At 34.4% G+C, this 72,089-nt stretch overlaps 1 protein-coding gene across 3 annotated transcripts; it reads left to right on the forward strand.

The window, feature by feature from the left end:
- The first annotated feature begins 14,779 nt into the window (after positions 1–14,779).
- UBE2D3 (ubiquitin conjugating enzyme E2 D3) lies at positions 14,780–55,957 on the forward strand. 3 transcript variants are annotated; one of them, XM_031943360.1, is made up of 8 exons: positions 14,780–15,539; positions 16,301–16,467; positions 38,850–38,913; positions 38,999–39,030; positions 48,285–48,362; positions 49,078–49,183; positions 52,959–53,052; positions 55,082–55,957. In XM_031943360.1, the coding sequence occupies exons 2-8, from the start codon at positions 16,444–16,446 to the stop codon at positions 55,125–55,127; spliced, it is 444 nt and encodes a 147-aa protein (XP_031799220.1). In that variant the 5' UTR covers positions 14,780–15,539; positions 16,301–16,443; the 3' UTR covers positions 55,128–55,957. The 3 variants fall into 3 exon arrangements, with proteins under 3 accessions (XP_031799220.1, XP_031799222.1, XP_031799221.1); XM_031943362.1 differs by having other exon boundaries at positions 14,780–15,213; XM_031943361.1 differs by having other exon boundaries at positions 15,509–15,597.
- The last annotated feature ends 16,132 nt before the right edge of the window (positions 55,958–72,089 follow it).

The following is a 72,089-nucleotide window of genomic DNA, read 5'->3' on the forward strand; positions in this document are numbered from 1 at the left end:
TTTATCAGATGAGACAGCTCCTTAGAAATGGAGGTAGTGGGGAACTTGGAATATTCTAACTTCCCTGCCACCACAATTCCAATTCAGCTAAGTGGAAAGAGTGAAAGTGCAGCCTGTACTGGAAAGTGTGCCCAGAGATACTATGTCATTCCCTAAGGAGTCAGTTCTTAGCAACTGACAGAAGATAGAGGTAGCAGGAAGTAAAAGAATATAAGAGGAAGGCAAGTTTGTTGCCTATGGAACAGGAATTCCAGAGTGCACAGAAAAAGGGAGGAGTGAATTGGTTGGGTCTTTGGAGAGGAAGGGTTAAAGAGGGTGAGAATAAGGAATATGGTAGAAAGGAATGGGGAATGATTTGGATGATGATCAGTAGAGGGTAAGAATCACAGTGAAATGAAAAATATAGCCAGGTGTGAGTATGTCAATCTTTTAAGTGGAAGGTGCCTCTCTTCTTCCAGATAACTCTGGAGATAAGTTTGGATATGAGCAACACAAAATGGAATTATAGAGAAGCATAAAAAACTGAACTGATAAAAAGTAATGTAAGCAGAGCCAGGAATAGAATATAAACAGGGACCATCACCATGTAAATAGAAAGAACATCAACCACAGAACAAATGAAAATGAATATTGTAAAACAATTTTGGCTTTAAAGAAGATATGAGAAAGCATTCTCCCTCACTACTTTGTAGGTGTTGTGGGTACAGGTGTGAAAAATTTGTGTCAGGTTTTAACCTTTCTGAATTTAATATATATATGTGTGTGTGTTTATGTATATATAAATATACGTTTATAAGAAACGGTTTGGAGGGCAGGGTAGAAGGGAATATTAAATGAAGAAAAAAGATATTGATAAATATTAAAATATTAACACAGAAAATCCTAATTATAATGAACAATCTCCATTCTAGAGAACTGCTGAGGAAAAACACATTTTGACACAAAATTGTAAAGTGAAGATAAAAATAACTCTGGATTTATAATGTAAATGATAAGGAAAATTGTTCTTTGCATGAAAATTCAATTTATACACAGTTTTTTAGATACATCTCTAGTTCATAAAATGAAATATCTTCACTTCAGGCACTTAGGCAGAGGAATTTAAAATCACATGGTTTTTCCCTCTTTATTCCCAGACAGGTTTACTCAGTTTCTGAGTTGATAAGTTTATACTTATTCCACTCTTCCTTATCTCCCTGGGATCTCTTGGACTTCCTAGAGAATATTATTTGTTCATTTTAAGATAATTCACTTAGGTATGTGACAAAAGAGTTTTCTATCTCTAAAGAGTATACTACCTTTGTCTATTCAAGTATCTGGGGTGATTAGGTGGCACTGTGGCTGCAATGCTGGGGAAATCAGAAAGACTCATTTTCATGAGTTCAAATCTGGCCTCAGACATACTAGCTGTCATTTAACCTATTTGCCTCATTTTTATCATCTATCAAATGAGCTGAAGAAGAAAATGGCAAACCACTCCAGTTTCTTTGCCAAGAAAGACCCAAACGGGGTGACAAGGAGTTGGACACAAGTGAACAACAAAAATTTAAACATCATCACTCCTGGAATCAGGCCAATGCAAAAAATATTCGGTGTCACTGCTTCTGAAATACCTAGTCTTAATAATTTTCCCTGGCTTAGACCTGAAAGACCCCTAGCTTACTTAGCATGGTCAGTTCTAAAAAACCTTAAATGACACCTTGAATGACATTCACATTATCTTGTTACTAATTTTTTTTGGCAAGATAAAGCACAAAATATACTCCTGAAAATAGTTAAAACAGAAAAAAAAGAGTAATTAGAACTTATGAATGGGTGTTCATGCAATTTTGTTTTCATTGTTTAAATAAAGCACAACAGATTTAACCTCTTTTTTGTTGTTGAACTTTTTTGCATAGTTGCAGTTAGCACACAGTTTCTTTGGTTCTGCTTTTTTCACTCGGCATCATACTATACAAAAGTCTCTTTGAATTCTTCATATTAAACATACATTTCTAGCTCAATATTCCATTAGCTTTATATATCAAAAAATATGGAACTCCTAGTAAATCAGTCAACAAATGTTTATTAAAAGATTTTAATAAAATTGTGGTTAATCAATGGAGATACAAAGAAAAGTAAATCCTAAGGAATGGCCTGAAATACATGTTCAGTGATTTGCTCACATCACACAATTATTAAGGGTCATAGAAAGAATTTGGTATAAACCCTGTACACAGCAGGATTACTGGGTCAGAAGATAAAACTTACTAAATTGTTGGCAGTTTTTAAATTCCATATTGCTTTCCCAAATGGTCAATCCACTTTATAGCTTTACCTAAAGTGCCAATTTTCCCTCAGTTTAAATAACACTGAGTTTTCCCACATTTAGGAATATATAAGGAATATGGCTTCATCAAGAAGCTTCTGAGATTTAAGGAGTTATTGTTTGTTTTTAGCAAAGAAAAGCTCTGAGTGATTCATTGTACCAGATGAGCTCTTTCCAGGAAAGAGAAATAAGGCAGAAGGAGCAATGGAAGAGACGATGTTGTGATCTGAGTAAATTCAGAATTCTGGACCATGGAGGTAGAACACTTGTGAGTGATTATGAGATCAAGGGTATGACCAGTCCTGTGTGTTAGCTGAAGGAGAGTGAAGGTACAGGTCAGGTTGAGGAGGTTAACCTGAGATTATGGGGTATTGATTTTATGTTGAAGTTTCAAGTATGAGGGAACAGATTAGGGTGAAGACTACGACAACAGGCCAGGTACCAAACTAAGAAGGGAGGGAAAATTACCTGGGGCTAGGTAAGATGACTGTATAAATGATCGAAAAAGGGTATTGGATATACATTGAATAAACTTGAAAGAGAAGTTGCTTAATGATGATGGCATAGAGGTTCTGGAAACAGCAGGGAGGGTTAAAAATCTGACTACTTTTTCAGGTCTTATCAGGGGACATGAGAGAAGGTACTATCATCCAATACTGGAGAGGATGACTAGCAATGATGTCTCTTCTGGAAGAAAGGAAGTTTATTAACAATAGAGTAGCATTCAAGAAGGCACATTGAAATCTGGGGACACTGTAAGATTTGAGGGGAGTAGGACTGATATGGATGAGAAAGAGATGGGAGTGATAGTAAGTAAAGTTGATTTTTGTCTAAGGAGCTACCAACTCAAGGATTAGGAGAGTGCTATTTGGGAGTTTGCTAGCCATTGAGCAGTATCATTTGCCTGGGGATCCTACTCTTAAAAGTCCAGTAATCCTGAAGGGAGATATGAGTGTTTTCTTTCAAACACCAGAAAAGAAATCAAATTGAATATTTAAGTTAATAAATACCTCGATTGTATCCTCAGAGGTCTGATTAAATTTACAATCAACACCAGTTCCTTTGCCTTTTTCCAAGACAGCAGGAGATGATGCAAAATCAGAAAATAACCCACATCTGGGGAAATTTCTTGGCTTCTGGATAAATTTGGTGTCTGAGGCCTGACTCCTGGATGAGAATCTGGCTTGGTGACCTGGTATCCGAGGTTCTGGTTCCACACCAAGTTGAAAGTGGTAAGCAAAACAATCCTGGACCTAGAGAGTAACATAATTCCTGCCTTTCAGAAGTTTACAATCTGGAAAGATAAAGGATAGTTCCTGCTCTTGAGGAGGTCACAATCATTTAATGTAGGAGACAAAATGCAAATAACTGTAGAAACAAGATAAACTGGAATAATCAATAGAGAAAAGGCATTAGAATTGAGGGATTAGAAAAAGACTGCAAAAGGTGAGATGAATTTTAGCTGGGACTTGAAGAAAACTAGAGAAGTCAGAAAGCTTACAAAGGCTTTCCCCAAATCTAAAAATAAAAAAAAAGAAAACCAGCATTCCTATCTCAGAAGGTCTACAAGGATCTCACAATAATTTAAGTCAACTTTAAAGTTAAAAAAAAAAAAAAAAAAGAATATGAGCTATCAGTGAATTCCAGGTGAATTATTTAAGCAATGGAATTTCAGGGATGCAAAATCATACTGCTAATATTAACTACAATGTGTGACTAAGTAGTTGGACAAGTTTGAACAAATCAATATATTTTCAGATAAGAGTTATCATAGAGAAACTGATCTGGTTTATAAGAAAATACAATAGAAAACAGGCTAACTGCAGTATAAATTTTTTTTAAAAGTTGATTTTTTAAAAAAAAACTAGATCCCTGGGAAAATAGAATATCTAAGAATGAGATTCTCAGATGAAGTCTCTCCAGAGAGTAGTTGAAAATGTGAAAAACCCATCCTAGCTCCCACAGTGCAGCATCCACTCTGAGATGACTTTCCCAATTCCTACTCAAACAGGATAAGTCCTCAAAAGGAGGGAATACTATTACTGATATTCTCATTGTTCTAGCAATAGGTAATACTTAAGCGCTACATGGGACATTCAGGAAAGACTAACCCTTCTGGTGTGAAGGCTTACTGGCCATTTTCAAGGCTGCTTGTCTACCTTTGGTGTCCATCTTACACCCAATCTCATGTATGACTTCAAGAAGATATAGCACATGCAGAGGCTACAACCTGGTAAAATTATATAGGCAGACTAATCAGGCTTAAGGAAACTGACAGGCCTCAAACCTCTCCATAAGTTAGGGGGAATGTCTAGCCCAAGCAACTAAAGATTTCTCCCAATGCAATGGGTAAATGAGAACAATTTGTTCTATTAGCTATGAAGGCCATCAAAACAGATCTTAGGCAGCAAAGACGGTAAGTTCATCCACTGTAATCCAGGCCATCTCCGGATTTTTGTTTTGCTACTGAATTTGGACAACTCTGGGTGAGTGAAACTGATTTTCTGCAACTCTGCCTCATTTAAATCCACCCCATGATATCATTGGTCCTCTTCAAAAATGAAGTATGAACCCAACCACAAAAATAACAGAAAAAGAAATTAAAATTAATCACTGAGGAGAGTAGAAAAAGCATCCAGAGGAAGTGTAGTAGATAGTGCAACACTGATTTCCAACTTTTCCCAACTGATAATTAGCCCAGAGTTTTAAAAACTAGCTTTTTATTTAAGAATTTGCTAAAAGGGTATATTATCAAGTACAGGTAGTATATACAATATCTACATTTAGAATATAAAATAAATACAAGATAATTAGGAAGGGGGAGAAAGCAGTTGTAGGGATCAGGAGGGGCTTTGTCTAGGAGATAGTGCTTGAGATACATCTTTGAGGAAGTTGAGATGCTAAGGGAGGCAGAGCTAAAGAGCAAGTACAGGTCTAAGCCAGGGAAAAGTTGACAAAAATCAACTTTTAAAAAAAATTTATACTGCAGTCAGGCAGCAATTACATTCGTGTAACATTGGTGGGCATTGCTATGTATGGTAGAGTTGGCAAACTGGTTATTAGATCCCTTGTGCTCCCTTTTCTCTCTTTTAAAATTTTTATTTATATAACTTTTTATTGACAGAACCCATGCCAGGGTAATTTTTTTTTTACAACATTATCCCTTGCACTCACTTCTGTTCTGATTTTTCCCCTCCCTCCTTTCACCCCCTCCCCTAGATGGCAAGCAGTCCTATATATGTTGAATATATCGTAGTACATCCTAGATACAATATATGTGTGCAGAACCAAACAGTTTTCTTGTTGTACAGGGAGAATTGGATTCAGAAGGTAAAAATAACCTGGGAAGAAAAACAAAAATGCAAACAGTTTACATTCATTTCCCAGTGTTTTTTCTTTGGGTGTAGCTGCTTCTGTCCATCATTGATCAATTGAAACTGAATTAGGTCTCTTTGTCAAATAAATCCACTTCCATCAGAGTACATCTCCATACAGTATCATTGTTGATGTATATAATGATCTCTTGGTTCTGCTCATTTCACTTAGTATCAGTTTATGTAAGTCTCTCCAAGCCTCTCTGTATTCATCCTGCTGGTCATTTCTTATAGAATAATATTCCATAACATTCATATACCACAATTTCCCACCCATTCTCCAATTGATGGGCATCCATTCATTTTCCAGTTTCTAGCCACTACAAATAGGGCTGCCACAAACATTTTGGCACATACAGGTCCCTTTCCCTTATTTAGTATTTCCTTGGGGTATAAGCCCAGTAGTGTGCTCCCTTTTCTCATCCAGAAAGGGGCAGAACTGAATCTTTTCCAGGGTTCTCAGGAAAGATGGTTTCAAGTATGACCTTTTCATTGTCCTCTCCCTGTACTCTGCCTCTCTGGAGATTTAATTGGCTACAGTCTAAAACAATTACCTTGCTTTTAGGCTATGGACAATATATAATGACCTTCTGGTTCATATGCTTGATGTCACTGTTCCCTCCTATATTTTACAAGGCAAAGTTTTAATTATAGCTTTAATTACAAGCTTAGTCTCAAGAAAACTCTATTCAGATATAAATTGTTATTGTTATAAAATTTTGTGTATTTTCAGATAACTCTTGGCTTCTTTAAGCCTTCTTTAAAGGACTAGCATTGTCTTCCTTAAAGGACTAGAAACCATTTATTAAGTCCTTCCTTAGTCCCTTTCTGGAATAACAGCAGTGTTCAAGTTTAATTTCTGACACCTATGATTTTGTCTCACTGAACAAACTAAATTACTTTTGCTGTTGACAACTCTCACACTGTTACAGAACTATACTAGTAGAGAAATTACTCATATATATGAAAATATAGTTGCAGTCTCTATTACTATTCCAATACACTTGGAATATTCACATTTGGTGATATGAATACAAGCAAGACTCTCAAAGAGCTAACATTTCAAAAGGGAATTCATAAAGAGGAGCCAAAACTGGAAATCAAAGGAGAGGAGAAAGAGCAGACATGAGTATGCTCCATGGTTTGGAAATTGTCCAGAAATGTGGTTGCCAAGTAAGCCAATAAAAGCTCATCAAGCAGAGTTCAGGGTACCAGGAACAAAGTCTGAATTTGCAAGAGAACCAGAGTATCGGTGGCATGATAGTTGGGCAAGATTAAGATGAAAGCTCAGATAAGAGTCTAGGGTCTCATGATCAAAATCAGGATAGAGGCAGTATTTAGGTAAAAGAATACATCTAGTACATTCCAGTGCCAGTTATTGGATAGGCAGGATATGGAGAATTTTGGGAAATAAAAGCCTTTTTCTAACCTCAGCCTGTGAAGTGGGGATTACGACTAATAGATTAGTCTTAAATTCTTTTCAAGATGCCTGCAGGAACATTCAGGACTAATTCAGTCTCTCCCTTCAGTTTCTTCATCTATTGCCTCCATGTTAGATTCTTTTTTTTTTTTTTTTTTTATTTAATAGCCTTTTATTTACAGGATATATACATGGGTAACTTTACAGCATTAACAATTGCCAAACCTCTTGTTCCAATTTTTCACCTCTTACTCCCCCCCCTCCCCTAGATGGCAGGATGACCAGTAGATGTTAAATATATTAAAATATAACTTAGATACACAATAAGTATATCCATGTTAGATTCTTTATAGTCTCAGGGAGGGCTGAAGATGCCATCTCCTCCACTCTTACTGCTATTGTTTTTGTAGTACCCTCTCCTTCCTCTCAAAAGACTATATATTTTAAAACTTCTAGTTATGATTCAATTCACCTTCTGGCTTAAGATTTTAGGAATCCAAATTGTTTCCAGAACTAAAAAGGAATGCTTGTTCTGGATTACATACAAATTTCAGATACTCATCACTTCTCAAACTCTTATTTCATGGATGTCAGGCAGCTAGTGGAAAAGCTTGAGAGCTGGTGGGTTATATGTGAGGAAGAGTCAGTTTCTATGAACCATAGAGTTCATGGGGCCACACTGTAAAGGACTTTAAAAGCCTCATGGAAGTGTTTAGACACAACAGGGAGCGATCAAAGTTGACTGAGTAGGTGAGTGACATGGCAAGATCTTTGCTTAAGAAAAATCACTTTGGCACCCTTGTAAAGTATGGATCAGAGTGGATGAAAAGTTAGGCAGAAAAATGAGGCCATGGAATTATTCCAGCAAGAGGTAGAATCATGGTATATTAGTAGGAGGTAGGTTTAGAATTCAAGAGTGTTGTAGAGATAAAAAAGGCAATTTTGAGGAATTTATTAAATATATAGCTCAATAGGGATTAATGAAGAAAAACATTACTAACCCAGGAGAGCTGAAGGATGGTGGTACTCTCAAAAGAAAAAGGGAAGTCAGTACACTGGTTGTTTTGGAAAGATGAATCATGAGTTTTGGTTTGGACTTGTTGAAAGCTGGTGATGAGGATTGGACCTCCGAAAATTTATATTTTGCTATATATATGTTTATGTAACTATGACCTCGTGGAAGCTGATTAGATTACCAAGCCAGGATAGAGCCTTAGAGTACACCCACAGCTGGAGCCATCATATAATTAAGTCTTCTAAGGAATTCAAAGAGAAACTGAACAAGTAGGAAAAGAATCAAGGAAGTGAGATGTCACAAAAACAGATAATATTCGGAAGAGAGTGGTTAGTTTTTTTTTTTTTTTTTAGATGCAGCAGAGAAATCAAAGATGAGAAAAAACCTGTTATATTTAGTAGTTGAAGGAACTTTGGAGAGAACTTGGAGAATATAGGAGATAATGCTAGAAAATAAGATTTCACTGAGTTAAGGATAGCTTAAGAGTTCATATTTAATTACAATGGTAAGGAGGCATTAGTTTTGTTTTTTGGTGGAAAGTGACATCCTTATAAATTAGTAAGTTTATTGTAGTAATGGCATGAATATGGTCATAGTAGGTGTTCAGTGAGAGATAATAGGAGCCTGAACTAGGGTGGCAACGTTGGAAATAAAAAGGGGTATAAAAATAAATTCACCCAGTAATATATAAACTGTTCCAAGCATCTAAGCACATGACCTTGGAAACAGTAGGATCTTGTTAAATGGAATTATAGAAAAAAGTATTGTTATAAATGAGAAATTTTTAATGGATGCTATCCATATATTCAAGGGAATGATGCTATCAATAGAAATGTTAGGAAGGAGTGATTGAGTTAGAATATTGCTCTGGTATAGAAAATGATTCTGAAAAATATGGAAAGACTTGGACTTATGAAGATGCTATCTGCCTTGAGAGAACAGATGGCAAGTGGAAATAAGCATAGTATGGCCTTACCTATATATGTATAAGTGTATATATGGGAATATTTATAAATATCTATGTCTATGTATGTATTTATATATGTATGTATATCTCTCCACATTTATCTGTAACCTTGGGGTGAGGTGGAGGAAGGAGAAAAAAAAGTAAAAAGTATACAACAGTTCTCTGTATATGAGAGGAGGCAAAGACACACAGCTTTGAAAACAATATGTAGTACTAAGTAGGTTTTCTTGAAATGTAAATTTATTCCTTTATATTGAATCCTCTTTATTTTCTGCTGTATACATAGCAAAGTTTTTTTCTCTTTTTTTTTTAAATTTCAGTTTAAAATAAATTAGGAACTTTAAAAAATAATAAAATCAGTACAGGTGAGTTCTAATACAGTTCTCACATTTAGCTCACATTTAGAAACAAAAAGTAGAATTAGGAGGAAATTGGGAAAATGTGTTGTTTTGAATTTATACAACTTGAGGGATTGTAAGACAAGAGAAAGAAAATCAAGAGGAAATGTTCCAGAAGTAGTTGAAAATATAAGATGAAATTCAGGAAAGAGCACGGTCTAGTGATATATATTTAGGAATCATCTGCATAGAGCTAATAATAGGAATATATGGAACTTGCTGAGAGTATATATATAGCAAGAGTACTTCTTCTTTTTTTTTTTTTGAACCGGGCAATCTAGTGAAACTAATTAACCCTTTCTCAGAATAATGTTTTTAAATAATTGAGGAAATATTAAATTTCAAGTAGAGGTTAGTGAAAATTAAAAAATAATCTTTCTCCATCTAAGTTCAAGGACTCTGTAAAATTTATCAGCATACTCTTTTGTCATCCATAAATCCTAATTAAGCAGCCTTGGTGAAAGGGGAAAAAGGACAGAATTTAGTGATACCCACATTTTGGGGAAAAACAAAATACAAGAAATTCATAGCAATCCATGAATGAGACCCTTTTATCACTCAGAGGTAGTTTTTAAAAAAAGAAGCCTATTAATATACAAATTATTAGTCAGATTTCAGAAAGCATACAAAAATGAAGTGCAAAAAGTTGGCAACTCCTAAAAATTTTAGAGCAAAGATAGTCAAACTAGGATGTATTCCCTTTTTCCAGTAATTCATGCCATAGCTATGAAAATTAGTTTCAAAGAAACAAAAATATGAAATTAAAAAAATTTTATTCAATAATTTCCATTGTATAAAAGAATAAGAACTGATGAAATTATCTTCAATCATGGTCTCATTACTTCATAATAAGTAGTCATAATAAATTGCTTATGTCAATCTCAAATTATAATTTTATGTTTTTAATGTAAATTTTGACAATCTTAACAGTTTTCAACATTTCTGGTATCAGATGATTTTTATCATGTGCATCTGAAAATTTTTACTATAAACTTCTAGTCTGATTTTTATCAAATCTTCAATTTTTCTTCAGGCTGTTAACTTCATTTAATTTAATTTATTTTTAAGTAATAGCTTTTTATTTTCAAAATATATACAAAGATAGTTTTCAACATTGACCCTTGTAAAACCTTGCTTAAAATTTTTCTCCCTCTCTTACCTATCCCCCTCTCTCCTACACAGCAAGTAATCTATCATTTAAAGTTTAAACTGATGTTCTAAACACAAAGTTTGCCTTCAGTGTTAACAGTCATAATTTGTCCTCCAGTCCATGTTCATGAAGATTTGCTATAGGAACAGTTTTGTATTCTTGTATGCATTTAAAATTGGCAAAAAAAAAAAAAAAAAAAAAAAAAAATTCTAGGTTATTTTAAATGCATATGTTTTTACACATAAGATTCCAAAGAATAATGTGTGAATAAGCAGCACATATATATATATATACACACATATGTATATATAATTTTTTTAAAAGTTATAAAAATTATGTCCTTTGTATTATTTTCAATGTTGCCCAAAGCTAAAAAACAAATGACAAAGTTATAAAGTCTAAAATAAAAATTATTGTCAAGTATATATACTGATCCATGTTAACTATGTTTATTCATATGTGGATACCCACAAGGAAATTCAAAAGCTTTCCCGTTAGTCTCCATAGTCACATCATTAGCAAATACAATTCTTTTTTTTTTTTGGGGGGGGGGTGGTGGTGCTTAAATATAAACTATAACTCACACTTCATAGTATGGTTTAGGTGCGGAGTCCTGGACTTAGAATCAGAAAGACCTTTTAACTCAGAAACTTTAATTTCACTTGGCTCTAAGTTGTTCATTGGTCAAGTTTAGACCACGTTCTGAGAGCCTACCAACTCTAAATTTAGGATTATGTGATTTTGAGGAATGGCTGAAGGCACAGAGATTTAATAACAGGATAAGGTTAAAGCCCACGCAAAATGGTTTTGCTTCCATTACCTATTAGATGGGTTCTGATTGCCTCAAACTGAGGCCTAGCAAAGATCTTGATTTAGAAAGGCCAAGGTCATCTACTGCATTCTAAGCCATTATCAGCTGCCTTGACTTTTGTCTCGTCACTAGACTTTGATGACCAGAGTGATGCCGATGACTTTGTAAAACTCTTGCCTTACTTAAATCCAATTCAGGCACAAGTCAATCATCATCTTAATGCCATTGATCTTCTCTAAGAACAAAGGACAAACAAGATCAAGACTAATAGATTTCAGAGGTGTCAAACTCCCGAGTTCATGTCTGGCTAAACCAGGTTAAAATGTAATTGAGAAATGTTAAACAAGATGGAATACAACATATTAATTTGAGGTTTTCTAAGTCAATATTGTGTCCTGCAGAGATTTGTTATCTATTTGAATTTGACGTTACTGTAACAGAGAACCACTTTCAGTATAACAGTTTGTGTCTTAAGGAGTTAATAACTTTTTTTGGGGAAAAATGCTGTTCAGAACTTCCAGCAAATGATATTGTGAAAAAAGCATTACCCTGGAACTGGAAGACATGGATTTGAGTCTCATTCCAAAATTCAATACTTATTAACCATATGAATCAGGTATACATATTATTCCCCTTACAGAAAAAAACTATTTCACAGTGTTGTTGTAAGGAAGGTACTCAGTTATTATTAGAGCAGCCATAGCTTCTGAGCCATCTGTCACTTCCTTGCTATGTAATCATAAGCAAGTCACTTACTCCCAGAGCAGGTATCTTCTTACACCTGTAAGGGGAGGTCTTTAGTAGTTACCTCAAACAATGACATCACAGATCCAGCCCCTATTGATATTTATTGGGTCATTCTGAATAGCAGATTTTATGTATAATTTTATGGATATAAGCAAAAACAGCTTTTTAAAAAATTAGCCCTTTTTGAAGTGAAACCTTGCTAAATTCTTCTTTTTCTAAGGTATGCCAACTTTGAGTCTTTTTTTTTTCTGAGACAACTGGGGTTAAGTGACTTGCCCAGGATCACACAGCTAGGAAGTGTTAAGTGTTTGAGGCCAGATTTAAACTCAGGTTCTCCTGACTTCAGGACTGTGCTCTATTCACTGCACCATCTAGCTGCCCCCAATTCTTTTGACTCTTTAAACAGAGTAGAACATAATTTAATTTTTCCATGATGATCAACACCATCATTATGAACATCATTTACTGTAATTTAAGAGTATTTCCATCAGGGCCTAATGAAGTGTATGGTGTATTTGTTCCATTCTAAATGGCCCAGAGTGGGTTTTTTTTTTTGGGGGGGGGTAATTTTGTAAATTTTAGTTTTTCTCATTTCTTGAAATTTGTCAGCAGCTTTCCCATGCTGTGTGGCTTAAGACAGCAGCCTGTCTAATTTGCTGCTTCTAGTCTGACAGTAGAATTAGAATTAGAAATTAGAAACTAGTTTATTAAACTCATTAGACTGAAAAATAAGAGTTATTAGGTTCTGAGTGAAATCCCCATGGCTTCTTCTTTAAGTAAGGCTAGTGAAAGAACTTTTAAGCTTGGATTTTATGACATCTATTCTGGCTACTCAGATATTTTTTTGTCAGCGTCCCAGATAGATGAGATTGCTGGATAGGTGAGTAACAGATAAATAAAGTTATTACTATAATATCATCTCTGTGTTGTGTAAGTGAAGGATTTGTGAAACATTTTTAAAAAATGTCTATTATGTTTTTTAATGTTAGGTGTCATGATTTAAAAAAGCTAATGTACCTGAAAAGTGAATTCTTATCTATAATATAGTTTACTCATCATATGACACAATCTTATTCAGTGTATTGAATTTTATGCACTTCTCATTCTGATTTTGTCAAACTACTAGGTTATAATTAACATGTCATTGCCTTTCAATTCCTATTTTTAAGTAAGAACAATTTAACAGCGATATCTATTTACATCAGAGTTGAGTTATGAGAAGTGCAAAGTTCTTTGGGGATAAAAATGCCCAAATTTCTAATAATGTTAATGATGTTACTTTAAAGCCAAGATGCCAAGGGTAGTAACAATGCCCCAGTGATCTCACAATTAAAACTGTGTGGTTCATTCAGAAAAATTCAACTTGCTAATATGTAACAAGCCATTGCAATATGAAAAAATATTTTGGACCAAATATAGCCTATGTTAGGAATTAAGAACCGCTACTGCTGGTTCTAGTTGTTACAGGCTACTGCCAGAAAAAAGAAATTATCAGTTAAATTAAAAAATATGTCTCATTCACCAAATTAACAGTAAACATCAAATTAAACCGAACAAATAATCCTCAAAATTTTAATTAGTTGAGACAAAAAGAGGTTTACAAAGAATAAAGAGGCAAAGAGGAGAATTAAGAGTCCCTTTCTAGTCTCAGAGATGAGTAAATATGCTAAAAGCTATTGCGTTACCCCGTTTATCTAGGCTTTACCCTAAAAGAGAATATTACAATATTTTCAGGATCTTTCTTTTGAAATTGTTTAAAAATACCTCCTGCATTGAGGAATTTGTCCAACTTTCTTTAGGGTTCTTTATAAATTTATCCTTCTAATATTTCATTAAGAGTAAGGGATATTTTGCTTACTTTAAAGCTCAAATTCAAAATACCAAGTACAAAACCTTAAAAATTAGGGATGGAGATGTAACTTTATTCAAAAAAATACTTACATAACCACGGTATCAATCAACTTGATCACCAACTTTGAGTTCCTCTGACATTCAAAAGCTTGTAAGGCTGTTTTCTCCCAGAGCTGGGAGATGGGATTACCTATGTCTTTATAATACAGTTTACAACAAAATTATCTCTGCCTGCTTTACGTGGTCAGGAAGCCACTGGGAAATGATTCTTCAACTCAACTTACACCACACTTTAGTATCAGCACTAGTATTTTCATCAACACGATTACCAAAATGGCTACTTCTAGGTTTCGCTTTGTCCAACTCCGTGCATTTAAATGGAAAAACGAGGAACAGACCGTGTCAGGGGGTCGAACTTTTAACCCTGGCCCGGGCCTCAGTCAATATTCAGGCGGCCTGCTCCGAGATCACCCGGGAATCCCGGAACAACCGATCCAAGAGCTCCTCCAGGACCATCCTAATGGGATCTCTCAATTAAGCGTACCGCGCTCCCGGCTCCTAATGACTGGAGGGTCCAGAGCGCTGCCCTCCCGAATAGTGAAAGGCAACACCCAACAGTCTAGGTATTGACGATGAAGGTGCCGCCTAATTGCGCAACGTCCTAAAACATCCCCACCCCTCCCTCCGACCCTCTCCGATTGGACGCAAGGAAAGAGCTCTCAACATCTCCCAGAGATGGGCACGCGCCCCGGGGAATTCCACTTCCTTTCTAGGCCCTCCGCGTAATCCTTCCGGCTACTTCCCGGCACGGGCTTCATCCCGGTTACCCCACTAAACTCTCGCGAGAGTTAGGGTACGGGGCAGTGGAGGGGTTGAGAAGGAACCAAGAGTATCCATCACGAAAACGATCCCTAATCTCCCCCCACCCCGTAAATGACAAGCCTCCAGTCAGCAACAAGATTCTCGCGAGATTCGTTTCTCCCACAACCAAACGAGAAGGGGCGTGGGGACCCTGTCGCTGCCGCCTTCACTACCTCCCCCCCATGGTCTCCTTCCGGTTCTCGATGCTTCTCTCAGCCTGAGTTTCCCCGCCTCCAGCTTGCTCTCCTCCCACCTCAGCTCATGACCCGCCTCCGGCCCCCGCCCTGTCTGCCCGACCTCCGATCCGTTTAGTAAGAATTCCGCCTTTTGGGGTAGAGGAAGGGAGAGCACCCCCAACTGCGGCCCCCAGCCTAGGAAGAGTAGGAAGTGAACCATTCCCCTCCGTCCTTCTCGTCCTCGTCCTGTCCTCGCGACGGCGGCGTTGGCGGACTGATACGCGGCGGCGGTGAAGGGGCACGGCGGGGGAGGGGCGGAGCGTGGCAGCTGGCAGTAGTTCCGTCAGAGCGGACATCTTGTGGCTGTGTCGTGCGCGTGAGCCCCGTAGGGCCGGGGAGGCACCAGCTGCCGCGCGGGGAGGAGGCCGAGGCCGCAGCTTGAGGGAGGCCCCGGCCCCTCTGTACGCGTGGGTGTGGATGACTAGGGGAAGGGGAGGCCGGCCGACTTGGGCTGGCCGGGTAAGCGGGGTGGTCGGGTGGGTCTGAGCGGCCAGCTAGTTGGGTGGGGTGAGAAAAAGAGGGGAGGGGAGGCCGGGGGAGCTGGGTCCGTTCGCGCGGGAGGCTGGGGGGCGGGGGCGGGGGGGTGCTGCGCGCGCCGGGGTCCTGGCCGGCGCGTAGTGCTGATGGTGATGGTGATGGTGGTGGAGGTGACGGTGGTGGCCGCGGCGGAGGCAGCAGCCGGGAGGGAGCGCGCGTGCACGCGCCTGGAAGGCGGAGAGTGCGGCGGTGTCTGGGGCGGCACGGATAGCCACGGCCAGCCACTGCCTTATCTCCTCCAGATCCCACTCGAACCCCCTGGCTTCTCGCCTTCCCCTGCCAACTCTCCTGGGAGCGGAGACGAGCGGCTCTGGGTCCCCCGGGCCGTCCGTCTGTCCCCTCCCCCACTCACCTCCCTCGGCACCGGTGACGCCGGCGCGGCGCGGCCTAGGCCCCGGCTCCTCCCCGGAGCCGACCCCGACCCCCATCCCCACCCCCACCCCCATCCCCACCCAGCCCTCTCTCGGCTCCTGGGAGGTCGGACTCGTGGCCTCCCCTGGCGAGGCACCCCTCGGGGCTGGAGGACGGCTTCGTGGCCTCCCCCGGACCCCGGATCGCGTCAGTTTGGGCGGGGGGGGCGTCCCCGGGTCCGGGCGAGTGCTGATCTGGTCCGTTTTTGCACAAGGCGCCTGTGTCGGGCGGAGCCGGTGTGAGAAGAGAGATCCCCTCCCCCCAACCCCTCCCCGCCGCCCGGGATAATCAGAGTTTTTGGCCGGACCCTTCTGCCCACCGAGAGAGTGCGGAGTCAGGCGGAAAGAAGCACACACCATGGCGCTGAAACGGATTAATAAGGTAATTAACAGCCGCGGCTGGAGGGCGGGGGCAGTGCTGGCGGCGGGCCGGGAGAACCCGGGTTCTTAGGGGCCTCCTAGAACCCCCCGGACTGGGTGCCAATTTCCGCATGGGAAGAATTTCTTGGAAGGGGGGGCCTGATTTTCCTAGGGATATCCTTTGCCCCCCAATTTGAGTAGCCCAAGAAGCGCCATACGGAGCTATGTCGTAGCGTGGAAGCCTAGCCCCGAGCCCTCTGAGGGCAGAAAGATGCGCCTGTATGACCTTGGGGGGCGCCCGATTGCTCCAGACCATGTTTGTGCCCCAGTAATCGAGGCCTCCCCTTCCTCCATTGAGGGAGGGGACGTGCCAAGTGAGTAATCCTGACCGTCTTCTGGGCTCTGGAAGGGTGGCCGCCAGTGCGCTCCACTGGGGGGCTGTATTCCCTCGACCCTTGTTCAGGGACCCGGGAAGACACTGACACAATGGGGTCGACTTCCGAGGCAGTGTGATCTGAGCTTTGCCGGGAGTGGGGGTGGGGGTGGGGTAATCCCGGCCTTCTTCAGACGCATTTTTTCCGGGGAGAGTGTGGTTTTTCCAGTTGATGCGGGAATGATAGTAAATAACTGATCCAAGTTGCCGAAAATCTCTGGTTTTCCAAAGCGGGACTGATGGCGGAAGCCTCAAATGGGATGGTTGAGGATTTTCTTGCTCTAACTTCTGTCCTGCATTTAAGATGGCGGCTGCTTTGCCTAGTTCTCTGTTATCAATCTCTGGGCTCTTATGTGACAGACCTGCATTCGTTGATGATTTGTTTCAAGTTGCCTTGGGCATAGGAGGCTGCAAGGTTAGGCTACCGGTTTAAAAATTTAATAAGGCCAAGGGAAATGACATACTGTATTTTTCTAAGTTTTTGGCTCTTTAGTGTATTCAGGGTTTGGCTCTTACACCATCCAGGCGGGTGGAGTATTTACAACAAACTTGAAAGAAAAAAAAGTCTGGCTGTGAATTCAGCCTTCTCAGAAACTAGGAATGGAAAGAAGTTACTGTGAAAAATTTTGATGTAATAACTGAAAAGAAGCTTTGTTTGGAGACCTATCAAACAAAAAACTAAAAGAAGTTGTTTAAACTAAATCTATATTAGATGTCCACTTATTAGCAAGAATATATTTTTAAAAATCTTAATTGGATGTGCTAGTATTTTAATATTGCTTTGTTTGGTAAGGCCCAAATTATTTTTAAAATGGAGCATACATATTTATATATATGGATTAGTAAATGTACATTTCTTTAGTGCAAAGGAAAATACTTCTTTACCATTAAAGTCTTGATGTTTGTTTTTAGATCCTGACCCTGCTACTTAACTAGTTGTCTGAAACTTAAGGCAAATTACTTGACCTTAGTTTCCTCATTTGCAAATTCAGGGAGTTGACCTAGATGATTTCTAGGTTAGGTTCTAGCTCTAACAATCTATAAATCTTAGAAGATTTTATTTTAAATAATTACTACTCTAAAATCCTTAAAAGTTTTAGGGATCTTCAGGACTCATTAAATAAATAGGACTCAGGTGGTTGACTAAGGAAAAGAATTGATTCACAGTTCAACTTAACCCCCCTTCTACCTGAAAACTTTCTTGATTTCCTTGATCTTTTGCTCTTAGCTTGTATTTGCATTTTGTTTTGTTTTTATGCATTTATATAACGTTTTTCCCCCAATGAAAGGTAAGATTGGAATTAGAGTAAAAATGTTTGATTTTAGTACATCCTTAGCACATATGGCACAGAGGAAATGCATGTCAATTAATGTAGTTTAGCTATTTCTGAATATTCACTAAACCTAAAGTTTCACATACAGTTCTATTCACAAGGAGTTGAACTTGGAATTTATGGGACTTTGACATGTCATCTACTCCAGGTGTTAAAACTCTGTAACCCAAGTGAACCCAAAAGAGATTAAAATATAATTGGGAAATATTTAACTAAAAAAAAAACTTTAAAGTCAGTGGAACACAATAATGTCTTCTGAGTTCACTTGTAAACCTTAGGGAATCTGTTTTTATTTGAGTGAATGTGTACACACAAACATACATCCCCAATTTAACCCCATGAATCTTGATTTATGACAAAGGAAATCCTAAAACCATAAGATATCCAAGTCTACACTTTTAAGTATGAACAATTTTATTTAGGAAATTTAAACATATCTTAACATGTATAATATATGTATAATATGAAAGAACTAAAGTCAAGACATCCAGTTGCTTACCTAGTAATAGCTTTGCAGAGATTGAGCATGAATATATAGTGAAAAAAGGACTGGATTTAAAGTTAGAATCTTCTTGATTCAATATCTGGCTTTGCCACTTAATCTTTACTTTTACTAATACTTCTTGTCTTACACAAGTAACTTTTTTGTGGCCTGTTTGTTTATGTGTAAAATGAAGCAACTAATAAGGTTCTTTCCAACTCTGATGATCTTTGGAACAAATTACAAAGGAACATTTAAAGAATATGTAGCAATTTACAAGTCAGGAAATGGAAACTTAAAGGGCGTTAGATGACTTGCCCAAGATGACACAACTAGTCATTAGCCAGAGGTAGAACTTGGTATTCTAAGTGCTCTTTACAGACTTATTACACGTTGCCTTAGTCTGGTAGTTTTTCATGAACTTATACTTTAGATTGGTAGTGTATGCTACTACAAAATTTGACTATTGATGAAATTTGTTCTGTTGGAGGAATTCAATTTTAAATGAATTCTGTTTTCAAAGTCAACAAGTATTTAATTGCCTGCTATCTACCAGATATTATGCTTATCTTTTTATTTACACTATCCAAATAAAGATTTGAGCCAGAGAACCAACCCCAAAGCCAGGAAGAGTTCCTAGTTCCTTCTCTTACAAATATTTAGTTGTGTCAAATCTATATAGTGATTACCTTGTAGTACTTCAGGCAACTATCTCCAAACTTCATTCTATTTTCTATCTAGTGGTCCAATTCATCTTCTGAAAGCAAAAGTCTGACCCATATTACTCCTCCTGAATTTCATAAACTAATGGCTCCCTGTTATCTTCTGAACCAAATAGAAGAGAATGGGAAAGAAATGAATATTTAGTGCTTAATATTTTCTAAATATACTTAAGCACTTTTATCTGATCTTCACTGCCACCCCTGGTGGTAAATGCTTGTTATTCCTATTTACTGTGGAGACTTAGCCAGGGCCTTAAGCCCAAGGGTCACAAAGTAAGTAAGTGTTTAAAGGCTGAATTTGAATTCTGATATTGACTCCATGTTGACTCTTAAGGACTGGGCCTTCTCCCCTCTCCCCCCCCCTCCCCCCAATCTCTCTCTCCCCATCCTCTCTATCAGCCATTTTTTAAAAAATCCCCATTGCACCTAGTAAACTCATTATTTAACTGTTGCTTGAGACTACTTTATAGATCTCAGAGCCCTTAAGAATTGGTTTTTAGTCATAGGCTAACATTGGCCCTCTTACCCTCCCCTCCCCCCAATTCTGTAATATTAGCAGTCATTTCTACTATAAAGATAATAGGCTTACAATGTTAATTACTTTGGCTCTTTGTGGCCTACAAAATTATTTTAGTTTTGCATTCAAATCACTAGCAGATACTCCAACCAAATGGGTTATTACTACATTCCAGAGGGACTACTTCCTCAAATAATTCCTCATTCTTTTATGTTTTAATTCATGCTGTCTGGACTGACCCTTACCCTTTTTCTGTCTGTGGACATCTTATTCATTAAATGCTGTAAAATGTATTAAATGATATACCTGATTCTATCTCAGATGTCAATTTCTCCCTCTTTTGAATTCTTGTCCTCTTAAATGCCTCTCTCTAATAGTCTTTTTCCATTGTAACATTCAGTTCAATACATTTAATTGCCCACTATGTACCAGGCTAAGCACTGGGGATACAAAAAGGGGCAAGAGACAACATGAAATATATATACAAAGCAAGCTATATACAGGATAAAGAGAAAATAATTAGAAGAGGGAATTAAGAGTTAGGAAGGTAAAATTTCAGTTGAGATTAAAAGGAAGCCAGATTTTAGTAAGGAAAGAAGAGGGGAGAGCATTAGAATGCCTAGGGCTGTGATAGATTGTCTTGTTCAGGAAACGGGGAGGAGGCTAGTGTCCCTAGCTAGATCAAAGTCTTAAGTGTCAGGCAATAAGGTGTAAGAAAATTGGGAGGAGACATCAAGGCTGGAAGAGGAGAATGATACTAGATTATAAAAGGCTTTGAATGTCAAACAAAACATCCTGTATTTGCTCCTGGAGTTGAGAAGTTTATTGCGGGATTAGAGGTGACAAGATCAAATCTCTGTGTTAGGAAAATCACTTTAGGGGCTGAATAGAAACGTTATGCAGGACTAAGTTCCAACACTCTACCTTCCTACCCCTGTTATAATAATTAGGGTGGGAAGTGATGAGGAACTGAACCTAAGTGATGATAGTGTCAGAAAGAAGATGGTGTGTTAGAGATGTTGCAAAGATGAAATAATCTTGGCAACAGCTTGAAATGGGGAGTTGGGGAGTGTGAGTGGCAGTATATGCCACTTCAAGATTATAAATTCTCTGAAAGGCAATGATTAATATTCTTTGAATTTAGCAAGAAGAATCAACTAAGTTAGAGTGAATTGGACTTTCTTTGTACAGGTTACTATAATAGTGTAAATGAGCTTTAGTTAAGGATTGGCCAATCTAAGCTCAAAACCAACCTTGAAGAAAGTGATATTTTAGTGTCACTGTGACTGTGAACTGAGCATAAATTATTTTTCAAACTCTCTTCTAGCAGTTCTGGAAACTATACTACCTATGTATAAATTGGGTGGATAAACTGGATAGAGAATGGCATTTCTTAAATTTACAAATGGATGTTATTTTCCTTCACTGCATTTTAAATTTGATAACTTCTTTATCTTTGTCCTGATATGTTGCAATGTACGAAGTTTAAGCTTTTTGTCTGTCACTTAAACTATTATTGTATTAAAAATTCATGGGGCTTCCTTAAAATGTTCGGATGAATTTGTTTTGGCTATAACTCTTTAAGGCTCACTTTTTTCACCTTCTGATGAATACAGAACTTTTCCTTTTTCAATGACCTTGATGCAAATTAAATTTTTCTCATATTTTACTTCTTCAAAGTTACCTTTTGTTCAGTTGTTTTTGATTCCATTTGTACTGGTGCTCTTAAAAAAAAAAAACCCTTCATTTAAATTAAGCAATTTGATTTTTGGTATGTGATTTCCGTGGAATGAAAATGTTAAATTGAAGTTTTTGAGTTTAACCTTGGGCTATTAGAGCCTATATATCAAGTTGCCTACTTTAATATTCGGTTTTTCTATACTTGAAAGTTAATTGCTAGTAAAAAAAAAATGTAAAAGAAATGAATCAGATATCTAAATATAAAATAAATGCTTCACAACTTCTCTGCTAATCTTTAAGACCCGTCATAAAGTTGTTTTCCCTTTTGTGTTTTGGATTTTCTTTTGGAGGTCAGTTACTGAGTACTTTAAATAGTAGCTTTCTAAGAATAACTGCTAAATATAATTGAGTATAAAATATAATTTTAATACTTCACTTTATTAATGTTTGTATCCTCCAACTGAATTTGGACTTCACTCAATGTATTCCTGTGTACCTATGGCTTTCTTTTGTTTTTATTTGGGGGAGTGGATAATTTCTTTTTGTTTGATAATTGTCAACAAAATTGAGGCTAGTTGAATTTGAAGGTGAATTTGATTTTTAGATCGGTGGCATTCTGGTTATTGCTGAAAACAGTAGTGGGCTTACGGCCATAAACCATGTAATTTAGAGCTTAAAGAAATTTAGTCCAATCCCCTTATTTTAAGGAAGAAGTGAAGTGTGACTTGTAATCTCAAGTCACCCAGGTAGCAGAACCTTGATATAAGCCCAGATAGACTGACTCCAAAGGTAACCTGCTTTTTTGCATTCACTTTGATAATTTGTAGCCTTGACCTTGAAGCTATACTAACCTGTATTCCTCTAGCTCCTTTTCCCTTGAAGGCAGCATTTCCATCCTAGCTTTTTTACCTTATCTCAGTTTTTTTTTTTTTTTTTTTTTAACATGAGTGAAAAATGTCCTAATGTTCAGCTGTCACATCCTACCAAACCAGGGAAAGTTTTAGGTGTCTTACCTATAATTATAATTTATATATGTTTCCGTTTGTCTTCTTAGCTATATAAAATAAAGAAATATGTGTTTCTTTGAGTCTTGAAAATAAATAATTTTCGAGTTTGAGTTAAAAAAATTATTAGTAAATTTCTTTGTATAATGACCAAAGAATAAATATAAACCTTAGTACTTAGTTCTTAATTTTCTCGATGTTTTGAAGTACTGATTTATCAAATTATCAATTAGTACTTCAAACTAGTTTAAAATGGGAATTAATTAAAACTTCAGAACTAGATAGTGTCATTTCAAATTATAAAGGAGCTCTATAATTTTTTATTACAATTTTTTTTTTTTTAGAAGACTTTGTCTTTAAAGATTTAATTATGTAGATCACAGGGATTTGTTTCTATTTGAATTTGACTCCAGTGATTTAGAAAAAGCCCACAGGCTGGAAACAAAACTTGACTGTGGAAGTTGACTGGTTTATCTAGGAATCAAATCGGTTTCATTAGCAGTCTTACCAGTTTGTGGGGAAGTGTTATGATTTTTTGAGATGCTAAGCCAGATGCTCTTAATGATCTGACAACTTCTCCAGAAACCATTTTTGATATTTTTCTTGAAATCAACTTTATCAGTTTATGTCTGACTTCTAATTTTTCTTGCCCCTAAAGTATGTCTCCTTTTTTTAAAAACTGTTAAATCTTTAGAATGAATAGAAATTTAGCTGAAACTAATTACTTTTTATGACTGACGTTGGTCATGTTGGATTTTTATGACCAGTGAAGAGATATTTAAATGTTTTTTCCTAATCTTGTAGGTGTTGTTTCCATATTTAATTATTTACAAAATGACTTGTTTTTTATTTAATATTCTATTTTCCCTCAGTTCATGTAATAGCAATTTTTAACATTTGTTTTTTAAATTTTGAGTTCCAAATTTTTTCCAAACTTCCTCCTTACTTCCTCTTACCTCATCATAAGATTTTACATAAGTAGTCATAAAAAACATTTCCATATTATTTATATTGTAAAATCAAATACTCTCTTCCCAACTTCCACCCTTACCCCTCTCTTCCCCCCCAAAAAAATAAAGCCTTGAGAAAACAAAAAAAAAATTTTTTTTTTAAATGCTTCAATCAGTAATCAGACACCATCAAATCTTTGGGGAGGTGTCTAGCTAGCATTTTTTATCTGTAGGTTCTTCAGACTTGTCTTGGATCATTGTATTGCTGAGAGTAGCTGGCATTGTTGTTGTTACTTTGTACCCAATACATTTTACTTTGCATCAAAGTCTTTTCAGCTTTTTCTTAAGAGTATCCTGTTCATCATTTCTTTCTTTTCTTTCTTTTTTTTTTTTTTTAAATAATAGCCTTTTATTTTTCCCAAATACATGCAAAGATAGTTTCTAGCATTCATCTTTGCAAAACCTTATGTTTCTGTTTTTTCTCTGAACCCTTCCCCTAAACAGTAAGCAATCCACTATAGCTTAAACATGTGCAGTTCTTCTAAACATATTTCCATATTTGTTATACTGCGAAAGAAGTCAGATCAAAAGGAAAAAAAAACCCAGCAAACCTCACCATCACCAAAAAAGGTGAAAATATTATTCTTTGATCCACATTTAGCATAGTTTTCTCTGGATGCCTCTGGTTCTTTCAATCACTTATCTATTGACTGCCTTGAATCACCTGCTGGTCATCATTTTTTATAGCACAATAGTATTATTCCATCATAATCACATACTACAATTTGTTCAGCCATTCCCCATTTTATGGACATCCCCTCAATTATCCATTCTTGCCAGGAGAAAAAAAAATCTGCTTATAAAATATATAGGGTGGTTTTTTTTTTTTTTTTTTTTTTTTCTTTTTGGGGGATACAGATCTAATAGTGGTATTTCTAGGTCAAAAGTTATGCACGGTTTCATAGCCCTTTAACAACTCCATCAATAGTGTATTAATGTCTCATTTTTCTTTTTCTGTTCTATTGGCCAAAGGTAGTAGGTATTAGGTAGTTCAGAATTGTTTTAATTTGCATTTCTTCAATCAATACTAAATGTTTTTTCCATGTGGCTGTAGATGGCTTTGATTATTTCATCTGAAAACGGCTCATATTTTTTGATCATCTATCATTGGGCTTTCATTTTTCAAATTTAAATGTGTTCTTTGTGGTTGAGAAATGAAACCTTTATCAGAGAAACTTAATTAAATTTTTTTTCTTAGTTACTATGCTGTCTCCTTCCATTCCCCTCCCCCAATCCTGTTTATTCTCTCCTTTCATCCTTTGCTTCTGATTAACCCCTTTCCTCAATCTACCCTCCCTTCTTTCACCTCCTCCTCACTCCGCATATGTCTCACTTCTTTTTATCCCTTCCCCTCCTTCTTTTCCTTAGAGTAAGATAGATTTATATACCCAGTTGAGTGTATATGTTTTGAGCCAATTCTGATGAGAACAAAGTTCATTAATTCTCCTTTACCTCCCCCACTCTTCTTCCCCCTCCACTCTAAAAGCTTTTTCTTGTTTCTTATGTGAGATATTTACTCAATTCTTTCATTTTCCTTTTTCCCTGTATATTCCTCTAACCTTTATTTTTTTAGGTATCATTCCTTTATATTCAAGTCATCTGTGCACTTTATATATATATTCCTATTAACTACCCTAATGAGAGAGTTTCTGTGAATTATTAAGTATCATCTTTCCATGTTGGAATGTGAACAGTTTTAACATTAAGTCCCCTATGATTTTCTTTCCTATTAACATTTTTATGCTTTTCTTGAATCTTGTATGTGTAAGTCAAATTTTTTTATTCATCTCTGGATCAAGAATGTTTGACAATCCTCCATTTGAATTTACACTTTTCTCCTGAAGGATTATACTCAGAGCTCCTTTGCTCTGGTTCTTTAATGAAGAAGCTCCTAAATCTTGTGTTATTCTGATGATGGCTCCCAGATAATTAAATTGTTTCTTTCTGACTGCTTGCAATATGTTCTCTTCACCTGGGAACTCTTAATTTGGTGAAAATATTACTGGGAGTTTTCATATCAGTGAATTTTTTCAATTTCTGTTTTTACCCCCTTGGTTACCCTCAAGGCAGTTTCCCTTGATAATTTCTTGAAAGATAATGTCTAGGCTCTGATTGATTTTGGCTTTCCCGTAGTCCACTAATTTTTAAATTATTCCTCCTCGATCTAATTTCCAGGTCACTTGTTTTTCAATGAGATATTTCGCATTGTGTAGCAGTTTTTTTTTCATTCTTTTATTGTTTCTTGATTTCTCATTAAGCCATTAGCTTACATTTGCTTAGATCTAATTTTTAAGGAATTTTCTTCAGAGTGAGCTTTTTAACCTTTTCCATTTGTCTAATTTCTACTTTTAAATGAGTTTTCTTCAGTGGATTGTTTTTTCCAGTTAGGCCAATTCTGCTTTTTAAAGGAACTATTCTCCTCATTGGCTTTTTGAATTTCCTTTACTATTTGACTTGGTCTGTTTTATAAAGTGTTGTTTTCTTCAGGGAGAGTGAGAGTGAGTGAGTGTGTGTGTATGTATGTGTGTCAGTTTGTATGTCTGTCTCTGTCTTTTACCAAGCCATTGACTGGTTTTTCATGATTTTCTTGTATTCTCATTTCTCTTCCCAATATTCCTCTCCCTTTCTTGATTTTCAAAACTCTTCCTTTTTGAGCTCTCTCTACCATGGCCCAAGGACTAATTCATATTTTTCTTGGAAGCCTTGGATGTATTTTCTGAGTGTTTTGATCTTCCTTTTATTCCTTTGTTTTGTGAGTAAGTAGCTTTCTGTGGTCAAAATTTTTTTGTTTTCCCATTTTCCCAGGTGGTTTCTTGACTATTAACTCATAAAGAAGAGTTTTGCTTCCAAGTTGGATGGCACAGATAGTTTTAGGGACTTCTGAGTGACCAGAAGCACTCTTTTTTGCCTTGGGACTGTGATGAGAGTCCCCACTCCAGTGAAGCTTACAAGCCCTGGTAGCAGTAGTGTTTAGTGTTCTTCCTCACCCTGGGATTGCCACCCAGGACTGTGACTTGGATCTGAGTATGGGCAAAGCAAAAGAATTCTGGATTACAAAATCTAGAAGTAGTGGTTTCTTTTGCTGATTTTAATGGTGGCTCCCAGGATCTGCTTCTGGTTTGCTGGAGCTGAGTGAGGCTGTGTTGCCCAGGCTTGCACTGGACTATACTCCACTCTTATCCAGATGTGATAAACCTTTCTTGCCAGAAAATTATTTCACTTCTTCCTTTTGTGGAGAACGTTCTGCTGCTCCAGGAATGATTTTATGGCATTATTTAAATCTATAGGGAGTAATTTGGGAAGAGCTCAAGCAAGTTGTTGCAAAGAAATTTGCTATTTTGGCTGTGGCCCCCCAATTTTTTTTTAACCTTTAACATAAACTTTAAACAACTTTGTAATCCCCCTTTACGTTATTTTTGTATGTGGTTAGCTCTGCTCTTCATCATATCACCAGTATCCTTCCTGCCCATTGACTGTTTTAATGAACCCACCTCACTAGTTGAGGAGGGGAAAGAGCATAGGAAAATAAAACATCACAAAAAATTAGTTATTTCTTCAAGTGGCACATGTACCTAAAACATAAAAATAAGTTTTACATCAATATTTTATACTTAATTCATAATTATCCTGTTTTTTCATTGTGATTTTTAATTTTTGATTGTCCTTTGCTATTCCTCAATAGAAATATGAGCCTCTTTTTGCTATTCCTCAATAGAAATATGAGCAGCTTTTTTTCTTCATTTTTCAGTATGCCCTTATCACGGTATTAAACTTTATTATTGTTACTGATAGGCGAAAGGAAACATGGAGGCACTTACCATCTTGGTGGTCTTCAGAAGTAGAAAAAATTACTGTTGTAGGTAAATAGAAGGGTGATCATAAAACAGAAGGAAAAAGGTGAATTCATAATATTAGAAGTATGAGAAATTGTCAACAGGCATTGACTTTATATTATAATTTTGTTTAGAATGTTTTAGCATTGCTCTTTGGATTATTGATATCCTTTCAAAAACAAATTTGTGTAAAGCTAATTTTAAATTTGGGGCAGTCATGAGGTCTGGTAATCAAGTGGATCAAGAGCTGATTTTATGAGTAAGAAAAATCTGGCTTCCTGGTCTTTTTTATATAGGCACATCTTTCCTATGTAATGCTACACAAAGTCATCATTTAGTGTCTACCTCTAACAATTCTTTAACAGTATGTTTTAGAGAATGTGAAATTGCTTTGTTGACTATTGTATTTTCTTTTAAATGATGTGACATACTTATAAGGTCTTTTAAAATTTAAGTTTTATTTTATTTTTGAGTGAAGATCAGCTTGCTCACAAAATTTCAAATCACTTTATATCTCCCCTTTTCTCTCTCTTCTCACTGTGCATTGAGAAATCAAGAAAAATAAAACCCTTATTACAAACATGTACAATCAAACAAAACATTTTTACATTGATCATATCTAAAAAAATTGTGGGGAGGAGAGAAAGAAGTATGAGAGAGCCAGGTGAATTCTGTTGTTGAGTTAACTTGTATCTAGCCTTCCCTTTGGGGGAAAATGTTAAAAAGGGTTCCTTGTTTGTACCATTTTTATATAAATCAAAACAAATGTCATTTTTAAAAGTAAATTATATTCTTCATTGCTTGAGTAATTAAAATCCTTAAGTTTGACCTCAAAGAAGTGATGACTTACCTTTTTTCCTTTGGAAAGGTGGGGTCCTGCAAGTAATCCGTGTGCTGTCAAACTTGGTATCTTATTTTTGCTGAACTTTTTTAGTTTGCAGTAGGAATAGTGTTTCTAAAGAGAGGCAGTAGGAATATATGTGAAATAAAGCATAATATGAAGACTAAATATAACAATAAAATTTTACATATTTTAATTCTCTTGTTTTTACATCATATATATATATATATTTAATCTACTCTAATTCAAAAAATTAGAGTCTGGCTTAATATGTTGCCTTTTTTTGTACTCATTATTCCTGCCTTTGTGAAAATAGGGAGGGAAAGGATAATAGGTTTCATTTTTAGCTGTTACATATGTAGCTTTTAAAAGTAGTGACAAGTTAACTATAGATTCTTCAAAGAATTGAATTATTTTAAAATTTTGTTTAATAGTAATAATTAGTATAGGTATATGATTGTCAGGCAGCAATGCATTTAAATGCTTTGTGTTTGGAGCAAAATATAGGTTTTTAAATTTTAAGTAAGTTTTGTAATTATGATTTCTAATTTTAGGCCTACTTAAGCTAGTCACTGATGTCTTAAAATGTAAGTAGAAAACATGCCTTTGGATGATTGGCTTTTATTTGTATTGGTATTATGGAATGATGACTATATTTGGAAGTTGAACTAAATTTTATGGATTTTGAGAAGAAAAATGTTCAATTTACTTATGATCTTTTTTTTTTAATATGGCATATATATATATATGTATATAGGAGCAGTTATATATATATATGTATATAGGAGTTATAGGAGCTCCTATATACATATATATATATACATATATATATATATATGTATATAGGAGCAGTTAATATATCTTAAAGTTTTCCCAATTCTATAAGTTTTTAATTTATTTTAAATACTCAAGGATATATCTCATATTTTAAAAATGTAGAATTTTTTGAAAAATCATTGAAATTTTCCCTTTAAATCCAATTTCTATATTATAGAAAGTGGATCATAGGGCATGATATAAAGTTGATATAAAAGTCAAATTTATTGTTTTAACATTTTATTTCTATCTTTGTTTTTACATCCTTTGTATTTCCCATTCAATCCATCTCTCCAAACACATCTTCCAAGAGAGAGTTGGTTTGAGACTTGGAGGTCAGTCTAGTCCAACCCCTTTTGTTGTATTTTTCTAAGGTTACACTGAGAAGCTTTTAAATATCAGGTAGGTTGTGAAGATAACTATCTTTTGCATTTAACCAGTCCTTTAAAAACTAATATTTTGTAATTTAGCATTGTTATATATATATAGCTTTTTGAGAGTATTTTGATACCATTTTAAAAATGAAATTGACTGAAATGCCTCTGCCACTTAACTATTTTGCTTTAGCCCAGAACTTTAGACATTGCGTTTCTTGTTTGCACATCTGAAGGTTTGGGACTGAATATTACAGAATATAAATTAATGATATATAATTCAGTAGTTTTGTATGAGCTTTGTGGCTATACAATAATTTAGAGAAATCCTGGGAGGTTTTTCTGTTAGCTACAGTAATTGTGTTAATGCTGAGCTTTTGATTTTCTAGCGATTTTTTTTCACTTGGCTTCAGGCATCAATAGAAAATAGAAAATAATTTGGTTACATCTTCGTTAGAAAAAAGTTTCGTCACTTTTTGGTGTTTAGAATTTGTAAAATCTAGGATAATGCTTTCTAATGTGTAAATTGCCAGTGCTACCTAACTCTTTTTAAATAATAATTTCAATATCCCTTTTCCTTACCATTTTAAAAATATGGACAAATCTCTTTAAAGAAGTAGTATACAATTTTCATAGTTGGTCATTTAATAAATCTATCCTTCCTACAACACTTAAAAAAGGAATCCTGATTCTAGTGGTTGCTTTCTCAACTACCTATCCATATTCATTATATGCAGCTCATATCCATGCCCTATAATCAGTCTACAGCTGGAACTTCTGTTCCTCTTGATAATAAGGATAACAGTGGAATACAGGCTCTCCATTCATTGTCTCTTAACTTTTATGAGCTCGTTTTTTGTGATTCTGCATTTCTCTTACACTTGTGTACAGTTCTTCATTGGTTGTTTGTTACACCCAATTTATGCCTATTGTGGCTAATCTACAAATTTGAATTCTAATGGCATAGCATTGATTAGCAAAAGGATATTGGTGTTTAAAAAGGTGGGTCTTTGTTTTAGGGAGAAGCTTGGAGATGTAAAGATGTAGGGAGAAGCACTGAACCAAGGACAATCATGTGTGGTCAACTTAATCTACACCCCTTCCCTCCCCTCTCCCCCAATAGGTAGGTGTTCCAGCTGATTGTGTATATCAAAGTCTGGATATGTTAATGTTGGGTACACCTTTGGGAATATTTAGGCTGAATTTGGAGTGATTATGGATCTAATTTAGTAGTAGATTTCCTTGTTTCTGGACTTGATAGCTTGATAGGATTAGTACAATGTTATCTATACTCAAGAGCATATGAAGGATATGATAAGATAATCCCCTTCACTCCTTGGCAGAGTTGAGAGGTCCTGGGGTGCTTGTATATAGTGGTTGTTTTTTTTTTTTTTTTTTTATTACCCTCCCCCACTTTCTAAAAAATCTTTCTTGCAAAGAAGATTGGGAGGATATTGAGGCAAATTTTGATATGAACTCAAAACTAAATAAAATATTTTTAAAGAATCTCTCAAAGCCCATACCACATAAAGGGAATCCTTCCAATAGAATTCAGTTATTTTTTGGTACTTTTCATGAATCCTTAGGCTTTTGACATTTAAGATCCTTCATAGATATTTCCCAGTTTTTAGTCTTTTGTTTTATCCTTGAAGTGTTTTGAAGATGATCTCTTGCTAAACTTATGGAAAATTATTTCATCTTCTCACTGTTTTATGAGGCAGTGCCACTTAAAATTTTTCATTATTTTACATTGTAAGATTTTATAAACGAATTAAAAACAGCCAACTAGATCTAGGCTGCCACATCTCTCAGCATGTAAAAGGAGCTACCTGAGACTGCTTTTTGAGATGAATGATTAATATCGCTTTAATTTATTTAGAAAATAGTTGTAGTCTTTGTTATTTTATCTTCTTCCCATTATTTGGCAGCATTATTAGTGTTTTTTGTTTTTTTTAAACCAGTCAAGTTGAAATTGCCATGTTATTTTTCATTTTTTCCAATGTGATTTTGGATAGTATGTATCTCTTGCACACATTAGAGATAGTTCAGAAATGACAATTTACTATTTCACACAAAATAAATAATAAATATAAAAGACTCCTGTCACGTATTAACAAAATTACTTAAAATAGAATTTACCAACTTAATTTATGATTATAGTTACAATCTTTTGGGAGGCTGATATAAAACTTCATCTAAACCTAAAGTGGTTTCCAGGATTGCTAAATTTATGTCCAAATAACTACTATTTAAGTCTTTTGGCAAAAGAATCAGCCCATGGCCAATATGCCTATGCTTTACTGGTGGTTTACTTTCATTTTATTTACTTTTAAAATCACTAAATAGTATTTCTCCCCCTCTCTCTTTCTTCCCCCCAGTTACAGGTCAAAAAATATCTTCACTATTTCCGTTATGTCTATCTTCATTTGGATTCCTGGAGTATTAAAATATATACTAATTCACTCTTGAGGGTTTTGAGGATTCGTTTAACAATATGATCTTTTATTTACTAAACTATAAGACTATGTCCATTAAATATATTATGTAGCTTCAAGGTTCATTTTGGTTACTGTTTTGTTTTTTAATAATTGAAGTTGTAGTGTGTCTTGGTATTCAATTTCATTCCTTCCCCATAGTTTTTTAAATAACAACATCTGATTCTGTGGGCCATATAGAACTTGTTTCCTGAAGAATGTCCTACAATGATATTACTTCTGTCTTTAATTTTTAGGAGTAAATAGAATTTGAAATTTAAAAAATACCTGAATTGGCAATAATGGCATTATTACCGATGATCGCTTTCAAAACAATAGTGGCTATAAAAGCTATCTAGGATTGCCAGGCCTGCTGCTTAATATTTATATGACCCTTTTGTTTGTATGTTTGATATAATAAATAACGTGAGAATTTATTCAGGCAGTTAAGAGAATTTTTAAATCTGAAAAACGAAAAATTTTCTTAATGTTCTCATACTTCATGTCTAGTAACCAGTTATAATAAATAAATCTTTCACTATAAACAAAAGGAGAAACGTAGAATTTTCAACTATAATAATGTTTCATGATACCCCAACATGGTTTTTATTCCCAGGCAGTAGCGTACATACTACATTAGCAATGTGTGAGATTATTAAGTTGTAAGTAGCACCTTCTTTATGAGCATAATCCTACCTGGGAGGAAAGGAAAATTTGTTCTGACAGTGGATATTGGATTTTTTCAGATCATTAGAGAAATTTAATTCTTTTAAAAAGTAATTATTTCCTCATTTTAATTTTACAAGATACTTTTAGGTTCTTGTCATTGGTATAGTCCTATCAGAATGGGGGGTATTTTGAGTACAATTTAGAGCATAATAGATTGCACTGTCTGTCTCAGAACCAAAGTAGCCAAAATGTTAACAGGTTTGGCCCTTACATCAAATGATCCTAGGGGAAATAAAAACCTATTTGGAAGAGAGTGTGGTTTTCATTAGTTGAGATCATACCTGTCCTAATGAAGTAACAAGTCTTTAAAAGTATTTGAAGTAAGGAATCAAAAGAAAGTCATATATTTAGATCTGTATCTAGGTTTTATATGTGTGTACAGATAAACACATATTTAAATGATTTTATAATTTCTCTTTATTTATCTATTTTGAGAATGTCTAGATAGTGTTAGACCTTTGACACACTTGTCCAGGATCTTGGAATGAAGCCTAAATAAAATTCCCTTAACTAATGTTAGAATCATTGTAACTTATTTGTGTGAGAAACAACACAGAGGTTGGTTCTATAAAGAAAAACAATGTGGAGTAATTTATAGTATTTGGTTTTTTTTTTAATATAGTCTTTGAAAAACTGTTAACTTTACATGGTAGGCTACTGTTTTTATGAAAGCACTTCTAGTCCCCAATGTTTCAAGGAAAGGTGGAATTTGAGAGAAGGACTGAAGGATTTCTTTTGTGTAATAACCTTCACTGATAGCTCTCTTAGTGCATATGGCATTTCCCCCCTACTTTAACCTCTCCTTTGGTAAACTTCTCAGATGACAGGATGCTCTAGTGAGTTATTACATTTAGACACATAGTTTATACACTATTTGGACTTAGTTTTAGATGATATCTATGGTTACTTACAGGCCTCTTAATCCCATGATTTCAGCTAATACTTTTGAAATAAGATGACCTTATATTTTCCATATCTTGCATATAAATAGGAACCCAATAAATATATATTGATTGATAATAACTCGCTAATAAACTGCTATTTATTTTCTAACATTAGGAGAGTAATCAATAGCTTTTATTTTCTCTTAATTTTTCTTTTTTCTTTTGTTTTCTTTCTTCCCCCCCCCCTTTTTTTTTTTTTTTTTTTTTTGACTGAGACAGTTGGAGTTAAGTGAATTGCCCAGGGTCACACAGCTAGGAAATGTTAGGTGTCTGAGGCCACATTTGAACTCAGGTTCTTCTGGTTTCAGGGCTGGTGCTCTAAACACTGCACCACCTAGCTGCCCCATCAATATCTTTTAAATATGAGAAGTCTATTTCTCAAAGAGAAACATTTGCTATATTAACACAGCTTTATTTTAAAAAAATTAATTGAACTGAATTTAAAAAATGTAAAAATAAGTCCCAAATAAATAAACCTTTTTTTTTTTTTTTTTTTTTTAGTAATCTTAGCAGCTTTTTATTTGGTTTAGATCACCTAATGTAACTTTTGTGATCTTATTAAAGAAATCTTTTTTCTTTTAAAAGTAGTTGTAATCAAAATCAGTATGCTAATAATAAATCTCTAATTCTTGGTTTTGGGATTTCTTAATTACTTGGTATAAATTTTTCCAAATCGCAAATTCTTTGTAGCATTTTATTACATTCATTAGATAGATTAGTTTATTTAGGCTGTTCCTCAATAATTGTAAAATCAATATTTTTATATGTACAAGTTGTAGGTCAAAAAGTATTGGCAGGTTTGTTGCTCCTCCTACAGTATATTACTATGTTGTCCCAAAGTGGATATTTACCTGTATCTTTCTTGAATAATGAGTTCATATAAAGTAAATTATTTCTTCTTAATCCTGTGATATATAGGAGATAGGATAATAAGCTGACCATTCAGGGTCTTGATTTTTCTTGAAACTATTATTGAAAGACAGAATCCAATGGACACTTAAACATTTTTGCCTGTTATTGCATAATACTTATCGGGAAAGACATTTGTCTGTGCTTCATTTCTGGTGAAATGTATGTTGCTGGGTAACTTACTTGTATGCTTTTAAAAATAAAGATTTTGTTACTATTATGAAAGCAAATCCATTTTAATCCATTTTAATTTGTTATTGCTTAGTATTTTCTTTTAGCTAGCTTGTCACTAAGTAACCATTTTGATAATTAAAGCAAAAAAAAATTGTGTAAAGCAAATAAATTAGTGTAGTTCTACATCTTTCAGGCAAAAAAATAGAAGTTAAAAAAATTTTGAGAGGATGTTTTACTTGTCACTTCTAAGTAGTAGCAGCAGGTGTTTCCAAATTTATTTCAACTTTGAGAACCTACATTTTCTTGGAAGTTTAGCTCAGTGGCTACTCATCTAAACTAAATCTTTTGTTTGGAAACTCTTCATTCATATCTTGGTTTTTCTAGTACGTGAGGTAATTTATTTTTGTTGAATTAAAAGGGTGTTTGTAATTAGTCTTGGAGAATAAACAAGACTATGTAGCTTTCTGGGGTTCTGAAAGCTCGCAGTCCCTTGTAATGCCAGCAAGAGTGGTCAAATGTTAGAAGAGGCAGAGGCAATAATTGAGGAAATTTTGATGTGCGAGAGAGAATTTAAGCTGAGGAAAGATTTAAAAAAAAAAGATGTGTAGGCAAAATGGGCTTGAGAATTAATGGGAGACAGAAGGGTCCATTTCAAGTATAGTGTGAGCAAACTCATAGAAGATAGGAAAAGGAAATTGTATAAAATAAGTGAAAGGAATTTGAAATACTTTAGAAAGACAATGCTTATCGAACTTGAATTTTTTTTTTTAATTCACTAATTTTCTTGGAAGTTTATACCCATTTCCTTTGTTCCCTGACCACTTACATTGTCTTTGGCACTTTACAATCTGATTTCTGCTGCTTACCATTTTCCTCTATTTTATCTCTAAAAAGTCACCATGTGATCTTATTGCCAGATAAATGTATTTTTAGTTCTTGCTGTAAAATTTGATACTTTTGAGTACTCCCTATTGGTTATTCATTCCCTTCTATCTCGGTATGTGCTTATTTTTGTTTTCATCGTTGGTCTTTTTTCATCATTCCTTGTCCTTTTTCTAACCAAATATGCTGACTTTTGCCTAAAATTTTTTTTTCTTTAATTCCTCTTTGGAGCTTAGGATCAGAGCTGATGCAAGAAACCACAGAGAATAAGAAAATCATAGGAATAAATTGATTTGGGTCTTTGAATCTGAACCTATTCTTACTAAAAAAAATCTTATGACCTATTTTAAACATTTCCTCTCTTGATAATGTCATTGTCACTCTTATTTTTCAACTCTGCCCATTATATAGACCCGTAGACGAACATCTTCAATTGTGTTTAGGATCTTTGTCTAGGTGTTATTCCTGTATAGCATCCTCAATTATGTGTTAATAAAAATCAAACCTTTAAATATCACTTACTCATAATTTTCCTTACTGATTTTCAGTCAGAGGCATCACTATTTCACTGTTCATGTTCAAAACCATAGTGTTGTCTTGCATTCTTCTCTTTCTCACACATGTCATTCTTAGGGAAGTTAATTTTTTTTTTAAAGAGGGTTTTTTTCTACATCCTATTTTCCCAGTACAATCAATGAATTTTGGTTTTCTCTCCTTTTATAGATTTAGAAATTCTAAAGCCAATAAACTCCACACCACCTTTTTGTACCTTTCTTATATATTAATTTTATGTGTATTATCTTAATTTCCTCCTTCTCAACTAAATTCAGTCCTTAATTGTTTTTTAAGATCATTGGTTTGAAGATTGGTGGCTACCTCACACAATGAAGACTCATCTTCCTGAGTTCAAGTCTAGCCCCTGACATTTACTTGCTATATCCCTGGTCATCCCTGGGCAAGTCACTTAATTTTTTAATGGTATTGACCTCAGTTTTCTCTATTATAAAACAAACTGGAGGTGGAAATGGCAAATCATTCTAGTATCTCTGCCTAGAAAACCCCAAATGGGGTTCTGAAGAGTTGTACACAATTGAACATCACCACCACTTAAATAATTTTTAGTAGTTTGAGGTAGTAGAAAGTTTAGAGCTTTCTTGTATGGTGTGCATTGGAATGTCAAATTGTCCCTAGGAATCATTTGTTTGATATATTGTGGAAGAAATTCCTAAATGTGGTAGATAAAATATTTGCCTTTGTGATCTTTTCTAATTCCTTTTATTTATTTATTTATTTATTTTTTTGCAGGGTGAAGGGTTAAGTGCTTGGGGAGTAGGGGGGATCTTGAGGCAGTTGGATTAAGAAATTTGTCCAAGATCACACAGCTAGGAAGCATTAAGTGTCTGAGTTGGATCTGAACTTAGGTCCTTGACTCTTTTTAAAGGTTTAAGGGTTTTTAAGAATTGATGCTCTAGCCATTGTGCTGCTCCCTAATCTTCTAATTTTTAAGGTTCTGGAAGAAAGAAGCTTATCTTTGCCTTAAATTGGTTTGTTTGGTATCTTAATTCTGTGCTACAAACTTTGTTCATGAAAGGATGGAGTTTGATTTAAACTGTTTAACATCTAATTAGGCTAACAGTTATTCCCTAATGTTCACTGATTTAGGGTTGATTATTCTCTTAATAAAATCGCTCTTAATTTAGTATCTCACTTTTTCTCTTCTTTAAAAACTTTTTTTAAGACTGATGAGTAAACATGATGATCTTGTATAAACACATTTTTGGAAAAGTGAATTCTACTTTTGTTTATGAATGGTTTTTAAATACGTAGTAGTGTTTTTATTGATTCTGGGTGTAAATGATATATAGAGAATTAACCTGAAAGTCAGGAGCAAGTCATTTAAACTTTTAAAAACTAAAAATTCTGGAGACAATTCCCATCTTTTTGGTAGAGAATGTTCATTGTTAAGAACTCTTGTACTGATGAAAACACAGAGCTTGTCCCCCCAAAATTGTTTCCTTGCGAATTCTAGGCATTTGATTCCATTGTGTTTCTTCAAGAGCACAAGGAATTCTTTTACACATAGCTTTAAATCATCTCAGTATACATGTCTGTAATTAAAAAAAAAAAAATGGAAAAGTAAGCTAAGACCCAGAAACTTAAAATTATTTTTCTGTTGATTTGGCAGAAACTAGGATAACATAGTTAAGAAAATGATCATATGACAGAAGAAAAATGGGCTTTATACTCTGGTAAAGAATATTGGAAGAGAATTACCATTTTGGAAATTGAATTTATAAGAGCACAAAAAATATAAAATTTAGTTGTATTAAAGCTGCTTTATGTCCTGGTAGTTAAGTTCTAAGTAGTTAAATAAAGTGGGAAATCATTTGTGTCATTCATGAAAGGACATGAAAATGAATGTTTCTATGTAACTTATATCATTTATTATATTATTATATCAACCATAGAAAGTTGAGCAGTCTGCCTCAGCACAAGATTTTTTCTGACTTTTATTTTCCATAGATCTATTTATTCTCAATATCACATATGTAAAATCAGCTTCTTAATAAAATTCTGACCATAATTTATTATTACTACTACTACATACAGAAGGCACTTAACTTTGAGAGTTTTCACAAGCATTACTTTTTGTATGCCTTCTGGTAAATAAATAGTTATTGTTTAATGAAAGTATTTCATACTCTTTATTTTAGAGAATTTCCAAAATTACAGGTTAGACATTGGCATTTTATTTTCTGAACGTGTAATCCTTACCTGGAAAGTTTGACCTTTAGACAAATTGGCTTACAAGAGCATTGCTTCAATAAGGAGAGCTTACATGTAGGAAGACATTTAAACCTTAATAATGTCATATTATAGGACCCTTTCAAAAGCATTGCATTAGTAACCCAAGTTTGAGAACTTTAGTTATATAAGGAAGCAGTAATGGCAAGTTGACTTTAAAATGTGCTGGATAGAAAAGGGCAGCTACTGCCCAAGGTTCATATATTTCTATAGAGTCTACCATTATGAAAATCTGTAGTAGCCACTCATCTCTTTATATGTAGAACAACTATTGGGAAAGTTAAGATTGCCCTCATTTAAATCTGCTATTTCTGTAGGTATTTTTGTACTGTCTCTTCATTGTCACCCGTAGAATGGGAAGCCTGTAAAATTATTGTAATAGATGGTATTTTTATTTTCATGTCTACATATTATATTGACCTATAATTTTCTTTCTGTATAGGAACTTAGCGATTTGGCCCGTGACCCTCCAGCACAGTGTTCTGCAGGTCCAGTTGGGGATGATAGTAAGTGTTTTCCAAAATTTGCCATTTAATTTGAAAATAGCATATACAATTTTTTAGATGATAACAAGAGTTTTTCTTTTTCTAGTGTTTCATTGGCAAGCCACAATTATGGGACCTGTGAGTATTGTGAAACTTTTTAAATGATGATTTTAATTGAAAATTCAATATTAATCTGGTTAGAATTTTAAATTACCTCTTTGCTTAATGAGGGTAGTAGTCATAAAAGTTTGTTTTTAAACAATAGCAATATTGCCTCTGAAGGAAATATCAGGTAATTTAAAAGACTTAATTCACAAGTTTTAAATTCCATATTTGTGACCCATCTTCTTGTTAAGGTGTGGCACCTGTATGAAATGTCAAAACTTCTTTGACCTCAATAGAGATGACCTTTATAGGTACAAAGCATTCTCATAGGCTTTCCTGGTATTTCTATGACAAATTATTTTAAATAATTCTGACTTAGCAATGAGTCAGCCATCATTCAAAGGTGTTAATGCTAATTAAAATTTATGATAATTAAATTTAAGTGTAGTGGTGGACATTTAACTACATAATTCCGTTTATAGTGTTACAGAAATGTAAAAAAAATTTTTTAATCCAACTAAAATAAAGGAGTATCAGTATACATTATACTAAAATATGTTGTGGATAGCAATCTTTTGAATCAAGGTATTTCAGGATTTTATAGTGTCTTTATATTTGAATAGTGATTTTTCTATATTAAAGAACTAGTGTTACAGTAATTCTGGATTTTGAATGTCACTTCCACTGATGCTATTCTTTACTATATTAATGATAGCTATTTTAAATAAATAGATTTCCAGTCAGAAGTATCAGGAGCTAGTTGTAGTCCTTTCCAAGTGAAACATACTGAATATCTGTAAGATACAAGTCAGAATCTTTATTTGGAGGATTTGAGCTACATGTCATCTTAGTCAAAAGTTATTTCTATTCCCCTTATACTGAAAAGATTCTTGTATAGTGTTGACATTCTGGGGTGACAGAAAAAAATTTATTTAGCTTTTTATGTTGGGTACATATTTGATTATTCCAAACAGTTTTTAGAAATGTAAATGTAAGCCTAAATTTGTTACCTTCAGCTCCCTTCCCCCAGCCCCCTCTTAAATAGAATAGTGGGATTTTGGAGTATTATGTAAAACTTGAATGTAATTTTCAATAGTATTTTACTTTCCTAAGACATGAAAATATAAGCTTTCAATATTCACTTTGTAAAATGTTCTGCCTACTTCCCTTATCTCTCACCTCCCCAAGACAACAAGCAATCTGATATGTTATTTTCATATTTGTCATGTTGGATAAGAAAAATCAGACTAAAAGGGAAAAAAAAAAAAAACATGAGAAAGGCGGGGAAAGTCCCCCCAAAAGGGTGAAAATACTGTATTGATCCACATTCAGTCTCCATAGTTTTCTCTCTGGATGTAGATAGTATTTTACTTCCCAAGTCTAATGGAATTGCCTTGAATCACACTGCATTGTTGAGAAGAAGATGGACTTGGGTTCATCACTGTTGATTGTCACATAGTTTTGTTGTTACTGTGTACAATGTTCTGGTTCTGCTCACTTCCACTCAGCATCAATTCATGTAAGTCTTTTCAGGCTTTTCTGAAATCGTCCTGCTTATTATAATTTTTATAGAATAATAATATTCCATTAGATTCATATATTGTAACTTACCTATCCATTCCCTCACAGATGAATTTCCAGTTCTTTGCCACTACACAATGAGCTGTTACAACATTTTTGCACATGGGGGTCCTTTTCCCTCTTTTATGGTCTCTTTTGGATAGAGACCCAGTAGTGACACTGCTGGATCAGATCAAAGAATATGCACAATTAAATGTAATTTTAAAAAATATTTTGGGGATACTAAATGTTAAATATTCTATTATTAAAAATATATAAACATGTACCCTCTATATAATAGCTTCCTGACAGTTTTTTTCATATAAGAGAAGAATTTTGTGAAAAGCTAAAATTAAAAGTAAAATTAATTTAAAATGTGCTCAATAAATATATTCATTAATGTGGTAAAGAGATGGTTCAAATAATTCTTATGTTTTATATTAGCTTTCAAAAAATTGGAATTCTGTAAAAAACACATCTTACAAGTCAGTCATAGAAATTTTACTCTGTAAAATACAAACTTTTGGTTGATCTTTACAGCATCCAAAAGTTTAGATAACAACTTGAAGTCAGCTCCCTAAGAGACATAATAATTTTGTGTGTGTAACAAAATGCAGCTTGTATTCTCTGATTTCAAGAAATGGAGACATTGCCTTGAAGCATTATGGGTGGTTGAAATAGATAACCCAAGATGAATTCTATATACTCAAAAGAGTGGACTTGTATGTATGTCTGTCTGCTTTTGTACTGAAATATTTATCAAATATATAGTGACATTAATACTAGGCTAGTATTTTTTGTAGTAGTATAAGTGGATAATTGATGAAATAGTATTAGGAGTAAAGTCAGCTTTTATTAGGGTAACTGTATTTACTTGGCCATTATTCTTGTGTGGTCTAACCACTTCAACAAGTACATATTACTAGCTATGTGTAGGTGCTAAATAATGCAAAGTTGTTATTTTTAAAGATTGTAGCTTGCTGTTTACTTCCTATTTGAGGAGGAGATACACCTAGGGAACAAAAGTGTGTTATAGAGAAGTCCATACAAAGTACCTATATGATAAATTTAAATCATTTATGAGGTTTGGGGAAGACTTCTGGGTGGAATCAGGAAAAGCTTCATGAAGAAAGATGGTATTTAAAAGTTTGAAGGGAGATATTAAGAGGAGGTAGATAGGAGATAACGATGCATTCTAGATGTGAAAGGTAGTCTAAGGCAAAGTCTAAAAAGTAGGAAATTGAATTGTTGAAATGTAGACTGGGAGAAGAGAGGAGTAATTATAACAAACAATGAGAAAATTGGAGCCAGATTATGAAGAACTAATACCCCAAAGATGGTGGTGCCGTCAAATGGATATTTTGGAGGAGTGATATGTTTTGTAGTTATTGAATTTGTTGACTCTCCAGGTGGTAGTTGGGAATCATCATGGATCTCATCAAAGGCATCTACAAAGTGATGATCATTGAACGCACGGAGAACTTATTAACCAAGGGAAAAAGAGTGTAGAGTGAAAAGAGGGCCAGGGATGATATTTTAGAAGATGTTCAGTGAGCTGGGAAAGTTTTTGTTTTTTAAAGGATTATTCAAGGGTAAAAGGATTAAATTTAATCTGTTCAGTTCCAGAGGCAACATGTTGAACAAATGGAAGAAATTTTTAAGTACAGGTTAAACTTCCTGACAACTAGAAAAAGAGATCTTAGTGGAGCATTAGAACTAGAAGGGACTGGGTTCAAATCTTGCCTCATACTTAAAAAACATTAGCATTTTTTAATTTAAAAGCATTGGCAAAGTTAATTTCTCAAGAGTTCCTGTTCCCTCCTCTTCAAAATGGGGCAATAACCATTGCACCATATAGTTCTTGGGGCTGTTGGGAAGGGACACTTTACAAACCTAAAATTCTAAACATGAGTTGTTATTTTTGACATTATCTAAAGAGAAATGCTAGATGACTCAAGGTCTCTTCCACTCTGAAAATCTATAGTTTTATGAGTAGAGTGCCCAACTATTAAAACTTGGAACAAATCACATCTTGATAGGTCTAAGTTTTTCCCATCTATGAAATAACATGAGTCAAGTAATGTTAGGCAAGATGGCCTCCAAAGTCCCTGCTAGCTCTGTAGAGAAAGGATTCTAAACTTTTTTCTTTTTAAAATATGCATGGAGGATCTTTTTTGTTAGTCTAGTGAAGCCTATAAATCTTTCCTCAAAATTGTTTTTAAGTGCAATATATATATATGTGTATATATATATATATATATATACACATACATACACATACACACGATGTTCTCTTGGTTCTGCTCATTTCGCTTTATATTTCACAAAAGTATTTCCCATGTGTTTTTAAGATCATTGTCTTCATCATTTTTTTATAACATAAAGAATCATGTACCATGATTTATTTGGTCTTTACCCAATTGATAAGCATTCCTGCGATTTTCAGTTCTTTACTCTAATAAGGAGAGCTGCTATGAATATCTTAAAACATACAGGTGCTTTCCCTTTTTCATTAATCATATTTGGAAATAGACCTAGGAATGGTATTGTTGGACCAAAGGGTATATAAGTAGTTTAATAACTGTGGTCATAATTTCAGATTGTTCTCCAAAATGGCTGGATCATTTTTATACCAACAATAAGTGTCCAATTTTCTGCATCCCCTCCAACATTTGTTGCTCTCCCCTTCAGTCATTTTAGCCAGTCTGGTAGGTATAAAATTGTGTCTCATTATTATATAACTGGCAAGCATAGTCCAATATCAATACAGATAAAGTCAAAAATGGATAAATGACTTGGATAATAAAAAGAAATATTAAAAGAACATGGAATATATTATCAAACTTATGGAATAGGTGAACAGTTTATAAATAATAATAAAGCAAATTTAGGTGTAAAATTGAAAACTTCAGTAATAAATCGAAAAGGTTTTGTACAAATACAGCAAATTTAGCCAAGATCAGAAGGAAAACAGAAAATTGAGGGGGGAGGATTTATAGACAGTTACCAGAAAGCTCTCATAAAAAATACAAAAAAGAGCTTTGTCAAATCTATAAGAATATGAAACATTCTCCAATTGATAAATGGTCAAAATATAAAGTTTTCCATGAAGAAATCAAAACAATTTTTATAGTCATGAAAAAAGTTTTAAATCATTATCAATTAGAAAAATGCCAGTTGAAACAACCTTGAATATTATTCCAGCTTTTTAAGATTTTATTGTAGCAAAGGAGAGCCCCTTTCTTTAGGGACATCTGTTCCATCTTTGAATAGTTGAGAGAGTGCTCTATAACGTGACTATATCCTGACCTTTTGTTTTCCAAAAAATTTTTACTCTTTGATTCATGGGTTTTAACATTCTTTTAAAAAATTTTTTTTGAATTCCAAGTTTTTTTCTCCCTTTCAACTCTTCCCCATTTATTGAGAAGGCAACTGTTAATATCAAGTGTGCATGTAAATGCAAAATATTTTATTAGCTTTTTAAAAAAATCAATTCTCTCTGGAATCATAGCACTTTTTCAGGAAGTTTGGACTTACCAAAGTTTTTGAAGTGAGCGTAGTATTACTAGGAAGTTTTTCATCAAACCTGTCTTAGCAAAACTTGTAACTTCTGTCCATTGATGGATCAGAACAATTCTAATCCTCATTTGTGACAGATGTTTGAGTATACAGGCAGTTTTATTTTCCTTCAAGCAATTATCTTTTCTAAGCTAAATATTCCCTATTAAAGTAATTCTAATATGGAATGACTTGGTTTCTATGTTTTGAATGTCCTTTTCTCCAAATGTTCTGTAGGAGAGAATCCTGGGGCTACATAACTTTCATTGGATTGAATATTATTCTTTTCTTACTGAAGCCTAAAATGAGCTTTTTTTTGGACTATTCTCATTGTATTTATGGTTGACCAAAACTTAAAGGGTGGGGGTGTGTGTGTGTGTGTGTGTGTGTGTGTGTGTGTGTGTGTGTGTTTGGCAAGTAATTTTTGGCATCTAGATTATGAAAAAATAAGGCAGTCCCTGCATTCAAGGAATTTATATTCTCCTACAGGAACGTATATATCTATTTAAATAAATAAATAGCTACTATACAAAATGCAGTTTTGATTTGTGGGATAAGGATAGTAGCACTAATAGTTGTACATATCACGAAAAGCCCCCCATTCAAATACTTGGCATTTAATCTGAGCCTTCAAAGGAGACAGGGGTTCCAGGGAATAGAGGAGAGGAGGAAAATGTATTCCAAGCATCGGAGACAGCTTGTGCAAAGGCCTGGAAGTGGAAGGTGCTCCTATAGGTTGATTTGGCTTCAAGGTAGAGGGAATAGAATGGGAGGGAGGGGTGTACAAATACTCAACATACAATAAGTAGAAAATACACTGAATATAGATTTTGAAGGTCTTGAAATACCAAGTGGTGAAGTTGGCATTTAATCTTAAATAGGGAGAAATTTCTTGCAGTGGAATTATACATGTAGGATCTTTATTTTTAGAGATATTATTTTGGCTTCTGTTGTAGATCAGGGGTCCTCAAACTACGCCTGCGGGCCAGATGTGGCAGCTGAGGACGATTGTCTCCCTCACCCAGGGTTATGAAGTTTCTTTATTTAAAGGCCCACAAAAAAGTTTTTGTTTTTACTGTAGTCCAGCCCTCCAACAGTCTGAGAGACAGTGAACTGGCCCCCTGTTTAAAAAGTTTGAGTACCCCTGCAGTAGATCATTAATTTTTGTTGTTCACTATATGTATTCAATTTCCAAATCTTAACTTTTTCTGCTTTTACAACAGGTTTTCCATCCAATTTCTTCTCTTTGCTCTCACAGTTAGCAGCATTAGTTTGGGCCCTCATCTTTCATCTAGACTGTTGGTTTTCTTGTCTAATCTAGGATGTCACTTTCCTGTGAAATCAACTTCAGTGACTCTTGGATCTCTAGGATCAAATATAAACTCTTAAGATTAACTTTTAAAACCCTTCATATCTTCACCCCAGGGTAGCTTTCCAGCCTCTCTCTATAAATTGTTTTTTATATAAGGATTTTTTTTGTATATATACCTCCCACATTTTTGCAGTCTTGCCAAAGTGGCTCCCCTCTACTCTTACTGCAGAAGTTCCAAATCTTTGCTTTGGTTATCCCAAGTGGAGGAAATGCTATGTTCCATAGAAAAAAAATCTTTAATGAAAAGTCCAGTTTAGACTCAGACCTTTACATGAAACTTTTTCTGTTTTCCCTCTGGCCAATGTCTGTGTTCTCTATGTGCTTATTGCTTGTTTCTTCCATTAGAATGTAATACGAATAAAACAATGTTTGTAATACAAGTAACAGTGAAATGATTACTATTCCCAAAGAGTATTTGGGAATAGGAATTAATTATTTCATTGTTATTTGTATCCCCAAGACTTAGCAGAGTACCTAGTACACATAGTAAGTCTTTAATTATACCAATTTGAAAGCTATTGAAATAGTTCATGAGAGAGACCCTGAACTTAAAGTAGTTGTGATGCGTAGAGAGAAGGTAGAGTTAGAAGGTATGTTGTGGGAATAGAACAGACCACAAGACATTGGGTGAGTGAGAATGATGAAGTTGAGTATAATTCCTAGGTTATGAACTTTTGTGACTAGGAAAAAAATGGCAATTAACAAAGTAAAGGCAAGCTTTAAGAGAAAGAAAATTATTTTTGTAAATAAAGAATTTGAGGTACATGTGTGACTTGTAGGTAGTGATTACAGAATTATTGGTGTATAACTGGAAGGAGTCTTAGAAGCCATCTATTACAAACCTCATTTGACAGATGGGGCCCATCAAGGTGATGTGAATTTCTCCCAGGTTGTAAAAGAAGTTGTTAGGCTGAGGTAAGACATGATTCCAAGTCTTTGAGCTCCAGTTAGTTCTATTTCCATTGTGCCAATATGTCTTAAAGGCAGTTGATGTGGGGTTTGAGCTGTTGCCTGATTTGGGGGGGGGGAAGCAATGTATGTGTTAAATTTTAGGAACCTAATATTCGTTGGTGGTAGTGATGGTGTTTATTCATTCATGGCCTACTCTGTGTGACTTTGGGACTTGTCCGCTGGATTTTCTTGGCAAAGATATTGGAGTGGTTTTTGCCTTTTTTGCTCTCCTGTTCCTGCTTTATGGATGAAAAGTGAGGCAAGTAAGAGTTTAAGACTTGCCCAAGGCCAAACAGTGATGTGTATGAGGCCAGATTTAAACTCCAGTCATTAATTCTAAATCCAGTGCTCTATCCATTATACCACCTAGCTGCTCTAGGAGTTTAAATATAGCATTTTATATTTATACATGTTATATTTTTCTTTGATTCTGCCTGTTGTGGATTTTTTGTGGTCCTAATTCTTTGAGCACAGTTAGCTATCTCTTTTTGTCTTTGAACTTTGCCCTTTGAACAAACATTTGGTACCTTTTCACTGTTGAAGATGGAAATTTTAGATAAAAGTTGGATTTCATTTTAAGTTTTTTTTTGGGGGGGTTATGTTTTGTTTCATCTGTGTTGTTTATTCATTAGTTTGTAAGGTCAGGACTGTCAGGAATTGTTATTTCACTTTTGTATCCCTAGGTCTTAATAGAGTGCTTTGGATTTGGTAAATGTCTACCAAATTGAAGTTTAAAAAGAACTCTACAACTAAACAGTTACATAAGTTTTTTCTGTCAAAAAAGGAAAAAAAATATTTCCTGAATGATCAGATTAAGACTCTTAATGAAAATGCTTTGAGATAAATGCTTTTTATTTCTGTAGTTTGTGTTGGGGACAAAAAAGATTTAATAGCTTTGGAATTTTACTTTCTAGTTATTATAGCTAAAGGCAGATCCTGATGCATTAATAATTAGTTCATAGATTTCCCCTAATTTATCTATTCAATTTTGCAAAGAATATTTTACTTTTCATATTTTTTTCCTCAGTATTTTCTTATCTACTCCCTACTTTTTTCCTTGGCTATTGGTGTATGTGTAAGTTTTTTTTTAAAAGTGAAAGCAATTTGTTTCTCATAGTAAAGAACAGGGAAAATCAGAGCATGTTAGAACAACTAATGGGGCAACATTAGAGATAATTTTGTTCTTTAGAAGCAAAACAATAAAACCTATGTTTTAGATGTTAACATTTAATTCATAATCAAGTTGGTATTTTTAAAATATATCCATCTTTTTGAGGTTGCCATTTATTGTTCATTGACTGAAAACGTTTTTTTGACGAAGCGTTAGACATTTTAAAGTAATTTCAGTCTTAAATCTTAGCAACTGGTTTGTAGGTAGTTAACTACAAATTTGTCTTAGCTTCCTTCTAGTGTATAGCTTCAGTATGTTTAACAAGAAAACTGTTAACTAGTCTTTCTTCTCTTTTAATACTGTCGAGCAGAGATGTCAAACTCCCAACTGCTCTCAGTTTTGAAGGCATCAAAGTAAAATATAATTGGAAAGTGTTTAATAAAAAAAAAAATACAGATAATATTAATTTGTGATTTTCTAAGTCATTATGCAGCTGTAGGAATCTTTGAAAGTGATATCTCTGCTCTAGGGCATGGAGTATTCCAAATTCTTGTAATAGAATAATTTTAGATTGATATTTAGCTGGACATTTCACAAAAATTAACTTTGACTTAATAGTGTACTGTTTTGTAATTTTGCTTCATGATCAAAAATGCTGAAAATAAAATTGTGCGTTTTAACTCGATATTTAAGTGATGCCATGGACTTAAAATTAAACAGTTTTTTTTTTGACAGAATGACAGCCCATATCAAGGCGGTGTATTCTTTTTGACAATTCATTTCCCTACAGACTACCCCTTCAAACCACCTAAGGCAAGTATTTCTCAAAATAATTGATATATGGTGATATTTTACTTAAGAAATATTTATATTTGCACATGTCTTAATTCTTACCTCCTCTTTTAACTTTTAATGATAATTAACAAATATCTTAATTCGTATTTATAAGCTCTTCATACTAAGATTTTCGCCTTTTTTTTTTTTTTAATTTGGTCAGAAAAACTGTTACATAAAAGTTTGAGTCTTGAATAAAACTGAAATATTTATGTAGTCCTTAAGAATGATTTGATCTTTATAGAAAGGATGTTTATAGTATTATTGGAACAATTTGGTCTATACACAAATGAATGTGGGCAGTTCAAATACGAATACTTTACTTTTTGAAGTTAATATTTATGGTATTTTGGTATTTTATATAATTTTGGTAATTTTGGACACAAATTTTTAGTAGGATCCAAAAAGCGTTGATACCAAATTTTCTCTCTACTCAAAATTCTTATATTGCAATTGAAACTACCTGTCTTCAGAAGATAGCAATTGATCTTTTTATAGTTATTGCTGATTTGTGAGCACTAAATGTTTTGTTTTCTTGAATCGTCATTAAGGTATAGGATTAACTTGGTTTTGTTCCTTTATGTCTTCGTGATTGAATTAGATGCCAATTTTAAAAATACTTATTTTTAAGCTTATTTTAAAATCTTATTTTTTCTCTTGGAAAAGCCCTTAAATATTTTATTCTTTATTTTAGGTTGCATTTACAACAAGAATTTATCATCCAAACATTAACAGTAATGGCAGCATTTGTCTCGATATTCTAAGATCACAGTGGTCTCCTGCTTTAACTATTTCTAAAGGTAAAAGAAAAAATGAAGATTATATAGTTGTTGATAGTACTTTTTATTCAGGTATCAGTTAAAAGTTAATTATGCTTACTACATGTTCACATTTTCATCTGTTTATTGCTTCCATGAAAGTTTGTTGCTACTTTAGAAGCCCTTTGTTAAAAGTTTCCTTTGGGTCAAAAAGTAGATTTTTTAAAATAATCTGTTGTCTAAGGAAACATTCTGTATTGTCTACATACTCTTTTAAACAAAATGCTCTATTGACAAATTTTTGTTACTTAACATATACAGAGTGAAGGGATCTTGACACTGACATATGCTGGTAACAAAAAAATACCTTTTAAATAACTTTTTTACATTTAGTTTTTCTCTTTCTCCATTAGCCAATTTGATTTAACCATCTTGGAACCAGGTACTTGAAACATTGAAACACAGAATGTATTTCAACAGCATATACCTATGAGCCTGTAAAATAATTGAATTTATAAAACTTAAAGCTTCAAAACTCTTTAAATTATATACCAAGAAATTAGTTACACATAATATGCCAGTTTACATACTACATCACAAATTTAGCCTTAGTTCTACACATAGACATTTGGTTTATTGAACTGAGGCTAAATTTCTATGCTAGGCACAGTGAGAGATTAAAAAGTTTATATAACCCATTGGCAACACCTCATACCTTCAATAAGTATATAAATATTTTTTCATCAAAGTTTTCTACAGGTTAGATTGCTATAATTTTCTTATTTTTGGTGACCTTTGTGAAGATGGGAATAGAAGAAAGAGTATCTTGGAATTTGGTTTCATGAACCGTATTTGGGACTGTGATTTTCGAATTCATGTGTAGTAGTTTGTAATGGACATTTTCACAAATCTTTTCCATTTTGTTCTTTCCATTTCATTCTAAGTAGTTCCTTAGTATTATCTGACTTGTTTAGTCATTTTAGTTGTGTCCCAGAGTGGTTTGACATTTTCTTCTCTAGCTCATTTGACAGATTGAGGAAACTGAGGCAAACAGGATTAAGTGACTTCCCCCGGGATCACTCAGCTGATCAGTGTCTGAGGCTAGATTTGAACTCAGGAAAGTGAGTCTTCTGGACTCTTGGCCTGGCAGTCTTTCCATTGTGCCACCTAAGCTGCCCCATTATCTGGCTTTACTTGAGATATGAGATCTGTGATCAAGCTTTCTGTAAAGTTTTTTCCCTTCTGCTTTTCTGCTGTTTTTGAAGTAATTTTGAACAAGTTTTTCTGTCACTTTTCTATCTTAATGATCTTATGAAACATTTATATTCCTTACTGGTATTATCCTCCTTGGAGGATAATACCCTACTTGGCAAGGAGATCAAGTGTTTGTGACTTCTGTGATTTCTAGGCAGTTTTATGAATAACAGTGATTTGTAATGGTGCTCATTTTTCAGTTTCTTTTTTTTTTTTTTTTTTTTTTTTTTTTTTTATTTAATAGCCTTTAATTTACAGGATATATACATGGGTAACTTTACAGCATTAACAATTGCCAAACCTCTTGTTCCAATTTTTCAATTTTTCAGTTTCAATAGATGTTTAAATCAGGTTGGAGTTGACTTGATTGAATGCCATCACTTATATTTAGTCTACTAATTTGCTATCAGTTTTATGCTTTGCTTGAAAAAAGTCTATGATGTGAATTTCTAGTCAAGTGTTTTTTTTGTTTCTCCTTAACTTCCATTAAGAACCAAAAGAAGGGGTAGAATGGAGCTTGGTTATGAAATGACCCCACAGTGGGGGTAGATTCCAAAATGTCTGTCTCTTTTTGTACTTTGAGTCTATCACAACTTTGTTGGGAAGCAGATAGCTTATTTTATTTATCCTATATCTTCTGGAGACATGGTTGAGGTTGCTTTTATCAAGAGTTCTGAGTTTGTTATTTTCTTTGTAATTTTGTTTTTCTCCTGGTAATATACCATAATTCAATCTAAAGAATACTTCTTTTAGATTTCCCTTCTTTCCCCTCTTCTTACCTTCCGTCCTGTCCCCTTCTTCACAATTAAGTTTGTTTTGCTTGCCAGGACAAATGTTACCTAACCTCTTGACCTCATCTGTTTCTTAGCCCTACTTGGTTCCCATTTGACATTGATATATTTCTAAGCCAAACTTCCATGGATGTTAAATCCTATTTTCTCCAATTTAAGTAATGGGGAGGTTTTTCTAATGTTCTGCTCCTCTCAGATCTCCATTGTAAGAAAGAAACAGGGTTTGTGTCCCTCTCTTTTTCTTTTTTTGCCCTTTTCCTTTTCAAGATGTCATTCAATTTCTATCTTCTATGAGAAGATAAGGTTCCATCTCTGCTGATAATCCCTTTATTCTTCAATTAGTGAAATTTATTTGTGTTTTCTATATAAGCTAACATTAAGATTTTCATTTTGTGTCTAATGCCTCTCACATAGGTATTTAATATTTGTTGACTAGATTTATAGCTCCTTCAGAAATTTTTATCATCAGTTACCATTTGGTTTTTTTTTTTTTGTTTTGTTTTTTTGGTGGTGTTATTTATTGCCTATAAGTTCTAGTGCTTTCCAATCTTTTTGAAGGGTTTATGTTTTCTATAGGTGTAAAGTGTTTGGACTTTTGATTTCTTGCCTTCCCATTTGTATTTGAAGTCATTGAGGTTGTTAGGTATACAGAAATGAAAAAGATCTCTGTTCCCCTCCATTGGATTGAGGTGAAATGAACTCCTATTACAAGTTGTTCTTAAATCCATGTGTTCCTAACCAAAACCAGCTCTCTTATCTACTGAAAATCTTAGTACAGTTTTAAATTTTAGAAGTTTAAAATACTCACTTGAGAATTTTGGAACAGCCTATATTCTAGCATTAAAGTATATGTTGATCTTTCGGAATTTGCTTTCATTTTCACCCTCTTCATCAAATAGTGAAGAAAGCTGCAGTTTGTGGGGGTTTTGCAATGATTTTGTAATGAAGTGATCAAACCAATTCTTTTCTAAGTCTTTCCAAGGAGAAATTGAGTTTTTTTCCATTTACTTATAATTTCTTTTTTTGTTGATGTTTCATTTTTAGCAAGAGTATCATGAATGCAAAATTTTAGTCCTTCAGTAATATTATCAGTAGCATTAATTACTTGTTAAGCATGATGTGTTAAAGTATCAAAAACTATGTTTGTGTCAAGATGCCCCTTCCCTTTAATTTTACCCACAAATGCTATCATTATTGCAAAAGCAAAAGAACCCAGAAAGGATTAAAGACAATTATATTTCTTTGTTTTATGGGTATTTACAGCTGAAAACTTCATTATTTAATTGTTAGTCTTTGTTGCTAAGAGATTGTTTGAATCCTTGCCAACGTCCTAGAACTTGCCCAGAATTTATGTCACCTGTTGGCTTGCTTAATCTTAAAAAAAGCCAGAGGAGCCTACACCACAAGAAAGGATTAAACTAGGATTTTGCATCATAAATGAAATGGACTAGTATTACAAAATGTGGGGTTTTTATTATTATTATTACAGTGATTAAAATGGGGTCAGCATTATATTTACATCTTTTTATTTACTTTGGTAGTCACTGTCAGGCTTTTATTATGAAGAGCTCTGTAGAGAGTATGACCATGGTTCCCAAGATTATCTTTATATTATTTCTTTAGCTTGTTGCTACCTTATGATTGAAATTGTAAGACTCTTAAATATTTTTAAGAATCAAATTAAGAAAGCCCTAGTGAATATTTTAAAAGTTATTTGTTAAAATATTTATACAGATCGATTTGATGTTTTGAATCAAACTGTTCTCTTTCAGTTCTTTTATCCATTTGTTCACTGCTATGTGATCCAAACCCAGATGACCCCTTAGTGCCAGAGATTGCACGGATCTATAAAACAGACAGAGACAAGTAAGTAAAAAGTAATTTAAGGAGAAAAACACTTTGCACAATGGAAAATTGGTTTTACTCACTGGACTTGTTATACTTATACCGTGTATGATTGTTTTTAGGAAACCTCAAGAGTTAAGATGTAGAAATACAATATTAAAATGGTTGTGAACTTATATTATTATTATGAAGGGAAGATGAACCTTTGAAACCTTTTTAAAAGGTTTTTTAAATTTTGTTAATAGGTTTTAGATAAAAGTAGTGAAAAATCAAGCCATGATTTTACCTTTCATCTTTTTTTTCTATGAGAAAAGCAGTCATCTTTCATTAATCAGTGTTTACATAATTTTCATAAATATTTACTCTTTGTGACTTTGAATATGTAGAATTCATCACCAACATGATTAGTTTTATATTTGTGACGATTAATCCTAACTTGTTTAATTAGGTACAATAGGTTAGCCAGAGAGTGGACAGAGAAATACGCTATGTTGTAGGGTAAGGAGACCTGTACTTTATAGTGCATTTAATCATAAGTATTGCCAGCACTTGAGTGCTGCATGCTTTAAAGCACTGAATAACTAACAAAAGGTAATGGATGCCAGTAGTGAACGGAATCTACATTTTAACAGCTTGATATCTGATTAGTGTGAAAATATAATTGAGTAGATTATTGCTTGATACATATGCATGGCAGAGTAATTGTAGTAATAATATGAGATTTGTAATAAAGAGCCTGTTTCTTGAACTGGTAAGTAAGACAGATTCAACTAACAGCTTTGGTAGAAATGGAATGTAGTAGGCTATACAAAGGCCTAACCAAATTTTATTTAGGTGCAGAAGTTATCAAATTTATTTTAGGAAAAAATACTGTTAAGCCTGTTCAGTTAACCATAACTTTACTACTGACAAGCATGCATGTGTATCTGTGGCATTTTGTTGTATATCCCAATATATATTGTTTTAAAGTATAGGGTTTTTGAAGGGAGTCCTTAAAGAATAAAGCCACAAAGTAGGTTGAAAAAATTTTAAGAATTGAATGTACATGAAAGCACAGGATGAGTTGTTTTTGTCTCAAAGAAAAACATCTCATACACCATACCCAAGTATGTATACTTCTTAAAATGATCACTATATTTTAAATTTAAGGTAGTTTGTGGTAACATTGGTGTCCTTTTGACATTTAAAAAAGTGATTGATGGCATTTTCTTCTGTCATTAGGTATTTCATTTCTACACCATTTCTTCTTCTCTAGTCCTTTTCTACCTATGCCATAGGCTTGTGGGTTGTCCAGAAAAGCATAGTCTTTCTAATGATAATGGGGACTAGGTAACTTGCTATTTCAAAGAGTGAAATGATGTGGAAGGGAGGACATGGTATCCCAGTCTCTTATCAGGCTGATAAGAGCCTTTATCAGGCTGAAAAAACAGTTCATACCTAGATTTAATCCCAATAATGATCAGTGTTCATTTTTTTTTTTTTTTTTTTTTTTTTTTTTAACCTTAGCTAGTTTTTCCCCTTTGACTTGATTGGCTTTAGCAGTTCAGAACTTGCAGCTTAAGTGATCCATCAGTCTCCCCAACAGCGAAGGACTATAGGCAGGAGATTTCTGGTTCCACTTCTGGTATAAACAAATACTTAACAATATTTAAATAACACCTTTTCTTGATTGTGTGCAGTACTTAAAGTATTTTTCCCCCAAGCTTACACATAATGAGAAGGGCTTTTTAAAAAATCTAGTTACAAGTTTAAGCTTTTCTACTATACAAGTTATTTTCAAATGTGTGGGAATGAATGTAGTAGTTGTAATTAATTTTAATGTGTTTTAATTCTAATTGAAACGATAATTGGCAGCTTTCCAAATAAAAATTTTATTTGCCCCCATTTTGGTGAAATAACATGAGCACCAAAAGCTCTTTTGTCTTTGAAAAGGGTATCCTCTAGATGGATTCCATGATTAATTAGCTGTCCTTAAGTGTTTTAAAGAATTGTGTAAGTTTTAAAGCTTTATTGGTTTAGAACTTCTCAAAATCTTTCCCATTATTTACAGGTACAACAGAATATCTCGAGAATGGACTCAGAAGTATGCCATGTGATGCTACCTTAAAGTCAGAATAACCTGCATTATAGCTGGAATAAACTTTAAATTACTGTTCCTTTTTTGATTTTCTTATCCGGCTGCTCCCCTATCAGACCTCATCTTTTTTAATTTTATTTTTTGTTTACCTCCCTCCATTCATGCACATGCTCGCCTGAGAAGACTTAAGTTCTTCCAGCTTTGGACAATAACTGCTTTTAGAAACTGTAAAGTAGTTACAAGAGAACAATTGCCCAAGATTCAGAATTTAAAAAAAAAAAATGGAGCATGTGTATTATGTGGCCAATGTCTTCACTCTAACTTGGTTATGAGACTAAACCCATTCCTCACAGCTCTAACAGATGCTGAAGATATCTTCTGAGGGGGAGGGAGATGGATGCTCAATTGTCATAACAAAGGAAGCAACTTTACTGTAGCAGCATCCATCTGGTTTAAGCCTTCCATTGTTAGAGATTTGAGGTTTCATGATATACTTTATGCTCATAACTGATGTGGTTGGAGAATTGGTACTGAATTTATAGCATCAGCAGAACAGAAAACGTGATGTATTTTATGCATGTCAATAAAGGAATGACCTGTTCTTGTTCTACAGAGAATGGAAATTGGAAGTCAAACACCCCTTGTATTCCAAAATAGGGTCTTGAACTTTTTGTAATTTTCATTTAAATTTTGTTAGGAGGCTTGGAGCTATTAGTTAATCTATCTTCCAATACACTGTTTAATATAGCACTGAATAAATGATGCAAGTTGTCAATGGATGAGTGATCAACTAATAGCTCTGCTAGTAATTGATTTATTTTTCTTCAATAAAGTTGCATAAACCAATGAGTTAGCTGCCTGGATTAATCAATATGGGAAACAAAATCTTTTGTAAATGCAAAGCTGTTTTTTGTATATACTGTTTGGATTTTCCTCATTGTTTGACATCAAATGATGATGTAAAAGTTCAATAGAGTGACTATTTTGCCATGTTCAGTTAAAGTACACAGTCTGTTTCAGGTTAACACATTGATCAGCCCGATGTGTGCAAAAGTTATAAGCTAATCTGGTAACAGTGTAGCTGGACTGCTGCACTTACTTTACTGTAGCCCAGAGTTTGAATGGACTTGGCACCCAGAAGTTTTGAAAAAGAGTTTATGTGGAGGCAAACTGTCTCTAGGTGCCACCTCTTCTTGCTGACTTTCTTCACCATGTACATTTGAAAACAGCTTAAACATCCTAACATAGGAGTAATAATGGGACAAATTTACAAAATAAAGTACTGTTTGGTGTGGGAGTTGTCAAGAGGCTGTGTCAAAGTGACTTTATGTGAAATTTTCATAACCATTGAAAAGAATTTGTTCAGCCATATACGTTAAGCATTATAAAGTCAACTGTTATACTTCAGGAGACTGTTAAAATGAATGAGTAAAAGTTACTGATGCTGGAAAGGTTTTGGGGGGGGGGCTCATTCAATAACTATACCATTAGTTTAACTTTAGCAGCAAGGGCATTATTTAGTGATTTATTTTCCCATCCACTTCATTTCTGAAGTTTTTGCTTATTTTCCCTAGTTGTCCATTGCTTATTATTTTTTATGGTCCTGTACTCTGAATTTTTAGTGCATTTGTGACTTATCCAGCACTCTCTTTTTGCACTATTTACAGTTATGTGCAATCTTATTCCTTGTCTGAACAAAGACGTGGAAAACTAGATGTAAAATAAATGTGAAATCTTAATTTTTATAAAAATTTGAATATGTAGTTTGGATATGATTTATTGACTTAAAAGGAATTTTTTGTTCTTTAAAATAAAAGGGACATGCATGCTTTCAGAAATAGTTTTTTTCTTTTAAATAAGAATGACATTGGAAATTCATCTTCACCCAATTATTTAGGAAAGTTCTCTTATTGTCATTCTAAATTTAATGTTTGACTTAATTTACAAATTATAGAATGATGATAGGTAGATAAGATGTTTTGGTGAAATTTTAAAGCAGTTTTAATCCTTTTTTGAGGGGGAGGAGGCAGTGAATGATCAAACTTAAAAGTCTTTTCTACCCACCTGATTGTGAAGATTTACTTTGGTTTGCCTCCTAAGATAGATTACTTTTTTCAATGTAATTAAAAAATACCTTCCCTATTCAGCAATTTAGTCGATTAGTTACTGGGACCAAAAATTTGAAATTGTAGAATAAGACTTAAAATTTAAACATTCACCGCAAAACTGATTCCTTAACTAGTCTCTTCAATTTGACTTTTTCAACATTAGACGTGGCAAATCATTACACTTAATAAGCTTTCATAAGTGTAAAAATAAGCAGGTTTAGGACTTTGAGCTGGTCAAAGAAGGTAATTTAAGATAATACCTTCTTTGTGAACCTAAGTCCCCCAGCTTTTCACAAGACAATCATTGACTTCTTGGAGAAACCATCCAGAAAGTGTTCTCTGGCTCTTGGAGAACAATTTTGATGAAGCTGGAGAAACTAGTATACTGTTCTGAATTCTTATTATATGGACACTTGATAATCAAGTTCACTAAAACCATAAGCTATAGAAGATTAAAAAAAATACTTGCAAAGGGCCAGAAAGGGAAAAGAAAAATAGGTTGGCCATATGACCACTAATTGTTGATTTTACATAGTGCAGCAGAAAATTAAGGTGAATTTGAGGTACTAGAAAGTTATTTAGTGGTGTATTGAGTTCTGGATTTGGAAATAAGGGTTCAAATCTTACCTCTGCCACTTATTACCTGTGTGAATTTTTTTTTTTTTTTAAATGAAGTCAGCCTCTCAGGGTGTCAATTCATTTATAAAATGAGATGGTTAAAATAAATGACCTCTGAGGTCTCTTCTAGTTCTAACTCTATGATCCTATGAACTTAGCCAAAATGGATCATAGGCGATTTTAGTACCTGAAACTGTCATACATTTTTAATGCAAATAGTCTGTTTAGGAAAAATCCAGATGGCCTTTTAGTAGTACTCAAGAGCTTTGTCTAAGTGTCTTTCTGTCTTTAATCTTTCAGCTAATGTTCCTGAATGCATTTGCAATATTTTTGTTTTCAAAATGGTCTTTTTCATTTGAAAATGAGCTTTCACACATAATATATTATCTTTTAAGGGTTTTAAAGATTGTGACATTAGGGGTTAAAGGACTTTATTAGTTCCAAGAAAGTTCCACTGTGCCATATTGACTCTCCTACCTTATTTGTGATATCATAAAAGTCTCTCACAAAGGAACCTGCAGAAGGCTTTTGACAGGATGAATTAAGCTTCAAGGAGGAACTATGTTATTTATTTTTAAGAAGCTATTTCAGATTTCTTTTGTTTAAAAAAAAAAAAAAGCAAGGCTTCTAAAGAAAATCAGTAAATACTTGTGTTGACAACTACCCCCATCAGAGGATAATAGTTTCTCTTAAATTATAGTAAATTTTAGTGGTCTTCAAATTGATAAAGCTATATTAATTACCACATGATGACCATTACCCATTTAAGGTAGATCCTTGAACAAAAGAGCTTATGGGCCTATCAAGTTTTTATATCTTGAGCAAGAACTTCTGATAAGGGCTTTTAATCTTCGCTGGCATTCTTAAAGAATTCATATTCATCTTTCCACTTTGAATAAGATATAATTAAAGCAGTACTTTGATATAGAAGTAGGATTCTTGGTCCACCTCATTTGTTTCATTACCTTCAAATTCTTTTCACATTTTTTCTCTTATTTTGTGGAATAACACTTGAGTATTATATATTTCAATACCATTTTTGACACATGAATAGTTTTTGTTATATAGTGTTTAGCACTACAAACTTTTGAATATTTGAAGTTGCTTTGAATGTGATAATTTTTATAGCTCTTCCAATAATTGGTTTTTAATTGAGGCCTTTAAAAAAGTTAATTAAACTTGAATGATTTGTCTTTATTTGCCCAAAGAGGTTTTAAGTTTATTAAGCATGAAGTTTGAAAATGTTCATTTTCAGAAATTTGATTGTTTTCTGGAGGGAGGAGGAAACCCCATAAACTTAGCAGTCATTATAAATATAGTCTCATGTCCATAGATTTTTGAGAAAATATGGTCCCTTTAGTTTGGGGCTTAGTTTTTAGTTACAAAACAAATAATTTTCTATTTTTTTTTAACCGACCTTTGATTTTGTCTATTTAGGGAGCTCATCCTGAGGAACTACCAATGCAGTGTATTGGCACTTGTGCAACTTGGAGAGTTGCCTGGGGCACTAAGAGTTCAAGGGACAGACTGGACTTGAACCCATCTCTTCCTGACTAAGGTCAGCTCTATTGAATTGGCCAGGCTGCCTTAGATTTTAATTGGGTGACATCCAACCAGATCTAATAGATTTTAAAGTTACATGGAAGTTTGCAACCACAGTTTAAGAACGTTTATTTTGCAAATAAGTGGTGACTTGCCCAAAGGTCAGAGGGGCAGAACTGGAACTAAATCCCAATCCAGTTCTTTTATCCTGTTTTGTTTCCCCTCATGTATTCATTATCACAAACTAATAGTAAAACATAAAGAAACTTATTTACAATTGTACATTGCAAGCCCTCTCCTATTTGTAGCTGTTACATATCTCTTTTACAGCTGAATTCTGAGTTGATGACATTTTCAAGCAAGTATAATTGGAATTTGAAGATGATGTGAGTTCAAATCCTGCTCTGTGATACCAGCTCTGTGACTCCTGGGCATGTCACCTTTTTTCTTTCATTTGTAAAAAAGGAATAATAGCACCTACCTCACAAGAGTTATTATGAGGACCAAATGAGATGGACCAAAGCACTTTGCAAACCCTCAAGTGCTATATAAATGCTAGCTAATATTTTGTTTAAAAAAAAAAAATAAGGGTTTTCAAACTAGAATATTAGTTTTTGGAGTCCACAAAGTGCGCTTTTCTACTTAGTAGTTTGAACTTTCTTTAAGATACTTCTGTTAATTAACATTCCATTAAAAGCATTTTCATTTGTAAATGGGAATATATATGTTCAAGAAACAAGATTGATTAAATTCTTGAGGGTAATTATAAAAATATCTTTTTGCAGGGGAAGGAATAAAATTCACATTCTTAGTATTTTTTGCTAGACTTGACTAGATTTGGAACAGGAACAGACTTTATAGAGATAACTGGAGTGGAGTTGCTTTCTAAATTACTGAGCCTGCTTTCTTGTCCTGTATTAATTTTAAAAAGGTGGTCCATCCCAATGTGAAGAACAGGGAAGGAAAACTGATGATGCAGTTAAAAGTATGCCAGCATTTTTAAAAAGCTATTGTTCTGCATCTACCTTTTTTTTTTTTTTTTTTTTTTTTTTTTATCCTCCATGTAATGTTTTGTGAAGTGTCAGTGCTTACAAATAGATTTGAAAATAGTTTGAAAAGCTTAGGGGAGGAGAAAATTTGATACCTGGCTTCTAATGAGTCTAGCAATGTTCAAAATTTTGTACTTTTTAATATTTTGATTTTATTTAAAAGTTAGTTCACTTTAATATTTCAATTAAAGAATATTAAGAAAGTAAATAACAATAAATACATATAATCGTTTTTAGGATTCAGATCTATAAGCTAAAATTTAGTCTCTAAAAGCCCATTTTGGAATGATTCCTGGAATGACAAGTACAAAAGGGCTTACTTATTTTTCTGATCTAAAAAGTGATAGTTAATGAGCAAGATGCAAGCAATAAGCCATATTTTCATTTTAAAAATAAGTATTAATGGCTGATAGATTTCTCTCCTGAATTTCCATATCAGTTAATGTCCACTGCTTAGCAAATGAACAGTACTTTTTCATATCTGACCATAGATTTATAAAGCCAAGTATGTCATGAAAAGTATTTTAAGATTATAAGCATTTGCTTTTCTAGATATTACTTTGCTATATACTTATGTTCAAGCTACATTCATCCTTTTAATTTCTACTCTTGGAATACAAATTATTGTACTTAAATGCATAAAGCAACAGTTGTTACCACTTGTGATATTTTTCATTTTGCAGTAGCAAGCAAAGGAGAAGGCCATGGTGTCCAATTCCTTAGCTTGTTTTTCCTTTAGCTATCTGTCAATGTACATAAAACACTGTTATAAAGAACTGGCTCTGTGAAGTAGTTGTTTTCATCTCTTATCATCTAGTATCTAATTGTAATTTTTGGAAGGAAAAATAAAGGGAGAGACCAAAAGAGTTGGATCTTTCAATTGCAGGGAAATCTTTTAGTCCAATCTACTTATTTTAGAGAGGAGGAAAAGCCCCACCCCAAGTAAAAATAAGTTGCCCAAGGTCAAATAGTTACTTTGTTGGATCAGACAGGTTTCTATGGCAAACTGAAAGTTTTTTAATCTAGTGCTTCTCCCCGCCCAGTGTTCTCTATATTTGCTACCTCATGTTAGATGCCTGGTACTGTCTATCAGAATGAATAAGCAGCTCATTGAATGAATGGTAAGGTTTCCACATTGGATGGACTCACAGTGGATAATGAACTCTAGGCCTCATTTCATTTTAGAGATTAGTAGATTAGACTAAATGATCCTTAAGGAGCATAACAGATTTAGACCTAAAAGGACCTCAATTTATCTAGTCCAGTACTACCCTTATTTTATAAGGTTCTGGAAACTTAAAAGTTAAATATCTTGGGTCAGGGTCACACAGGAAATAAATGACAAAGCTGGAATTCAAATTCAGGTTCCCTGATAGCAAATCCAGTACTCATTCCAGTATACCATATTGTCTCCCAATTCTATCCTATCAGCCTAATGAAATGCCATAGGAATCTGGGAATAGCAACTGCTTAATTTGTCAAAACCAGTAACAGACACTTTGACTTACAGTGTGGTGGACTAGTTGACTTTGGTTCTGTTATTCAAAGTTCATTTTCATAGTTGCATACACACATTGATACCTTTCCATTTTTCAGTACTTCTATAGGTGACATGTATGGAATGCTGAACTAGTGATGCCATTGATCAACTCTTTGAATGGTTTCTGACATCACAAAATACAGGATGGTACCAGGTACAGTTGGGAATCAGGAAGCTGGTTCCTTGGACATATGCGCATCTCATGTGCAATGAACACATCCCCTTGTCTTTTTGCAGTCTGCTTGCACTGATCCTTCTATATTTCTTGCTAGAAAATCACTACCCATGCCAAATGTCTTAGGATTCATTTTTGGAATTGAAGAATCAGTGGCTGCATAGAATTCATTGTTATCACTTCTATCTTCCTGTAAATATCTGTGTAGGTTGCATGTACCATCAAAGTGTGAAGATATTGGGTCCTAGCTTTTATTGCCTTCAGTATTGTTCTAAACAGAGACTGGAATTGATTTGAGTCGGTGTAGACATAATTTTTGGATTTCCATAAACCTTGGCCAAAGTTTAACATTTTCCTACTGACCCTAAAAACCTTATCAGATTCTAGGTTCACTCTGATGTAGTTTGGCTATGAATAATAGTCACTTAGTCCTCTTAAGTCCAAGCCTTTGTTTTAAAAAAAAAATACTAATAATAGTATTTTTCTTAAGTATTTTAATAAAATAACTGGGAAATAAGGGTCATTTGTAGTCCTGTTAAAAGAGGCAGTTCATTCTTCTTTATCTTACCATCACCTCTTTTCACTGGTCCTGTGTGTTTCAATGGAATAGACTTGAACAACCAACCTAATGAAACACTAGTCATCTAATGATCCAAGGAGACGTCATTCTTTTTCCCTATCTTATTCTCAGCTTCTGCAGCACCAAAGATGCATTGTTTTTATAAGTACACTTTTGTGTGACAATTTTTCTCTGCAGTTTTAATAGAAAGTTGATCTGCCCTTCTAAGTTTTTTGGGGGGGAGGGTTCTATTTTTATATCTTGTTTTCATGATATCTATTCAATTTTAAAAAGGAAAGTTTTTTTTCTTCTTCAATTAATAAGTATTTGTTTCCTTTATATCCTCCCAAGCCTTTGGGGGGAAAAAGGCACTTAAAACTCTTGTAACTGACCCACAGAGCTGAAGAAAATGACCATGTTGTACTATTAGCCTTCCTATCTCGAGTAGTTTTATGAATGAATACTTTCTCACCATTTTCTGTGGTTTTAAAACTTTGACTCTCCATTTGCATTATGCTTTATTTTTGTTTCCAAATCCTAATGTCATACCTTATGGTAGATGAACTGCAGCTTTCTTCCTAGGTATGACTTACAGCTTTCTTTAACTTTTCGGACAAAGTATCTATAGTGACATTAGGCTTCCCTGGTTAGTTATATGTGCTGAATTCATAATGATGCTAATCACCTCTAGCAAGCTGCATCCAAATCGGCACTGGTTGGGCCAACTCTCTTACACTAAGGTGTTTACATTACATGATAGTTTGAAAATAGAATTTTAAGGTTTGAGTAAGTGTATTTAATATTAAAAATTTCAGTTTACAGGATGACAGAAGGCTCTTTTAATACCCAAAGTAGATTCATTTTTAATGTTCTTTCCCTAAGCAGCTCATTCTAAAAATATGTACTTGTTAACTGTATATAGTATATCAAAACCATAAACTGAAAACTGAAAGTTTACCTGTAAATTTTTTCAGCTTGTTATCTTCCAATAAAGCTGAAAGAAAATAAAGAAAATAAAATTAAACTGCAATTATGATTCCTTCTAACCTTGAACAATACCATAATATTTAAACCTATCTCGCAATTTGTAGCTCATTGGGTAGAACTCTCTACTACGTGATAGCCATATTTTCATGGCAACATAAATTACTCTTTGTTAAAATATTTCCATTTACCTTAATTTGTATGATTTCATAGTAAATAAGATTTAGTTGATGAATGGTAGTTACCATCAAATATCTAGTATACTTATATTTTATGCTATAAAATCAATCTTCAAGAAACCATAAATTCTAAACGTCTTGGTCAAATCAAAGGACATTCACTTTTCATCATATGCTTTTATTTAACACCTTATAGAAGCATCCCAGCAATTTATTGCAAACCTAATTATGAAGCATTAACAGTTTTTTTTTCACTAGTGTTAATTAAATTCAGAATTAAAGTTAGATCACTATAAAGTAGACAGTCTTGTAGGAAATCCTTTGGGTATTTATTCTGAAAATCATAATGTGTCTTTGTGTGTAAGAGACATTGCTCCTCAAGATAGAGGTAATGTCTTAGGTTCTTTTATTTGAATTTGGTTGGTCAGTGTAAATCCTGATCTTATTGGGAATTCATCTTATCCAAATTTTGTTTTTTTTTCCAAATTTAGAATTTTGATTATAGCAAATTATTGATAAAAGCAAATGGGTATAGTATTAAACCTAAAGGACTCTGAATAAGAAAAAAGCTATTTTAAAAAACATAACACTTTTATTAAAATATAGCTTTCATTTTTGTTATTTTTTTTTTTTTTACTATATTTCCATCAGGAATTGTTTCCATCTTCTCTGTTCCCATCTAGAGTGATCTTGATAACTGATAAATTTTTATTGTCTGTATTCTAGTCTGATGAGAGTGAGTCAAAGAGGATAATAGGTGGTAGCTAGATAGACATGTATCTATGCATGTATGTGGAATTTGTTTATTTTCCTAACTCAACTGTCTCTTTCATCTGTTTGTCAACAAAGTTGGTACATTTGCCTATTTTTTCCACTTAGTTTAAGGAAAGCAGTATGGTATAATGGATAGAGGGCTACCTTGGGAGACAAGAAAGCCTAGATTCCGGCTTCTGATTTATACTGGCTATTGGCAGCTTTTGGAAATTCTGTTAATTGTAGTGTGTTTTCAGCTCTGAATTGGTAGGTGTTCTATTGGAAGTGGTCTACCCTAAAGAAATCACGGGTGAACCAAATATGCTTCCCTGAAGTCAACTACCCTGAAAGGCTGCCATGCTTTCAATTCTCTCCCTGCACAAAAGCTCAAAAACTTTCTAGTGTCGAGTTGGTAAATTCAGCACTTTAGAATTAAACTGACAAGAGAGTGTGGGGGGGGGGGGGGGGGGGAGAAATAAGTTAAGTTGTTTTCAAAATGTTTTCTCTTTTGAAAAGTTTTATTAATGCCTTTTAAAAGATTCATTTCAAAATTTTAAAAGATTGATTCCTTCTTAAATCTACACATTCTTGGTTTTCTCCCTTCCCCCTCCCCCAATTTTTCCTTTTAAGGATTGTAGATTGTAATCCATTTGATATGGCTTTGTTTTTATGAAAAATCATTACCATGTGTACTTGTTGCCCTTAAGCCTCACCAGCAGAAATCTTCCTTAATCAAAAACAATAAAATAGAGTATTTCATTGTCTTGCTCAGGACCAAGATTCTACTCTCCTATTTCCGTATTTTTTTTCCCATTGAGTTCCAGGTTATGAGTGTGAACTTTACTAGCTCCAAAACCCACCATCCTCCTTTTATTAACATTTGACACATCTAAAGTCAATCAGAATTTAATGTCTAAATGTTATTTTGCTCATCAATTGAAAATGTTAACTGCTGGAGTTCACATACTGACACTTGATAAGTCAAAAGATCCAATAAAGCTGTAAATGGAAGTTGGGGAGGGGAGACATCAGCAAAGTCCTATTCAATTCTGATGTTTTCTCCTTTATGGAGAAACATGCTCTTTATTATTGTCTTTGAAATTGAAAAGCATTATCTTTTCTAACTTGAATCCCTTCTAATTCCAGTTCTCAGAAATAGTTAATTATAAATGAAATAGGGTACAATTAATTTTAACTTTCCATTACCTGGCCTTTTTGTTTGTTTTGTTTTGTTTAGTTTTGTTTTTGAACTTTTCGTTTTTAGGGCAAAGAAAACATCAGAAAACAAGGAAGGTTTGAAAAAAGCACTTTTCTAGGGCATATCTTGGAATTAGGACAGAATCAACTCAATCTATACTTTTTAGAAGATTACAGTGATAAATGAGAATTTTAATCAAAATTCAAGGTATTCACTCTGAATCAAGGATTAACTTAATTCTGCAGGTGATATTTAGGAAAGTGTACAAATATTTTAGTTTTTTCTTATAAATAATTTGCATCTGTATTATGCTTTAAAGTTTTCAAAATATAAATCATCTCATTTTATGCTTACAACAACTTTGAGGGATAGGTGCTATTATCTCCATTTTACAGTGAGGAATCAAGTGGACATGTTGAATAATTTGCCTAGGGTGACAGTTATTAGTAGGCTAAGCTCTGTTTAAACTCGGGTCTCTCCAACTCTCAAGTCTAGTACTCAATCCACTGTGCCACATAGCTGCCTCTTAATCATAAGCATCTCAGTATGCCAAGAACAAAAGAAAAAAGAGGATTGTATATGAACTTGTGAACTTCTGTTATGTATAATTTAAAAAGTATATTAAATATAACAAGATGATAAATAAATTGTCCTGTTTGTGTCCCCATTTGAACTTTTGGTTTTCTTGTATTTGCAATGTTTTTTGATGTTCCTTTCCTTTCTTCTTTGATCCTTTCCTTCCTCTTCATTTTTCTTTCCTTCTTCCTTTTTTCTCATTTTTCTTTCCTTCCTTCTCTTTCTTCTTTTCCTTCCTAGGTTTCTCTTTCCTCCTTCCCTTCTTTCTTCCCTTCTACTGACTTACCCTCAACCCTATCCAGTAACTTTTCAGAAACATTTAATGATTTCACTAGATGTACCCATTTTGAGATCTCACTGTGGTATGAAAATGACTCCTATTCTCTATATGGCTATGCTAACTTGGTCTAACCAATCTGAAAAAGCTTCAGGCCCAGAGTCAGGAGTACATCAGCCTTAAAAAATTTAAAGGAGCTAAGTTTGCCACAGAGTGATGAATTGTTTAGCTTTTTTTTAGTTCTTGAATTAGTCCTTTTTTGAATTTGATGTTTTGAAATTCATTTACTAGATCATGGAGAAGTTGGTATCTGGGTCAGACAAATTATAAATCTTTGAAGTATCAAAGTATTTTGCTAAATATATAGTTGGAACCTAAAGGATAAACATCAATTAAGCAGAGTAATATCCCTAAAACTTAAAATCTAAGAACTACAGCTATTTCCTTTTATCATTTCATTTTTCCTTTTGTGTTATATATAACGCTTATTCCTATTCTTTGTCTTTATTATGATTTTCATTCCTCCATTCTTCAGTTCTTTTCTAGATCATTATGCCTCTTATAATTTTGCTCCCTGCTTTCCCTATCTTCACACCTTTGGAGAAACAATTCTGCATATTATGCTCTTTGTAGTCCTTTCCTACCTTATTTTCATACAAGCCCTAGGTTTGGATTACTCCATCCATTGCCTTTATATTTGTTTTTTATGCCTGTTTGAATGATATTAGATTTGGATTGGAGAGAGAAAACCCCTGAAAACTGTACTGACAGAGTTCACTACAAATCTGTTACTTAATCAGTTGGTCCCACAGAGCCAAAGTCTTTTTTTGTCTTCTTGAGTCGTTCTTTCACCATGGAGGTTTTTCCAAATCTTTTTCTCTTTTTTTCAAAACCTTCTATGGCTCACCTTCCCTTTCCCCCATGCCCCCCTCTTGGCTGTCTCATATCACTGGAAAAATTGGAGCCATTCAATGGGAGCTCTCACCCAGATAAGTTCTGCCACTTTTTTTTTTCTTTACCCATTTCATGTGATGGAAGGTCCCTGCAAAGAAAAATAGTAAGTCCTACATGTACATGGTCCCCCTCCATTTCATCATCTTCAACAGACTGCCCTCTACTCTCTTAATGTTTCCCTATCTACTTATCTGCTTCTCTCTTGCTTACAAACGTCATTTGATGTATTCATCCACATGATAGCATCCTATATCCTATCCCTTATTGTGACTGAGAAATCACAAGATTTGAGAAGACCATCTATGTATGTTCAGTGCCTTTACTTTTTTTTTCCCCCACTGTTCTAGATCCTCTATAGTCTGGCTTTGACCTCATAATAATTTACCTAAAATTCCTCCTGTCAAAGATACCAATGATTTTTAATTGTTAAATCTAATAGTGGTTTTTTAAGACCTTCACATCAACCCCCCCCCCCCCCCCCCCCCCCCCCCCCCCTTAGCTTTTAATGCTGTCAAGTGATTCCCTGCTCATCTGTAAAATGGATAATAACATCAGCTTCCTGGGGCTGGGTTTTGTTTGTTTGTTTGTTTTTACTGAGGCAATTGGGATTAAGTGACTTGCCCAGGGTCATCCAGCTAGGAAGTATTAAATGTTTGAGATCAAATTTGAACTCAGGTCTTCCTGACTTCAGGGCTGGTGCTCTGCTCACTGCACCAACTAGCTGCTCCTCCTGGAGCTGTTTTAAGGAAGGGCAAAATAATTTTTGGGGGAGGGAATTCGTTTGTACAAACTATTATATAAATACTAGCTATTGTCCTTTGACTTCTCTAGGTTTTCATGACATGATTCTTTACTGCTTCTACCTCTCTGAATTTCTCTCCCCATTCTCCTTTGTAAAATAGTCATTTAAGTCATACTTTCTAATGTGGTGGTTCCCTGAAGCTCTTGGACCTTTTTGCTTGGCAACCTCTTCCACTCCTTTCTGTTCAGTTATCATCTCCATGATTCTCAGATATCTTTTTCCAGCCCTAATCTCTTCTAAATGCTTATTAAATATCTCGTACAAGCTTAATGTTTTCAGTATTGAATTTATGATTATTCCTGATACACCTTACTCTTTACTCAACTTCCCCATTACTGTCAGAGGAATCACAATCTTCCTTAATCACCCAGACTTGCTGGATATCATCTTTGATTACTTTGTTACTAAGTCCTATTTATTTTATCCAGTATATCTTAAGACGCTTTTCCTCTTCAACACTGCCACCACTCTGGTATATAGGCCCTCCTTGCCCCCAACATCTAGCCTGCTGGTGAGTCTGCCTGTATCAAAAATCTATAGTTCAGTCTTCTACTTAGCTATTAAAGAGATTTTTTCTTAAATGCAGGTCTTACCAAATCACATCCCTATTCAATAAATCCAATGGCTTTCTTTTATCTCCAGGGTCAGACAGAAATCCTCCGGCTTTTAAACTCCTTTGGAATCTTGTCTCTTCCTGCTCTTCCACTTTTTTAAACCTTCCTCTCCTTCAGTAAGATTCTTGAGGTCTTGAGACACTGGCACTAGAACTCCTCACACAAAACACTGCATCTCCTAGCTCTTCACATTTTACTAGCTTTCCCTCATTTTTGAAATGTTTTCCCTCCTTGTCTCTAGTTTTCCTGGCTTCCTTCAAGTCTCAGGTAAAATCCCAACTTCTGCAAGAAGCCTTGCCTAGTCCCACTTCATACAAGTGCCTTCTTTCTGATATTATCTTCATAATTTGTTCTGCATTATGTCTTTTTTGTTCATAGTGGTTTACATATTGTCTCCTCCATTACATTGAAGGCTCCTTGTGGGTTAGGTATATTTTTTACTTTTTTTACTTTGCTTAGTGTTTAGCATGGTCCTTGCCACATAGCAGGCAGTTAATAAGTGCTATTTGACTTACTATTGGAAGTTTAGTCCCCAATTGGCCCTACAGAATTGAGTATTTTTCATGTAGAATCATAAACCAAAAGCAAATTAATCAATGGTTGAACAAATAGATGTGTGAGTGAATGAATAAGCATAAAAAAATTTTGTAGGACTTTTGAACCTTCATTTGGGTGAATAACCCAAGGCTATTCTGGTGCTAGCCAGTTAATTGGTATTTATGCCACAATGATCACTCTCCCTTGCTTAAGGTTACATACTCTTTCCCCAGTAATAATTCGGTAGTAAATGTCTTCTTGGGCCCTGATAACCAATAGCATCTAGCATCATAGATGACTACTCCTCTACCAAAGTTTGGACAAATCATGAAGCATTTCAGTCTCATACTATCATTCCTCTCATCCAATTACACTTAAAGATCCCATAATTCAGATTTAAATGAAGAAGGGGTGATAGATAAAATCTTGCTCTATAAATTAACATGTTGGGAAACCCTTAAAAGGAGGGAACATCTCCTAATATCAGAAATAGAACTTTGCTTGTGCCAAAAGAGGTTCCTGAATAATCCCAGACTATATTGTTGCTATAGAAGGTAGATTTCCTGGGCAACATCAGTCTTGAGAATTACCTCGGAAGCAACCCCAAATTAAAAAACCTCAAGTTTAAAGAGTCTGAAGCCTTTTCTTGTCCTGAGAAGGAAGGTTTCCTGAAGATGCTAATTTGAGAAATTAAGAATCCCTTCTAGCAAAAGAATTAGTAGCTTGGGGAAACAAGGGTCATGAATCTTGCCATCCTCTCCCCTCCTCAATGTAATAGTAACTGATTATGACAATGTAGGTCTAATAAAAAGATCTATGATTTCCCCAACAATACTAAAATATGAGTGATTTATGAGGGAAATTTATAGGATTTGGGCGTACTTTTTGTTTTTCTGTGTAGTTTTCTCTTTCCCTAACTGAAACTGTTGCATGGTGGGATAGCTTACCAAGTTCAAGGGTCTAAACTACAACAATATAACTCAACAGTCCCTACTTGTATATTTGCCTTTACTAGACAGCCAGAAGAAACAATTAGTTCAAGCAAATACATTTGCAAAAATTACATAGCAATATTAGAAGCTTCAAACCATCCCCCCACCCCCATAAACTTGTTTTTTTTTTTTTTTTTTTTTTTGTTTTTTGTTTAGTCATATGTCAGTCATGTCCAAATCTTCATGACCTTATTTGAGGTTTTCTTGGCAAAGATACTGGAATGGTTTGCCATTTCCTTTTCCAGCTCATTTGACAGATGAGGAAATCGAGGTAAACAGGGCTAATTGACATATCTAGAGTCACATAGTAAGTATCCAAGATTGGATTTGGACTCAGGAATACAAATCAGCCTAACTTCAGGTTCAGTATTCTTCAAGTACTCACAAAAAGGCACTGGGGGAAGAATAGGCACATAGCATCTACTGGTTGTGAGAGATACATAGGAATGCTTAAGATCAAAGCAGTACATGACTGCAACAATGCAAAGCTTAATTGTCTTCTCTTTGTGGTATTTTCATGATTCAGTGCAGGAAAACAATTCACATCATGGTTGTGATTATATAAAATTACACTGAAAGTATTTAGAAAACTGAGTAATACACTCCTACCTCTCAGAGAGTAGTATAGATTTTGGAATGAGGCATCACATTTTTGGACATGGCTGCTGTGATAATTTGTTTATTTTACATTTCTTATTTGTTAAGGGAGGGTTCTTTTGAACTGGAAAGTAGAGGGGGAAATCAAAGGGCAATTATAGTAATGTTTTCTTAAAAAGAGCGTTAATCATTTAAAAAAATTTAAAAAAAGTTTTATTATTTGCTGAGGCAATTGAGATTAAGTCACTTGCCCAGGGTCACACAGCTAGGAAGTGTTGTGTCTGAGGCCAGATTTGAACTTGGGCCCTCCTGACTTCAGGGCTGGTTCTATATCCACTGCACCACCACCTAGCTGCCCCTAATAGTTCATTTAAAAAGGGATGGAAGAGAAATGTTTTCCTGGATAAAACTCCAGGTGAGATTGGGACATGAGACAAAGTTACAATTGGTTTTGAAATATATATGGATAGTTGTGCATTTTTAAAACCCTTGGCTGCATTTATAGATCTGCACTAAGGTAATGATGAATATTTCCACATTAGAATGGAGGAAAAAAGCTTCAGATCTTTATGTGTAGGTACAAGTACAATAACCTCCCAGTCTCCTACAGTAGAGAGGCACCAGTATTCACCACTGGACATACATTATTCAAATACCTCACTTATTAGAGCCATTGGTTAGAAGGGTCAGAGGGTCAGTATGTTTTGTCATTTGCTTCTGTAATCAGGGCCGCAGCTATTCCCATTTCTTGGGCTTGAAAACTCCATTCTCAGGATCTCTACTCAGGCCACGTGGGCCAAGCTCATTCACTCTCCATGAGTTTGTGCCCCAAGGAAACAATTACCAATTCCTGTATGGAAGAGGCCACTTAATACTCTCACTCCTCATTTCCCTTCCTACCTTGGTCTGTCTGCAGAAAGACTGAGA

Source organism: Sarcophilus harrisii, chromosome 6 (genome assembly GCF_902635505.1).
Source record: "Sarcophilus harrisii chromosome 6, mSarHar1.11, whole genome shotgun sequence".
Taxonomy (NCBI): domain Eukaryota; kingdom Metazoa; phylum Chordata; class Mammalia; order Dasyuromorphia; family Dasyuridae; genus Sarcophilus; species Sarcophilus harrisii.

What these genes read in the sequence shown, in the direction of transcription:
- UBE2D3 (XM_031943360.1), top strand. Translation starts at nt 16,444, where the DNA reads ATGGCGCTGAAACGGATTAATAAG. An exon ending in CGCTGAAACGGATTAATAAG is followed by an intron (nt 16,468 to 38,849) that starts GTAATTAACAGC and finishes CTTTCTGTATAG; the next exon opens with GAACTTAGCGATTTGGCCCG. An exon ending in TATAAAACAGACAGAGACAA is followed by an intron (nt 53,053 to 55,081) that starts GTAAGTAAAAAG and finishes CATTATTTACAG; the next exon opens with GTACAACAGAATATCTCGAG.